At 41.7% G+C, this 64,353-nt stretch overlaps 1 protein-coding gene across 1 annotated transcript; it reads right to left on the bottom strand.

Annotated features, from left to right (window-relative positions):
• Positions 1 to 36,428: 36,428 nt before the first annotated feature.
• Positions 36,429 to 59,240, bottom strand: ANXA5 (annexin A5). The gene is made up of 13 exons (XM_037394619.1): positions 59,129 to 59,240; positions 58,998 to 59,053; positions 51,808 to 51,892; positions 50,653 to 50,747; positions 49,736 to 49,849; positions 47,350 to 47,440; positions 46,319 to 46,398; positions 45,811 to 45,867; positions 42,819 to 42,912; positions 40,971 to 41,066; positions 40,375 to 40,433; positions 38,099 to 38,221; positions 36,429 to 36,988 (listed from the first exon to the last, which is right to left on the bottom strand). The coding sequence occupies exons 2-13, from the start codon at positions 59,004 to 59,006 to the stop codon at positions 36,926 to 36,928; spliced, it is 966 nt and encodes a 321-aa protein (XP_037250516.1). The 5' UTR covers positions 59,007 to 59,053; positions 59,129 to 59,240; the 3' UTR covers positions 36,429 to 36,925.
• Between the last annotated feature and the right edge of the window lie 5,113 nt (positions 59,241 to 64,353).

A 64,353-nucleotide genomic window follows, 5' to 3' on the forward strand; every position in this document is an offset into this window, starting at 1 on the left:
CCTAAAAAATTTTACCCACCAACTGCCGCCTCATGCTAGCCTTCCTGATGTCCTAAAGACACTTTTTGTGTCAGACCAAACGACAGCAGACCAGACTGAGCTGGTTGCCCCTACAGAAGGTATGCAATCCATCAGTAAGCTCTGCCGCCTGGCTACTGTCACCAAAGCCTTAAACCCATTAATCACCTAATCCTTCCTTTACACACACGCAACCCCAGCTGTACCAGAACAAATCTCCATCCTACCTCGGCACGCTTTCCAAGATCCAACAACAAACTTGGTGTTCAACTTCTCCCTTACCCAACACAAACCTAACCCTATACTCAGCCTCAACACACTAAACACAGTACTTTAAAACCACAAACTAATTGTCCTAATTCGCAGCTGGATTGGGAACTCTAACCCTGACCCTAACCTCGCTCACAGGTTAAGGCCCACCACAGCACAGGAACAGGCTCTAAAAAAGCTCGATTCACTGGCACTATTCCCATCATTGCTGCTGCCTTGGTAAAACGTAACTGTATAGCCCCTGTTTTCACAGCCTCTGACAACACCCCCAAATTTATCTCCAGGTTTAACCATAACCGGGCAGCCCACATGTACTGTAGCTGTTTTGTTTTCCAGAACCAGGCCTCCTCAGACAGAGTCCTGCAAGCCTTTAAAGACGTTGCTGTAATCCTGATTCTTTAGCTTCTGCAGCACCAAACCGTACCCTTGTGCTTTGTAGCCGTAACAGCTGCCAACAGCTGCATGTTTGGTCAGGAACTAGCCAGTAACCCCTCTCCTCTATAAGCAGCAGCCTCCATCCTTGCCCTATGATGCTACCAAATTCCCAGCCTCCATCCCTTACACCAGACAAACCCTACCTGGAGCTTTTGCCAGCCCTGGGACTTGGGGATCTGAATGTCTGGTGGAGCTGAACCCCCAGACAGCTCTACTGCTCCTCTACTGTGAAACACTAGCTCCACATTGGCTAAGCAAACAGTGTATGTCTTCTAAAAAGCGGCATCCTGCCACTTGAGTAAATTGTCTGTTTGGTATCCTTAAAGCTCAGAGTTAATTACGGAAAATGTAAATCGAGACTCAAACAGCCACCCATGGGGTGTACAAAGAGACACAGAGCTATTAACATCAGACTCTTGAACACCTGAATTGTGAAAGTATGCTGGGGGGGAGAAAGAGACACCTGTGGACTGAAAACCAGTAATCAGCAAATGAAAAACAGTCATCCCAAGCCTCATGTGCAACCAGTGGCATTCCCAAGCAGCTGGTCTATGTGGCACAGTTACTCAGAGCAGGCAGAAGTACCGAGGCCGTGAGCCTGGTGCCCTGGCTGGAACAGAATTTCACTCTCAAACCCTCTCAGTAGTTAACTGCTCACTCCCACAGGGGGTCTGTTCAACCCAGTGTTCCCACAAGTTCCCATACCATATGCATCACATTAACTATCACGCTGTTGCAGGTAATCATTTCTCCCCTGAAGACACGTAATCAGCAAAATATTTTCCTGCTGAATACAGTGCTTAATTTTCCTAGAAGAACTTAATGCCAGTGAAAAGAACACACAGCTAGTGTGAAATTATAAGAGCTAAGGGAAAGAAACTTCAAATTTCTAACAACACAACTAACAGATCATGCGTAAAGTACAGAAAAGACTCATCTAATAGAAGATTACTAGCAAAACTAGCACAGAAATTGGTTTCTTGGTAATGTTGACCTCAACCATTAAATATTTAGCTAAATACCTAACGAGTAACTTTTAGAAGTAATATTGGAGCTCTGGTTATACTGGGCTTTCCAACCTACTGCTACTAAATTCTGCTGCAATGCTTGCATATCACAGAGGGGAAAGGTTAAAGTTGCTATAAAGGAAAAGCATGGCATACATTAAAGCATTTAGGCTGTGAGCGTAGGCTGGATTTTTATATTCCTTGCACATCATGTTTTTACACTTACACCAAAACTGTACTGCCCACTACATATGTATTAGGTATCATTCTACTGCCACTTCTTGCAAATATAACCGAGTGCACAGTGCAACATGATGGAGAATTAGTAGGTCAGACTCCCCAGCCCTTCTACGTAGCTATAGCTTTTCCAAATAAAATATTCTACTCAGAATAAAGTAATGGGGAGGAAAAAAAGACTCTATAAAGAAAAGAACCACGATCTGAAGTAGCAAAAAATAAAGACTTTTGCATACAGAGAACAAAACAAAAGGACAAGGGAACTTCTCACTCCCCTCCTGGCTCCCCCAGAGGGCTGTGGGCGTGTGCCTAGAGACGCAGCGCCTGGCTGCCCTTTGGGTGCACTGCCAGCAGCCACGGTCATGCTCAGCGCACCTAAGAGGAGAGGCACCAAAGCTGAGCCTACACATGAAGCCCAGAGACTCCAGATGAACAGCAAAGTCATGCCCAGCCCTGGCTGCTGATGACATGAGGGAGGAAGAGAGAAGCATTTTCTCTGTTCCCACCAGGCACCAAGGATGTTCTTTTATCTTTGGGTTTGCACTCAGTAAGACCTAACCTTCCAGACAGTTTCATCAGAGAAAATGGTGGCATCCTACTTAGCCCCTGCTTTCAGTAAAAGCACCTCTCAGATATGAGAATAGGATGGCTCTGTTTTTAGGATGAATGAGGAAGAAATGCGTCGTTCTTTGACTTTCTAGAGTCATTCAGAAAGGTCACAAGCAAGGGAGAGGCATAACAACTCTAGAAGAACATGTTCCAACAACCACCCTGCTACCTGCAACAAGAAAAATACATGTGGTTAATATCATTTAAGACAAGTAATAACTCGAACACAAACTGCATTTCTTTCAGACTCCGATTTTGCACTGGTATGATCTCCAGCTTTACCAGAATTATAAAACAAAACAGTGATGGTTATTAAAAAGGAAACACAAGTATCATTTGAATGGCAAGTCCATAACTACCTGAGCTGTTTAAAGATCTGGATCTTCTGCTGTATGTGAAACTCCAACAATGAATTATGTTTGTTCTGAATGACTATGTCAGCCACAGCAGCAAAAAAATGCCCAAACAAAAAAAAACCCACACCAAACAACCACCCCGAAACAAACAAAAAAGAAAAAACCCCACAAACTATCTGCAGAACTACTGAACTACTAGTTCAATTCAGAACTGGAAATGCATTTCATTTTACTAGTGAGGAAACATTTTTAATAGAAGTGGAAACAAAGTCATTGAAAATGATTCAAACTTAAACAGAATAGAAGCAATAAAATAGAGAAAGGCCATTTCAACATAATTTAGATGGGACCAGGTTATATTAAATTTCTTCTAAGACTGACAAATTCCAGAAAACATTTTCCTTTTTATTTTTTTTACAACAGTAAGAGTTAGCATAGAGTCTGTTCCACTGATTTATTTTTCCATGACATTTCACTAAATGTGCAGGGAAAAATCAACCAAAGCAGACACAGAAGTATGCCAATTAAACTCAGATGAAGACTACAAGCATCAAAGTCTGCATTAATTGCCACTGATTAATATCACAGAGTTGAAGGTATTGTTTCTGCATTCACTTCCAACAAACTTTTACTTCAGGATTACATAGCTAACTTTGTAGCACCAGCGTCGTGAGAGGAATGGCACGCATTTTGTCCTGATCCTCCACTGCTTTATACCCTGTGTAATTATTTACAAGTGCACAGCCACATACCGTCAAGAGCTGAAATATTTTACAGCCACACTGCGCAAGTGTAAAGCACTACACGAAGTACGAAGAGATGACTAATTGGGCACTGAGTCAGCCAGATCCATGAAACCTGTATTTTTTGATGAGTTCAGCTATGAGAGGCAGAGCATTTGGATGCAGCTGCTCCCCAGCGCTCAGCAGAGCACTCTCAGGGTAGCACCGGTGCTTGCCCTCGCCCAGCCCTGCTTCTGCCACCTGGCAGGCATGCCTGTTGTCCCCCTAAGAGATACGGCAGATCCAAGTCTAATAATTCAAAAAAAGAAAAGGCAATTCATAAACTGTAGGCTCCGGAGCAGATCCTGGACATGATGTTGGACAATTAGATTCCCACTCATGGGAGTTTATCAGCCCCCAGAACAAGCCCCATGTGAGCAACAGAAGCTTTAAGTGAACATGTATTCAATATTTTTTATTTAACTGAACTCATTGCTATTGAAGGAACATTGAAAGAATGAGCCAATTTATTATGGCACTGAGCAGAGCAAAAAGCCTGGGATTAATCCCAGCAACCCACAAGTTTATTTGAAAGAACAGAACAAAACCTAAACATATGTTCTGAAACCAGGGTAAATCTAACCCCATGCCTGCTTTCATGAGTGCTCATTAACTTCCTTTCTTCAGTCTAAGGAAGTGTATATAAACTTGCCTTCTTCCCCTACCTCTTATTTGAAAGCTCTGAAAAAGGAGTTGTCTCTTACTTGGAGGGAAAGCAGATTTGTTTCGGTTTCACCATAAAACTAGGCTGCTCTGAAATCCCTTGTATTTTCCCCACAAAACCCAAATATTCTCTGCCACTTACACTGTTGTCCTAACCCACTAGGCAGCATCAAACACACCCCGTGAGGTCTTTAAGGGATTCTAACTACTGGAAGCAAACATCCAGTTTGGTTTTTTCACAGAAATTCTGCATTCTTCAGCTAAATACCTCTATCACCCACACCCCTAAAACCGGTGATTACACTTTCCCTACTTGAAATCCTCTCCCTTTTCTCAGTGAGCACCATCTCCTGCTTCCCCTAAAAGCACCCTAAGGCAGAATTGTTAACGGCCCACAATGATATCTCCTGCCAGAAGCAGCTTCGCAGCATTGGGGTTTTTTACATAGCCAAATGTGAAGCAGCAGGCTCTATTCGCTTTACACGGGATGTAAGCAGTTACAAACTGCAGGCTCAACTAATGAAATCCTGTAAAGCAGACCGAGTCCTTTCAGAAATGTTCCTCAGGAAGCCCCTCTCCTTCCCACACTGCATCTGGCACATCCATAGAGGAGGGCTAACCCTGAGGAGATCAGCGGGTGTTGGCAGCTATTTGGCATTTCAGATTCAGGCTTTCTCTATACAGGAGATGCCACTGCAGTCTGAACTGAATGCAGCAGGTGCCCCATTTCCCTTCCCCATTGCAGACCTGGCTTTAACAGGTGCTAGTGACCTTTAACGCTGGCTCGGTTGCCAATCTGACTATAGTGCTAGCACTGACTGAGGGGAACACTGTGCATCCCACCTTCAGAAAACTCTCCGTAACCTCTCTGAGCAGGGCAGGAATGTGCTGGGACTCGCCCAAACTCACCCTCAGCAGGACATTCTTTCTCACAGCAAGGCTGCGTGGTAGGGATTTAAGTTCACCTTCAGTCTGAAAGGCAACGTGCAGAAAGCACCTCTTTAATTTACAAACTTTGCTTAATTTACAAATAGGCCGCACTGTGTACCTCCCTCTGTGGCTGGATAAACTCTTTCACATAAACAACCTTGGTTAATCCCATCGACAGCCTATTACAGTAATACTAAAGAACAGCTTTCTACAGCTTCCAGAAGAATGTTTTAATTATCTTTAGCTTGTACCTTTTAATTCCTTTTAGGCAATTACTGATAGCAGCTCACCTCAGATTAGGTCCAGGCTGCCAAATCACCACAAGACGAGCAATGTGACAGCAATTCCAGGCCAGTTGCAGGCTGCTAGCTCTCACTATCTGCCTTCCTCCTCCGCACGTCATTTCTTAGTATTTACAGCTAGAGGTGACTCAGTTGCTCTGTGAAGTGCACATTAAATGTGAATGAAAGCCAAAGCCAAGACAGCTATCTTAAGTCAATTTGGTAAAAAGCAACAGCTCATCCTCATCCAGTTACATAAAATTCTTTTATCATAATATTTGGGTGTTATCACTTGAAGTGTGAAAGAGGAAATATAAACAGACTATTAGAGATCCTCATCTAGTTGTGATCCTATATAAGCCTATTGTACAGGTTTATCTATACAGATCATCTGTTATATATGTCCTTCTACACAGCTAGCAAAGCTTTTTGAAAAAGCTTACGCATGCCACTAATTCTTTTCTGTCTAAAATACATTTGCCTGTATGTTTTTAAACAGCTGTAAGGCAAAAAAAGACACACAAAAAAAAAAAAGAGATGCCCAAGCCCAGGCAAATGGCATGCAGCAGGATTCCCTCCTGCCCTCTCTGCTACCTGGGGGGTACCTCCTGGCTGGGCCCGCTCCCTTCCACACCCTCTGTCCCAGCACTGCCCAGTGCAGGCCCCACACCACCCTGCTGCACCGTCTCCACTCCCTTCAGCAGAACAAGATGCTCAACACACAGTCATGCTCAAGTCAGACCTAACCCTTGCTTCTGTGGCTAACAGATCACAAAACATGCTTAATTATTACAAACTAATGAACTCTTTTCTTTGCTACGTCCAAACATATCAAAGGTGATAATCAGATAGAAAACAGAAGAAACAAGGGAGAGGGATGGGGGTGGGGGAGAGCAAGGATAACAAAGGTATGCCTAGAGTAGCCCTCAGAAAAAAACCACCAGTTTCCTTTAAGTTTGCAAGCTAATATCCTTCCAGTACCCAAAGGGACCTACAGGAAAGCTGGGGAGGGACTTTGTACAAGGGCGTGTAGCTATAGGACAAGTGGGAATGGTTTTAAGCTGAAAGAGGGCAGATTTAGGTTAGCTATAAGGAAGAAACTCTTTACCGTGAGGGTGGTGAGGCGCTGGCCCAGGCTGCCCAGAGCAGCTGTGGTGCCCCATCCCTGGCAGTGCTCAAGGCCAGGCTGGACGGGGCTGGGAGCAGCCTGGGCTGGTGGGAGGTGTCCCTGCCATGGCACGGGGGCTGGAACTAGAGGATCTTCAAGATCCCTTTCAACCCAAACCCTCTATCATTCTATGAATATGTCCACAGAGTTAAATTGGACATGGGGTTTGCACTTATTTGCAATTCATCTGACAAATAATTAAAATCCAAGCACTCCTCCTTAAGGATAGAATATTCCAGAGTAAGTGGTGTTAAAGAAAAAATTCACAGACATGTGGGTACCACTAGGCTTGCTTCAGTCACAACTCAGAGTTGGGCCACCAGCTCGGTGAGTGGCAGAGACCAAAGGGCTGCAGCACAGCTCACATACACTTATCCATTCATTAGTCAATGTCCAAAGCTTTTAGGAGCTCCCTTTGGTCTTGTCAGTTCTGCGAATCCATCACCTGACTCTGTCCCAGGTGATTCATCTGTTTGGTCCAGTCTCTGCCTTGGTTCCCAGTTCCTCCTCAGATCATGGTCGTCTTTCTGCCGGCTTTAACTCACACAATCCTCCGAGCACACTTAGTCTTTGAACAATCAATTCCTATTCATATATGCTTCTGAGAGCACCTGTGGACACAAACTGATCATCTATTGTTTCTCTATTCTCCCACTGATTAACTGAACTAAGTTTTAAACCAGCCTTGGATCAGGGCTATACAAGGGACAAGGCCTGGTTCTGCCATTTAGCAGCTTCAGCACTTGAAATTTCTTAATTCAAAATACTTTTTCTTTAACAAGTGGGATTCTAAAAACAATTTTCTGCAAAACAGAACAACATATTCAACAAAACACTGTAAGAGATGCAAAAGGAGCTATGTCTACAGATTCCTGGATCTTCCCAAGAGACTCCTGGGCAGAGGTCAGTAAACAAAGGCAGAAGTATATCGCATCCCAGTGACTGTTCACATCGTATTACTATGGCAAGGGGGAAACATCCTGAGGTACAGAACTGAAAAAGAAGTGCTGTTTACATTCTTGCACCAGGTACAGGCTTTATGGATAGAGTTACAATAAAAGAAAACATTACTTCTGTGAAATAGTATTTGAGAGGGAAATGTTGGACAACTAAGCAGAAAGAAAGGTCTAGAACAGATGAACTGTAAGAGGAATTTTGATATAATACATATCGTTGAAAGCACTAAGTGTGGGAGAAAGTAAAAGTCAATAGAAGAGGCACACAAACCCACTTTTTTTTTTTTTTTAACAGAAAACATCTTCAAAAGACTAATGTTCTCAGTATACACATTAGCTACACTCCATAATGCTGAGTTCAGAATATCTAAACTTAAATTTTGGTTCATTCTTAACATACCATTAATGTTTCCCATAAGGGTGGCCAAAGCTGCAACCAGAAACAGAAGATATCCTGCATGCTCTCTGCAGTGAGATCACCAGCCTGGTATTACTGTTAAAGGGTCATAACTGTTATATCACTAAATAACCCTATCAGTATGCTAGCAATAAAATACCTGCTTGGAAGGACTGTTGCTTCATTCTAGAGTGACACTGTTCACAAGGTTCAAGTCTGCTTTCCAAAACTGCACGTAACTGAGCAGATTATAAATTTAATTTGTAGAATAGCCACTTACCACTACTAGAAGAGCTTGAAAGTGGCAATCTTTCCCAGCAGATATGTTTACTGTGTGTTAAAAACAGTCTTTCAGCATCAATGCTTTTAAGTAACAGTATAATGAGTACAACCCTGAATTTCAAATTAAATGAGATGAGTATCCGAGGTTACAAATTTTAATGACGGTCCTTGTTAGAGCTGTGTAAATAAACTTCACCTACTGAGATGCCCAGCAGTCTTGGCTACCGTGGCCTTGGGCTGCTGATACCTACACGCCATCCAGGGCTGCTCCTCAGGTGCTACGGCGAGCTGTGCTGAGCCTCAGTGGCTGTCACTGCTTGTAGCCTTCCTGCTACAAATTTTTCTAAAAAGGAAGTGATGGAGCAATGAAGGAATAACATTGAACTAATAAAGGGCTCCTCATTTAAGCTTATCGGAAAGCTCATTCACTGGCCCTAAGCAGGGAAAAGTCCTCATAATGGAGCTACAGCATCCCTCTCCTAACAAAGGCCGGGTTTCTTTATCGTGCCTTTACCAGCTTTTCATCCAGCCTGATTCTATGAGACACAGCAATTGAGGCTTCAGCACTTCCCAGGAAGCCATCTACATAGACAGTAGTTCTCCTAATGAGGAAATTCCGTCCCAAATATTCAACCTAAATGTTGTACCTGGCCTACTTTCACCCCATTATTTTGGTTGTAACTAAATAAATCAGTCCTTCATCTCTATTCTGCTTAATCTTTGTAACACATCGGTTCTTTCATTACCTTCCAATTTGTGTTAGACTCCATCTCATTTGCCAAAAATCTTTGTCTTAATGACATCTACAATGCAGTCTTCTAAATTACAAAGATGATGTTAGTAGAAAAAGGGTTTGCTCCCTGCTCACTAACAAGGTTCCCAGACTAGCCAGAATGGCTCCAGTTGCTGTTACACACACTGCAGCTGCCATCTACGAGCCTGTCCTTCAGTTTCTTTTTGCATTACTTTATTTTCCAAGTGTCTGCCCCAAACATATCTCCTCACTCGGATTATTTTTTTCTTTACACATGCTACTTCGCACTTTTCCTAGTTAATTATAGTAGCCTGTTTCCTGACAACATAGCTAGATATCTGCCCCTGAGCTGTTACTCTTGTCTGCGTGACCTTCTTACACGTTTATCAGCTTTGAAAACTGGCAGTCTCCCCCAGAGCCAGAAGCATATGCACATCCCTTATCAGTAAGCAGTAAATCAGCTACTCAAAAGTTTCATATTCTCAATACCACAGGTAGATTATATTTTTATTTCAACAAGTCTTCAACCAAAAGGAGACGATGATTATTTTTAAGTCTTTTTATTAAAAAAAATAAAAAAGAAAAAAGAAAAAAAAAATCCTGGAGTACTTCTTGCTAAGACAATGTCTTTAATTTCAAAATTCTTCTAACACATTAAATGAGACAGCAAAGCAGGATAAGATGATCCCATAAGGAAATGCTGAATATTGTACATCACATTGCAACTTAAGCACATGCCAATAGGTACTAGAAGATTCCTTACCTGCCCTCAAACAGTTCCTCAACACCAGGAGCACACTCACAACACACATCCACTCCAAAACAGCAATGACCAGCAGGCCACTTACTACCTGTCAGACTGCAGGGCTGGTCTTCGTCAAGAAGTTAGTTACTTCAGCCTGACCCACACAGCTTGAACTTGGTTCCCAATCCCACCAGGACCATTTTTATGACCCCACTGGTGTAATGTGTGCTTATGGCCTGATGTGCCCTTTCTGCTTGTTGGTTGCAAAAGCTTATGGTCTGGACAGGTCTCACCCCACTCAGGGACAGGACATCGTGCCTTCAAGTATCAGTGCTCTGAGCCTGCGTCACAGCAGCAAGCTGCTCACTAGTCCCCAAAGTATTTCATTATTTCTTTTCACTAAAGAAAATCCCCCCATCTGAATTCAGAAAGCCTCTGAGGCGCTGAGGAGCCTGTACTTATCCAGATATTTTCATTAAAGAGCAGAACAGCTGAGGTGAGTAAGCTCAATTCTCCCTCCAGCCACCCATGACAGCTGGGAGACTGAAGTACTTGCTAAACCTGATGAAATGCCTTTGGATGTACAAAACCCCAAGAAAAAATACCAGCCTCCCTGCAGCACGGTAGCAGAAGGAAAAATTAACTTGTTTATACTTATACCTTTCTTCCATGTGTTACGCAGTTTATTTGTTCTTGGGACACGTGGACTGTTATGCATGGATGCATCAGTCATTTACTGCAATCACTGAATTCAGAGATGATGAAAATAATCCTGGAGAAGAGCTGGTGAAGCCAGCTGGTCCATTCCCCAGTTTCAGGGCAGGACCAGCTAAAATTTCTCATTTCTGATATAGTTAACCTATCCTTTAGAAAAATCCAGTCACGCAGAGCCCATGACCTTCCTGTCAATCACAGTCTGTTCTCCAACACACTGCTACCAGTAGGACTTTGACAGCCTAATTTAAAGGAGAATTAGCTTTCTGCTGAAAATGGAGTGAGATTTGCAGCCTATGGCGTGCAATCCAAGGAAACATATGATGCTTTGTAGAAGAAGAGTAACATGCTGTGGTAGGAAGCGTCTGTTCAGTTTGTTTCTTTGAAGTCATGGAACTATGTTCCTTTTAAAAACCGTCACTGGGCAGCAAGAAGAACTGCTCTTTGCCCTGCCCTGGCTGATGCTGCAGAGCCTCCAGAAGGAACTGTAATTACGCATCGGTTTTGGCAGCATCTGGGCAAGCACTAGAGGGAAAAGGTTGTAAAGACCAGAGTGGTATGGGCTGGGAAAGAGACTGAAATCCAGCCAGCAGCACAAGTGGAGCCTGGGAAACAGGAAAGCACGCACAGAATCAGGTGTCTGAAGGCACAGAGAGAAAAATATTTATAGGAAGCCAAAAGGGATTCTGTGGGGTTTGTCAGCAGAGGGCTCAGAACAAATGCAGAGGAGCCCACTGTGTTAGGACATAGGGAACATACCATTACAACTTCTGCTGTATTCCATCTGCCATTGAACTTTTTTTTATTATTATTTAAAATGTTAATGTTTCTCATTTATATGCAAATAAATGCCAAATTTTAAATCTAAACCCCTCTTTTCCGTTTTCTCTCATTAAGGAAAAGATCTAGGTAAGTCTATCTCAAAGGCTCAGGATCCCATCACACATGCAGAAATACAGACCTAGAGCATATCCCAGTGTGCCGTCACTGTATGCAGCACAGTTCACAGAAGCAATTATCACGGTAGAGCAGAACACAGTAAGCGAGAAAAGCCATTTTTTCTGCAGCAGCCCATAATTAACAAAGCTGCACTTCCTCTTGAGAAGCTGAGATCTCTCAGCTCCCACCGCAGAGCCTTTCCACACAGATTCTAAGTGTGCTGCCCTTCGCTTTCCAAAGGCTGGTGAAAAACATGCTGCGTTTTCCTATTGTTCTCAAAATAGACTGCAACACAGGGTTCAAGAGCCAGAATGAAAGTCAAAAAAATACTGCAGATGGTTACATGGGATAACATCTTGCCTTCCAGTGTTGATGTTTATCATATGCAGAGCTTTTCTGAAGCTTACATAGCAGATTCTGAAAACTGCTGTGTATTGCTCAGCAGAGGACCAAAGGTCAGCTAACCCCCGCCACCATCTACCCTACATCTGATCTCCACACTGGCTACTAAAGGAGGGGCAGACCTGCAGATTAAAGGATTTTTAGATCATGACAAAGTAACTGTAACAAACACCACTTTGCTATACCAGGTTAATTCCAGAGCAGACAGCTGTTCTGAATGGCAAGGCAACAAGTTACCAAGACCACACTCACGCAAAGCTCATTTAAACCTTCATGGGCAGAGTGATGCAGATGATAAAGCCACAAGGGGACCTTCATCCACACTCGGGTTGCTACTGTACATGGAAATCTGTAACGTGATGTCTTCATTAGTATTAGTGCTTTGCAAGCTGAATTAAAATCAAAGATAGACTAATGTACCTGTCTTTTGCTTTGTAGGCATGCCTTAATATAATGTTGCTGCATATAGCTTTAGTGTCACATCTTCATTTCAAGTGGGAAAGAAATCTCACCTTTTACAAAGAAACATCGGCATTTAGACATGGTCAGACCCCCAAATTTATTCTGGGAGTCTGCACATCTTGCTAGATGTGAAGCTTTGATTTTTTAATATTTCCAAAGAGTGCAATACAGCTCCAGTATAGAGAGACTTTCTTCATTTCATCAAGCGTTAGACAAAGGTATGTGCATTTGGGACCACCAGTCCTTTGTCTTCAGTCTCACTAAACACCATGTGCAACCTACTCTGCAACAAAGCTCTGTTCTGAAGCACCTGTATGACACAGGTTTCTAGGTGCACCGAAGAAAGAAGTCCTACACTGATAGAACACTAGAGAAATGTGAAACCACACTCCCAAAATGTGTAACGCAGTAGGGAATGATTACTTCTATGTCCTTTAAAAAAAAAAAAAACCACAAACCAACATTAATTTAGAACACTTTAGAGTACTTCCTTATGATGCTGATTGAAGTGCATGTAATTACCCCTTCAATTTCCAGTTCCAATACCCAGGCTATTAAAAGCTATCTTTGTAAATTCGTATTTGAGTTTTCTCATTTTTATTCCATTTGTCTTTAACTTCAGCAAATTCTTAGTAAACAACTTGACAGCAACTAAATCCTTCCTTGTAGGCCAGTAATTCATACACTATGTAGAGAGCAGTCACGCTTCTTAAATCTTGCGCAAACTTCTGAACAGTTAGGAACTGGGTGTGTTTCTTTTCACCTGAGCCAGTACGAAATGGAAACACTGCTTTTCACCAAAGCACTTTTGCTACATTATGCATCACAGCAGATAATTACAGCCACAGAGTAAGGCAAAAAACAGTTGCTTGCTATTGCCAGATGCCTGCAGCTTAAATCACACCCAGGGCATGAGCGATTTGCACGACCATTAGCATTTCGGATGTTTATCTGACAGATGTTTTGGGGAAAATAGTTTGAAGAATCTTGGAAAGATGTTTAAGCAATAAAGTTGATGCCTGCTTTTCCCACCTCATAATTGTTCCTTGAAGGCATAAGAATTTATATACACAAGCCTCTAATTCCATGCTTCACTGCCAATGCCTTTAAAGAATAATGAACACTCAAAATATTCCAAGGTTCAGACTTTCCACTAGGTCGATATCTCAAGAGCACAAGTTTCACCCTATTTTGTGAAGTTTTATCCTCCGAGTGTTTTCAATCAAGCAATCTCCTAAGTAACCCTGTGACTTTGTTCTCATTTGACCATGAATCTCCACCGTGCCGGTCTCATTGGGAAAAAGATCTCGGCCAGATATGACCCCCAAAATGTAGACAGTGATGACGGCTCTTCTTCACAGAACTATTTTACCGCTACTGGTCTGCACTACTTTCTCCAAGGTAGACAGTATTTGAGAACTGCTATACTAAACCTCTGTAGTACACTACAATTTCTAGTACAAGTAATTTCTTAATTTCGACTGCTTCGATTCAAACCTTGACTTGTTCTTCTAATACCTCCAAATACCTCATTTCCCTACAACAGCCACTTTACCCCTCTCCCTCAATCCCTGCAAGATTCAACAGGGACCATGCAGGCTAACACTGCCATAGCATTACAGCCCACATCCCCAGGGGCAGGGAGGGGCTAAAAAGGCCATTTTGCCAGGCCTTTACAGGTATTTACATGTGGGGAAGCTCCATCTCCCAAAGCCCAGCTCACTGAACACGGCAAGCTGGCGACAGTTCCCACTAATGGATGTCTGTCTGTTTCCTACTCTCCTTTAGAGACATAGTTTTACACCAAGTATTACTGGAGGTAACTGAAACACACAAGTCATTCACTGAATTACAGAATGAGTTCAGGAGCGCTCCGGTGCAAACTGCAGGAGCTAATTCTAAACAGTTGAGCTCTTCTCCTTTCCTTCCATAGTGCTGGAAAACCAGCTGTCTTCGAACATTTGATCACAACTTTCTAAAGTCTCAGGGAATATCCTCACTTAAACAGAAAGCAAACTCAGCACTCACACACAAATAATCCAGCCACTAAATAATTTATTGCAGTCTTATTTTAAGCCGTGTGAAAAACAGACCTGCCACAGATCTGAGTCTCTTCATATTAAAAAGACACAGGATACCGCAAGCATCTGAAATAGCAAGACGCTGAAACCACAGTACTTTCACATCAGCTGGGATGACATTTTCAGTAAGCTAGCAAGTGCAACAGTGCTCTCCAGAAAATTGCTTTATTTCAATAAACAAGTTCCTGACCACCTTTCCTTAAAATGGTGCACCAGAATACAAATGCCAGGAAAAACAAACACACACACATACAAGGTTTTGCTGATTAAGAACCAGAGAAACACATACTATCAGAAGTGCAGGATGTAACTCAGTGTTCTCTTTGTGCAAAACAAACACCTTCTACACAAAGTCTGCACAAGGGAGAGGAGCACAAGGGAAAGTCTGAACTTTTCACTGCAGACATAAGGGAACAGGTAACTTGTCAGCCTGCTCATTGCTCAAGCCACTGCTGGGAGTTGGCGTGACACCCGTTCAGATCAACAGCGTTCAATCCTGCCGATGCCCCAAGACTTCTTCTGCCCTCATCCTTTTATGCCTGTTCTATGCCAGCCAACAAATTCCAAAATAAATAGCCTCCAATGTCCACCTAAAATGAACAACCATAACAGCTGCCTTCACACACAGCCCAAAGGAACAGACATCTTTATCTGGAATTTAGTTTTGAATTATTCATAACAACTCAGGCGGGAATTGCCAACAGCACGCCAACAAAGAGAGAATGGTGCATGGCATAATATGGAGTTGGGGGGGCACCTACAGGAAAACAAACAAACCAGCTAGTAGCTCTTTTACACCTACCCTAAGAACTTGCTTGATACAGTCAGGTTTAAAAGGACAGCTCAAGAAATAACCCTGGAATTTAAAAAAAAAAAAAAAAAGTCCTGCTGGTCATCAGGTATTTTGCAATTTATTGGTAGGGTACAGTGTCTATCATTTAGAACCATATGTTGGTCACTTCCCTTTATAGATTCACCATCCAGATTAGCACCCTGTATTGTGATCATTAAGAATTTGCTTCATTTGTTTTTAGTTTCATTATAGGAAGATGCTCCAATTTCTGAAAACTTATTTAATGAAACCAAGAGGAGAAAATAAAATGAAATGCTCACCATTATTTGCAATCTGCTTTGGATACGTACCAAGCAGAAAGTCATTGTGCTCTGATCATTGATAACACTGAAGCTTGGCTTCTAACTAGTCAGCCAATAGGAGGCGACAGAAAGAACTTACTGACATTTCTGCATATGATATCTTTGCTCACACAAAGAAAAACAAAGACCCCACCAGACCTTTTTGAAGAAATCAGACACTTTGATGTGGGGGTAAAAAAGCATCTTTTCCCCTTCTCACAATAGGCACATTTTCAGAATATACATTAAATTCTCACCACCATACTTCCCACCACTTTCTCCCACTGTGCCATTATTACAATATTACTCATACCTTTATGTGACATCCATAAAATTGTGACAGCTAAGAAAGCCAGCATTAATTTATTTCAGTAAACAGTATGAACTACTTTTTCTACCTCTAAGAAGTTGGAAACTCGTATATAAAATCCTGAATTCAGTCCCCACACAATCCACAGGGACTGACTGATTCCTTTTCCTTTAGTGTTAAGTTTTCCCTGTTTCAAAGTCCAGAATTACCTAGTCTGATTCTTTTAAACTTTTGCCAGAAGTCATTCCATTTCAGAAAGTTAGGAGTCAAAAATGCCTTAAAGACAACTCACAGGTATCATTTAAAGTGACTTACGTAAAGACTACTGCATCATAACCCAACCCAAAAGGCCCAAGATGAGAGCAAGAGAGACAGTGTGTGAAAGGCAGCACAGGATAATACCTTATAGACCTCACACCAGCTTTACAGCCTCATTTCCTGCTTATACTGTATGGATTTCTTTTTCCTTAATCAAATCTGTCTGCTTATGCATTTTTTTTAAGCAAAACAGTTTTATTGTTTTGCTTTTCACTAGAAACAAGCCATTTTTCATAGCATTTGCTCACAGCCAATGAAATGTGTTTACAACCTTATTTGTAATAGCGTAATAAAGAATCCAAAGTTGGAGTTTAGTCTCCCACCCTTCAACTGTTTCTGCATGCTTTTATAATATTTAGTGGTTTTATCTCCCCCTCTGTCTTCCTTTCTCCACTCTGCTCGTGCTTTGCAGAATCCTGTTCCCACTCTTTCATCTCTTTCATCCTTTAACCAGATGACAGATGTAATCATTACACTGGAGTAAAAGAGATTTAAAAGCAGAGATGAATACAAACGAGCGCAAGCTGCAGCAAGGAAAATTCTGACTAGCTATAAGAAAAAAATATTTACAGCAATAGCAGTTAAGCACTAGAACAGACTGTTCAGCAAAGCTGTAGGATACTCTTGGAGATACTCAAAACTCAGCCAAACAAGTTCCTGAACAGCCCCACCTAACTTTAAAGCTAGTCCTGGGTTGGACTATATGACCTTCAAAAGCTCCCTTTCAATGGAAATTTAACGTGAGATCAAAGGCCAAGTAAATACTGTTAGCTCACGTGCCTATAAATCTTTGCAGATATACACCCAAAAGTAGTTTTGTTGCTAGCCCTGTGGAAATGAGGCATAAACCATGCAACACAATGTCATTTGTTTCTCTGTTGTTCCTTGTCACCTTCTCCCAAACCCACAATCACTTCTGAAACAAGCGTGCCCACGTCAGATAGCTCTGACAGAGAGATCAAAGCTAATCATACTCCTAAATGTTTCGAAATATCCATAAACATTCAAACACAGTGAGCAGCCACAGTTGGAAGCAACCAGCCACACGATACCCCTTGCCCAGCTAGAAGACAGCAGAAGCACCATGAGAACATGAAGGAGAACACAAGATCTTGTGGACAGTGGTACAGCCATCAGGAACGTGAAGAGCGAGAGTTTGTTCTAGGGACAACAGTACAAGTTCACAAGAAACTCGACTTCAGTCTACCGTTTATGGAACACCTTGCTATTTGCGTCTATTTCGTTTCACCAAATGAGTAGCAGGTGATTCAGAGGACAGCACAAGAAGCCTGCAATAGAGAGATGAAAACGAATCTTCCCTTCATATATGAGGCATTGAAATTCAGCTGATCAGCACATGGCACATGGTGTCTGAGCTGTTCTTCCTACAGGGGGAATTGGGCAGGTGAGAAAGGAAGAGTATGTCAGATCTTTAAGCATTAAGCCATATCGCTACAGATAGGATGGATGCCAAAGGGGAAGCCCAGAAACTCTGCAGAGTTTTCTTGAGATCCAGCTGAAGAGAGCAAATGAAAAAAGCAATGACTCCACAACAGCTGCATGAAGACTTCCAGCAGTCAATATATGGGCAAAACAAGCAATTCTGTTTGAAATGGGAAGGTAACAGGCCATCTCCTCCCCACTGTGCAGGTGGGAGCTGCAGCCACCACAAACACCAGGGACAAACAGCTGCATGCCAGACCTTGCTGTGCCCTGAAATGTCATGGTGTATGTGGGGTGGTGTAACTGGGGCTCTGACACTAAACATTTTACAACATTCCTGTCTCCTTGACCAAGGGCTTCATCCTGAATGAAAAACAGGCATAAAAGGGCTGGCAGAGCAGGTTGGCTGCAACACTGAGGCACGATGTAAGACAAAAAAAGTAACAGTATACCTGAGAGGCGTCAAAGGAGGCCAAGAAAATAAATTGGGCAGGAGAACGTGGATTTAGTCCATGCATATGTGCTGCTTTGTCTCCTCACATGTCAACTTCCCTTATGTCTTCCTGTATGTTGGTAAATGCCTAATACCTTATAAAAATGGAGGCAAGGGGAGGGAACCTCAGAAAGAGTCTTGCTCAGTAGAATAAGAAAAAACCCATTAGCACTGCAACATACATACCATCTTTCAGAAGGACAGGTCACTCGTTATTATCAGGGGGGTTACCTCAGCACAAACTGTACCCCAGGTCAGGATGCAGCTTTTGCTGATTTTTTGTGTGGTCCATATTGCAGACAGGAATGGTATTTTAAACAAGGCATCTAAAAGAAAATCTTCAAGGTTCCTGCTCCTTCATGAAAAACTAATTCATTGACTAGGGGTCCACAATCCAAATCACTGAAAAAGTAATTGAAAAGCACACCAGAAGCAGATCACGTTAGAGAAGCAAGGAACGCAGGCAAGGACACTTACTGTGTCTTTCCTTTTAAAGCTCCAGACATCTAAAGTGCTTCGGACGTTATGTCCAACAAACAATACCTTACAGAATATACTGGCAAAACACAAAAGCTCCGGAAAACTATTAGCTGCAGTTTACCTGCAGGAAGCCGTTTTCTGCTGTGGTATACAGCTTTCCACAGTAAACAAGTCTCATACAAATCAAGTAGTGAGATCCATTTCACTGCTGTCAATACGGGAGATGCTTTTGGGTTCAGACTTCACAAACACAAACAGATCTGCACAAAGAGGAAACTGAATAAAGGCTTCCCCTCTCCTGCACAAGATTTGAACTACTTCAAGGTTATATAAATGTGAAATCTTTAAAATGGGGATTCGTCTATTTTCCAACAAAACAGTGACTTGAGTCCCCGCTTGGAAGAGAGGTTCCAAGTTATGCATTTCAGTCTTTTCTCTGAAAGGCATCAGGCTCCAGTCCAAATCCAGGGGCCAAAGACCCTTAATACTGCCAGATTCCAGATACATCCCTCTCTTTGGGATTCCCTACCACCAGTCAGCCAACCCCCGTTCAGCACGCTGTCAGGTGAGGAACACACGCTGCCCATCCCCACATGCAGATGCACAGGAGTCTTGCAGATTTGAATATTGTCCTCATCACTTGTGTTTCTTTGCAAGCCTTGCCCAAACTCATCAGATTCCTTGAGTGAATCAACAGATTTCACTGCTTCAGCCAGGAACCCATCCTTTGTGCACAGCAAAGGCACACCTACAGACCTCCCTGACAAATAAGACCTCAGATGTACCCATTTCAGATTTACCTGTTGATCTGTCATTACGGTGGCTGCTCAACACAGCATAAAGCCATTGAGGTACCCTGCGGGGAGCAGAGCTCTTGAGTGCCAGTTAGCTCCAAGATTCAAACCAGCCTGCCTTCAGTGGTAAGACATGACTCAAACAATATTACATGCATTTTCTCATAGCTTTTCTGTTTAATTATTCCATTTTCAGCCTTTTTGATTCCTAAGTTGCAGCCTTGTGAATCAGCTGGCACTCAATAACTCTGCTAAAGATCATAAAGTCATTTTGCATTTACACCATTACTGCAGGCAAGTTTTTACTGTGCAAAATCATTGCTTCAAGCCTTCTCTTACAGAGATCATGAGCTCACTCTTCAATAAATGATAACAATTAATTAACTCTGCATAAGCTTACCATAAAATCAGGCCAAGAAATCTAAGAATTGTCTGTTCAGATACATTCAGACTAACAAACTAATATGCTCTGGTCCACTGAGCAACTAATTCACCAGTTAAATTCTGGTTCAGACTAATTTGAGACAGCAACAAGAATCTCTCAGCCTTTTATTTCCATGAGACTTCCATTTGCCTCATCTAAATTCTGGAAAGAGAAAAACAAACCTCCCTGACCCCCTCCCAAAATCCCTTTTTTTTTCCAAGTTATATTAATTAAGAGTGACTAAAAAATTGCAAGAAATAAAGGTGTTTTCCCGAAGCTTAGTACACAGAAGAAATTAAATAGCTCAAGGGTACCATGTTCTGTCTTTTTTCTTTTTTACATTATGAAGGAAAAGTTCAGTTCTTGATTTCCAAAGGCTTTTTTAATATATACTGTATTAATTCACATAAATTTAATCATTAAATCTAATTTAATCTTGCTTATTACACATCGTACCAGCATGATAGCATTTCACTTTCTGAATGTTTGTTTCAGCTGTAGAACAACAGAGAAAGAACAATACCTCCTAACATTTTTCAAACACTTCTAATTCAAAACAAGACCGCATTTTGTTAATCTCCACTGAAATCTCCCTCGCATTTTTCTCTGTACTTATTTATTGAGCTGAGTTTCACACAGCAGACTAAATATCTGTCACCCATTAAATTATTTATTTTTCAAAGTTCCAGAAGGTTGTAAGTTAAAGAATATAAGTCCCTTGTGATACCTCCATACAGCCTCACGTATTTCACTGGAACTCACAGAGATTACTAGAGTGGAAGACACATCACAATACCAAAACAAAAGGCAATTTGATTCATTATTCAACCACATTTTTTCAGACCATTATGTAAATACGTGCACCAATTTTTTTTTCTACCCTCTGCCCAGAAAACTTTTAACCCCTCCTCTCCAAAAAACCCAGCTGTCTTGTTCAATGCTGACATTGGAAATACATTTTGAAAGTGAGAATGCCATACAGTAATGTAGGATTGTCATGGTGAGTCCCTTTCCTTCCTGGCTGGCTTTCTCAGCTCTGCTTTTGGAAGGCAGAGCTCTTCCTCGTCACTTCCCTCCTGCTGCCCACTCAATAGCCTGCTGAGGGTGCTGCCTTTCTGCCTTAGCTCCCTCTGCTACACAAAACAAGTGAGAGATTGCAGCAGGTACCTTCTCCTATTGGCCATGTTTACCAGCACCAGATCCTGGTGCTGCCTGCTCCTCTCCCTACAGCCATTTTGGGACACGCTACAACATATTCTGGGCTCGTACCTCAGTTTTGTGGCTTCAGGATATGGCTGCCAGGCTGATTATCCTGGAGGCACTTGGTGACAGAGTGGTCACACTCACCCCAATAACAGAGGTGCCTGATACTCCTTGATATGCGACTGCTAACCTAATACAAGAGTTCACATGTTCCACATCTCTCTTCTTTCACTGTTTTCATGACTTCCCATCTCTTCTCTTGTTTCCTGCCCTCTTTCTTCTCTGCAGGTCCTGTAAGTAGTCAAATATTAAAACAAGAATGTTGTGTGGCAGCCTAAAATCTGTTTAAAATATAAATTGTGATGGCATCTTAGAAGTCAAAGAAAAAAAATAATTAATTCAACCACCAGCCAGGAAAGGCCTTATTGATATCTGCATTTACCTTTTCAAAAAAAGGCACCTTTGAATTTATGTGGTTATTTAAATGTGAATTAGCCTGAGGGACCTCAATCATAATGAAGCGGTGAGGAACTGCAGCTGCTGCAGGTGAACTCTGTGATCTCAGTTACTGTGGGGAAGATGCTTTTCTAGATATAGCCACAGACCCTCACGGATTTTAAAAGTCATCATCGTATTTGAGATCATTTTGTCTGGCTGTTCAGTGCTCTGATGCCCTTAACTACATGAGGCAGAACATACTGTCCCTGAACTTGCAGTAAGTAAAGTAAAATACAGGGCACAATTCTGGGCAAAGAGGAAGGTCCCAAGTATCTTCTACAGCCCAGAAGACTGCTGGAGAGAAGAGATGGCTCCAGGGTGGGAAGGACAAGGCTGGTAGGTTCACTGCAGTGCAAAGCCTGCAACCCAGAAGGAGGGAGCCAAGAGGCAGCCCCACAGCAGGCCTGGCTAGAGGTCGTGGTGGGGCTGGCCACCCCAAGGCACCCCCACTCATGGCTGCCAGGGCTGCCACAGAGCCCCAGGGCAGGAGACATCCCAGCCCTGCTCCTCCAGCCCAGAGGAAGGGGAAGAAAAGCAGCTAATTAATTTTGTCACAAAAATTGATGCCCAAATGGTACCAGTATCTAATGAAAGAGTAATTCTAAGACAGCTCACAACGATATTACTGAAATGGCCTGTTCAAGCACATTAGCAGTCACGTGTTTATCCCACATGAGCTCAAGTTCTCAGTAATCTTCATTCTTTAAAACCTGGTATCATCTTGTTAGATGTGATCTATCGCAGTCCACACCTGAAAAATCATAGAATCATTTAGGTTGGAAAACATCTTTAAGACCATCAAGCCTGATCATTAACTCAGCACTGCCAAGCCCACCACTAAAACATGTCCCTAAGCACCACATCAACGCGTCTTTTTAAATACCTCCAGAGGTGGCAAATTTACCTGTATAATACATAATATCTGTATAACACATATGGTACTTGTTAAGGCCTGTTTTCTAGCTATCAATGTGCTACTGAAATCTCCTATAGGATATTCTGGCAAGTTCTGAAGCCTAAATAACTTAAGGTGCATGACATCTTGTTGGAGCACCTCCATCTGAATTCACAGCTTCAGAGCTCACCATCAGTATCAGAAACAAGGAGAACTTTTACCCTCTATGCGGGCAACGATGCCAGCTCCAATGGTGTGGGTCCCTGCCAGAGACAGATAAAGATAGCTCTTCTCTGCCTCTGCTATTTTTCCATGTTTAGCACAGAGTGACTTTTATCCACCAGCAGTTTGCTAAGGGAACTCTGTCCTTATGCTAGTATGCCATTTTCAAGACCCCCATCTGCTGGGAAAACATGGCAAAAGATAAGCATTTACAGAAACTGCTGTCGGGGGATTTACTCAATACTTCACAAAGATCTCTCTCCAGTTGTACACAGCAGAGATCCATAGAGTAGAATATCTGTTTAGCTTTACCATGTTCTATTCGGTATATTACGTGGATGGAACTAAATTATAGATCATAACAAAGCCAGATGAACCAGTGCCAGAAGTGAGTCAACAGCTGCATAAGACTTCACGCAGAACAAGTATCAGTTCAGTATATTTTCCAGCTCAGTAATTTTTTCTCATCTATGGATAATAGTATTGCCATTAAAATGATGGATAAGATGACAAAACTTTACCTCTTCCATACTTCCAATCAGAGTTCCCATGTGACATATGGCCATTAACAACCCACATGAAATACTGCCACCCCATCAGTCATCAGTTTACATCTCTGTAGTGTTCTGAGCATTTTGTTGGTTTAATAACCACGATGTTGGAAAGAGGGAAACTGTCACCGACTTGCCATGTTGAACTTGGACGAGATGCTCAGGCTTTTGCTTCCATTATCGCAACCACAAAAATGACAGAATTCAGTTTTCATTTGCAAAACACTCTCTCGCAGGTTCCACAGATGGATAAAGAAACACCTAAACATCTTTGTGGCAAATTCCGTTTTGGTTTCAGTGGGAGAGCTGACTGAGCTATGTCAGGAGCAGTACCCAAACCCATGATATTAAGCATTTCAGCAGCTTCATTTTAGATTTGCAGTAGTTATTTTCTGCATCTGCCTAAGAATGACTGACATTTTCTGAACTTGACTGTCTGTAACTTAAAGGTTCAGCGACATCAGGATCTGAAGTTGGCAGTGCATTTCTAAAGCAATTGCAACTACTGCTATTAAATTAAAAGTTCTGTTAATTATACACAGTGTTACCAATAAAATGTCCTTTGTCTTCGCTCCTCCTTTAAAGTGTACCTGTTTGAATAACTGTGTTTCTTCTTAGGAAACACAATCAATCCCAAACCTGAACTAGCAAAAGAGAACACACAAATTTGGAGGAAAGGATCAAGATGCAGGTAGCTGCTCCTTCAGAAGGAAATACAGAAGATTAAAGAATCTCACATTTACATCAGTTTACTGCAGGATAATGGCAGGGACTGCCAGTGGATTGTCTACCAATAAACACAGGAGTGAATCAGCAGAGGATCAGGCTGCAATTCAAACACGCAGTTATTACTCTTCCACAACTACCAGGATCCCAGTCACTCCTTTATTTCACTAATTCTTAAAATCAATACCTACTTGGATTTAGAAATCCAAAGTCACCCTGAGATTTAGGTACGATCATGTCTCATTTACGTCCACTATTTTTCTTCTTGCACTGAAAAATCATAATTTTCACACAAACATCCCCCAGACTTTTAGCAGCAATCCCCCTATCCAGTCATTTTGGTTTCTGAAGCAGCAAGATCACAGGATAGCCACAGAATCCTGGCCAGAGCAACAAAAAATAATGAATTGCACCTATGCTGCTTAGGCTACCTACAGGCTCTTACTGCAAAAGGCTACACTAGGATTTATTTTATAGGTTCTAAACCTCAACAATAAACTAGTGCTTTTCTGAATGACTGACAATTCAGAATGGATGTTATTTCTCCCTGTTCCCTTCCATGAGTTTCTGTAACACATACCCTGTTAGTGCAACACTCGCTAGAAAAAAAATGAGCAAAAAAGTAAACTCACTCAGTCTGATACCAAAAGCAGTTCTGCAAGGTTTTCATTATCTGAGGATCAAACAAGAATGAAAGGCAATCAAAACCTGCTCTTGAACTGCCATAAAGTCTTGATTTGTTTCCATCACCCAATTCTCAACAAACTTGCCCACATTACAGCTTTTAGTGGTTGTGACTTGAAACAATGTAACCCTAACACAGCACTCTCCCTGCAGCCACTCTGCCACACTGCTTTCTCCGGGACTGGTAAGCTGTTAGTGGAATCACAACGACCTCTCCTGTCCCAGTCCTCTCTGCAAGCCAGTGACAAAAGATCACATCCCTCCTTCAAGCAAAGGGACATCAAGGAAGGAATGAAATGTCACCAAGTCAGTGCTTCCCAGGTTATCTTCAGGGCAGCATAATCCCTTGAATACTCTAATTGCCCTGATCTAAGGCCAAAGTCAAATCATACCTCTGGAATTTAGAGGGGTAATCCTTTGCTATATATTGCTCTGCTCATTCAACATCTCCCTAACAGCAGCCCAAGCACTGACAGCATTGCAAGTGACATTCCTTTTATATACAAAACCTCACAATCTTCCAGGACATTCTGGGTGAAAGAGGCGTGCAGTTAAGCATGCTCAAAAGCCCTTTTATGAACAAAGGCTAATTTTGAATCTGCAGACAAAGTTTACTTAGACTTTGCTATTATCAGAGGAGCAAAGAGCAAAAGAACTTCCGCACAGCAAATTAGCAAGCCACTCATTTTTCAAGCTTGCCTCTTCCATCTCTCCTGTGTAAAGCCAGCTACACTTGTACTCTGGGAACACAGAGCTTACAGTTTTCATGGAAAAGAACATCCAACTCTTTTCAAATGGAATAAATGCAACATTTACAGCCCAGCCTCTCTCTGTAAAGGCTGTCCATCAATTACAGTTGCACTCAACCATGGAGTCCTCAGAGCCTCTATAGAGAGCTCTGACCAAAGTTCAAACGTTTCAACCCCTTATCTTTAATGCATGTTGCAGCCTACTTACTCTTTCCAATACAGGACTCTTAACAAGGTGTCTTAAAGCTTAAACCACATCCAAGTTTTTCAACATCCTTCTTGTGTGCTTAAATCTACAAGGACTACAAGCTAGACAATGTTAAGTATGGGTTTCATGAAAGTTTCGGAAGCATCACAATCAACAAACACAAGATTCTCAGAAATGTAAGGTAACTGATACACAAGCCTGTACACTCCCCTTCTGCACATGGCAGTGCCAGTAGCTGCTGGCCAGACACACGCAGGCAGGCAGTCCCTTCCTGCCTCTTCCTCACCAGGGCCACAGTGCCGCCAGGCAGCTAGCAGCCACCATGTCTGTGGGGCACTGGAGGAGATCCTGCCCTTTGAAAAGATTGGTTTCACACCAAACAGGAACAGAAATGTCCTTCAAAACATCTACCAAGAGATACCAGGCCAGTCCCAGTCTGCAGAATCTTGTTGGGGAATCAGACATCTGTTGACATTGACTACGTCATGCAGCAAAACCCATTGCTCCAGGGAGCAGGCTTTGCACAGCAAAAGCAAAATTTTAGGGAACAGAACACTGCAGCTGGAGGACAACCACTGTCAGGAGCTCATGTTAGTCCAGCAGAGACAGGCTGGGCTCTGTAACACAGTTATGTCTCTGTCCTTGCTAAGCACTTACCATTTCAGACTGAAAATGTACACCTATGTTCAAAACAGTGGTTATAATGTGAACAAAAGAGAAAGCACACTTTGATAGGGTCAAGTATAAACTTGACTGTATTAAACCAATCTGCTGCAACGATTACTTTAGGTGTTATCAGTACTATGACAAATACTCCAAAGTCAAGCCAGACCAACCAATGTCGACAAGACAACACTTCTGCCTACACAAATACTACTACTCCAACACAGCAAGTCTCAGATCTATCAGTTTAATGTTCTCATTTTAAAAATAACAAGTTCCTTGCCTCGGGAGGCTTTGAAACCTCTCTGCCGCTAACTGTTTGACCTTTCCTTTGCTGTTACTGGGGGAGCTGAATTGACAGACTCAAAGGAGGGAGTTTAAAAACCAAACTGTTCAGTTGTCAGGCCTTCAAAAGTAAACACGTCTTTGAGCAAGCAGCTTGTGGAAGAAGGGGGGGAATGCAGCTGAGAGGAACAATTACAGTTTTAAAACAGTTTTTTTAGAACAGTTTTAGCATGTGCGTGGCCAAAAAAAAGTGGCTGTTCCCATTGGCAGTTGCAAGTAGATTTCAGTCTGTTCATTTACGCCCTAGCGTGGTTGTTATAGGCCAGCTCGTCAGATGCTGGGCAAGTTCAGTGTCCTGCCCTGAGAGCTGTGGGCATTCTGAAACGCATAAACAAGAGAGACAGATCTGCTTCTGTTGACGTCAGATCTTCACTGTCCATTAGTATTTGGCATTGGTCCAAAGTGCCAGCCCTGGACGGGAGTGCAGTGGGCCGGGATACCTCTCCTCATCCGTTGTTCCCGAGACTAGCAATTAGCAGACATCTGCTTAAAACAAAACCTGTCAGAACTGAGATGCTTCCCGCTGTATCCAGAAGGGAAATAACAGAGAAAGCAGTCACATTACTTACCTCTTTCAGCTCAGTACCGTTTTGAAAAAAACAGTAGTGAGACTACAATTAGAGCATTTTGTGAACAGTAAGAATACTACAAAGCTGCGTTCTATTCCTGCAAGCGGGCTTGGGGAAAATTGGATTGGAAGAGTTAAGAGCCAGCATCCAAACACTGCAGGTGCTGGTGTGAGCCCGACACAGCATGTACCTGCCACCACCACCTCTGCACTGCACTGCAGAAGATGGGCCACTGAATTTTTGCTGCCCCCTTCACACCGCAGAAGAGGTAGGCCCCTCAAGCAATCTGTGTTATCTTACAGACACCAGAATACAGCCTGACAAACCACTGCAAACACTTATTAGAAAAGTCTTGTTCATCTACACACGTATGCCCCCACGCAAATGAATACAATGGGAGGGGGGGAGAAACAGATGCATATTCAAAGCTTTCCTGCATTTTGATTCCCCCCACCCCCCTATCCCGGAATAGGTTTAGGTGAGTTTTCAATTAAAATAGGTTGAGAAACACCACCCTGTCTTCTCCCCTCCCCAAGGCAAGACCAGCCAGATCAACAACACTCCTGACAGTTGTCTCCACTGAATCACTTCAGCTCACCTAGGCATTCATCAAGGTCACTTCCAAGAGGCCATTAATTAACAACCTCTTGACAAATGCAGCACTTTCTTGTGTGAAGGAAGTCTTGTGGTAGCATTTTGCTTATTTAACCTGTGACTTAGCAGGCAGCCATGGGGAAGACAAACTAACTGCTCAACAAGGAGTTAATGGGGGGTGGGGTGGGGTGGGGGGTGCTGCCACCTGGGTCAGAGGAGGGGCCATTTAACCCAGTAACTGGTTTCCAGCAGAGACCATCATGAAAGAGCATCAGAAACAGAACAAGTACAGGGCTCCCTGCTAGCTCCTGGAAAAAGCAGCTGGGAACAGTGCAAGCTGGACACTGTTTGGTTTAAAACCTACCAAAGGACCTGTCTGCATCAATTTCTCTTTTTATAAGTGTTGTTTATAGTCATGGCCTCCACAGTACCATGTAACAGCAAGTTCCATAATTTAATCATGTCGTGAGATATTTTTTTCTTTCATTTTGTTTCTAAACTCACTTCCTGGCAATGTTGCTGGGGGCCCCTGCTCTTCTAGTATGAGAACAGCAAGTAATGACTCTTCCTTTTCTGGTCATTTATCAGCTTGTAGTCCTCTTTCATCTCTCCCTCTCACCAGTCATTTTTCTTCTCAGCAGCAGCCCTTGCATCCTTTCAGTCACTAGGCAGCACATACAGCTTATAGGGCACAGTAACATCAAGGTTAACAACCTGCATGTGCACTGAAGCAACTGAGACAAGTTAACTTTTGTACAAATGCAGTGATATCTTGAGCCAGGCATGCTGGGAGGGCTGCTTGGATCCTACTCTGCAACAGAAGAACCTAGTAAGACAGAACAGACAAAGAGACTCCAAATACAGATTAAGAATCACCAGCTTTGAGTGAAGGTGACACAGTGGGTTCTGAGCCAAGGTAAAACATTATGTAAACAGGTTAAATAATTAAGCAATCATTTTGACTGGTTTTTGTTTCCTCTAGCCAGAGGATGTCTGTGATGGATGTCAGTGTATTTTTACTCACTGTAAATGGCATTACAAGGTGGCTGTTGTATTATATCCTCAAGGTTAACAGATGTTTGGAGAACCACTGCATATGTTCTTCATGAAGCAGCAAGTTAAATTACCAGAAGATAACAGGATCCATTAAATGTTTCAAAATCTTAAAGCAAGAGGGAAAAGTGGGGAGAATAAAACCCAGCCTCATTCTTCTCTTCACAAGTCACGTCAACTATGTCTAGATCATTGCTACGGAAAATTTTGGCTGTGTCTAGTAAGGAACAACCTGAGAGCGACTGTTTCAAGTCTGCACGTGGGTCTGCATATGCTGCAAGCAGTGCTGTTGAGATGGTGAATACAAGTGTAAGCTGTAATTAAACACTGGTTTATGAGTTTATTCGTTTGCAGCCGTGGACGGCAACACTGTGAAGTCAGTTCTACTTCTAAGCTGCCATTGCTGAAACACGCTAAACATTACTGCACCTTTTTTGTTGTTGTTGTTTAAAGTATTCATATTCACTTTGTGGTGTCAGCATGCTCAGGATCTATAAATGCTTAGTTTCCTGCATCCATCCTTGTCATAAGAGGGCCATTTTTTGAAAGTAAATATACAATGCCAGAAGAGTGAGCACAGATGAAAAAGTTAAGACACAGTTAATAAAGCTTTAGAGGCATCCACATACTAACTTCACTGATTTAATATTTCTGCATACAAAGCCAAAGCAGCGTGAAAGAACACAAGACGGGATGAATACTTGGCAACTAATAAGCAACAAGACTTCTAATGACATTTTCACTAGATTTCAGAGATACTATTGTGCTTTTTAGGCCTCATTATATGCAGCCTATAGCCTGTTACTACTGAAGGAGGCTTTGAGAACAGGAAGGGTAAGAGGAAAGTACATTTACTACAAGGTGTGTGGAAATAACCACCTACAGAGGTTGCCTTTTTTTTTCTGCCTTTGGGTTATCTCACTGTCATGACACACTTCATAGGTGTGTGTAAAAGAATGACCAAGACTTGAACCTCTTGTTCTACAATACTCCTACCTACTGAAATTAAGGCTAGAGGTAGCCAAAAAGTTAAAACTGTGCTATGGATGAAATTCTATTAGCACATGCTCTAGGTCTAGGAGGATTTAGGAGTCCATTTTCCACAGATAAATGCTAAAGACTATCGTCGTAGACCTGGGCAGAAACTTCGGCATACCCAGAATATCACAGCATTTAACCCTTGAATCTAGAACATGTGCTAAGGAACTGCTGAAAAAAACCGAGGATGTTTACTTTGCTATTCCTTCTGGCAAGGGATAGCTGTTTTTCCTCTTTGCATCAAAAACATTCCAGAAGTGATGCCGGGACATGGATCAGCAGCTCTAATCTAGCTGGTTAGCAGCTGGATCTGACAGAAGAAAATCAGGCATACAATCACTCAGACAACAGAAGCCAAGAGAAAAAACAGCCAAAGCTTTCTTGTGGTAGCAGACTAGATTAATCCATGTCCTTCCTCTTTACTGCTCCAAGAGTTTGCCATCACATTGTACAATTGCCACCTCTGTTACCACAACAGGTTGAAAAAAAAAAAAATAAAAATCAAAACCTCATCTTTCCACTCATTTCCACTCCCTGAGTGTGATGAGTTTTTCCTGCTAATTACACAGTTACCTTCTAAAACAGCAGATCCTCCATGGCCTTTCAGTTTCTCTAGACCAGGGGTCCTCAAACTTTTTAAACAGGCGGCCGGCAAGCGGACGAAGTGGCAGGCAGTCATCTGCTGCTGCTTGGTTTCCCCCCCAACCCCCGGGGGGGGGGTTGTCTGTAAATACCGGGGCCAGATTGAGGACACTGGGGGGCTGTATCCGGCCCACAGGCCATAGTTTGAGGACCCCTGCTCTAGACAGTGCATGGCAGTTACACAGTGCTTAGAAGGTATGGAAGAATCCCAAAAGCTTTCTAAAACATGGTAGTTATTCAGGGACTGGAAGTTAGAAATACTTGTATATAAAATAAGACTGCGCAGCAAACTCTGTTCCACTGAACTCACAAGTTGTAAATACATGAGTTTAACAAAAATTTGTTTTCTAAATTCCTGTAACTGTGACTGGGAAAGGAATAGTTGGTATTGTGTATGTTCAGATCGTAGAAGCTAAACATTCAACATTAAGAAATATGTCATGTGCATACAGCCAGCTTCTATTTCTAATAAAGTATATTCTTCATTATTCCCCACACACCAGTGCTCTCTGATTTTACTCTGAAAACAGGATTATTTTAAAGGATTCTGAAAATATAACAACAATAAATTGAATTGTCTGACCCATGCTTTAGGTTGAGGAAACCAGAGAAAGCAAACTCGGGCGCCGAGGCAGGGGGGGGCACCAAAAAAACACCACCCCCAAAAAAACCTTAAGGAAGATATTTGAGAGACAATGAGGCGACCTTGAGCGCCACCACCGCCTGCATGAGCGTACTTGGGACAACAGCACCATCCACTGCCCGCCTGGCGAATGGCGCACGCACCGCCCGGAGCAAATGACACCCCTGTCCCTGTGGGAAGTGGCAGTTGGCCTCACTCCCTACACCGACAGACAGAGGAATCTGTCCTTTAACTGCAGACGCTGAAAGCCTAGAAACAAGCCTTTCCCAGTAGCTGTTTTTGCTGATTGCAGCAGGAAATACTTAAGTCACAACTTGAAAAATCTTTTGTAGTTTATTTGCTTTTTGAAGGAGGCAAGTGCATTGCAAGGCAGGGAGGGGATTTTTGCTGGCTAGACCCAAAGCAAGCCACGGGTGCCCTCCCTCAGTCGCCAGGTACAGCTGAGAGGGGCAGACCCATGAACACAGCCAGACACGAACATTGCAGTCACTGCCACCCGGAATTCAGCTTGCGCCTGACTGTATTCCAGTGGTTGCATTTTGTCAAATAATTACTGAACTGGAAGCAGTGCGGTGAGAACAAGTCCACCTGCCCAGCAGTCTTCACACAGCACCACCAGGGATGGCCCTGAGCGCGGAAAGCACGCGCGGCCACTCCAGCAGGCACCAGCTCAGTCCTACCACCTCCCAAGGCACTGCTCGCACACGTGGGCCGTGGGCTACTGCTGACAGGTTGGGCCCGCAAGGCTCACGCACCCCTGATGATGACGAGATGACTAGCCCTAAGACCCCTCCATGAGGTTTCAACATTTCTGTAGATGCTTTGTTGAACAGGGACAAAAGTAACCGTGTGATTAAAAACTTTACTCAGTCAAAGAGATTAAGCCTTTCATTCACAAGTCAGAAATGCAACATCAGTAGTAATGAACTACTGACACTTGACAGGTCAGTTATCCACAAAGCGCTTTTCAGTCACATTCCACATACCTGTTTCCCAGCTCTGGATTCTTTTCGACAATAAAATAATTTTTACCATAGTCTTTTTCAATTTTTTTCTTTTTTTCCATCAATTAAAACTTGCAAGACAGAAAGGATTAATTTCCAAGGAGAAAGTTACTATTTCTGATGAAAGCAATCCAGGGCAGCTGCATGTTCTGCACCAGCCACCTCACCTCTCCTGGAATGCCAAGCGGATGAAGATAAGATGATAAAATGGGAAAAAAGAAACTAATTGAGCTCTGAAAAGGTCCAATTTGAGGCACTTCACTATACTTCTGACAAGACAAAAATCATCCTCAAAGTCAGCATCTCTATTAACAGCTTCAGCAGAGAAACCAGCATCTGAACTAGTTAAAGACTGATCTAATCTTGTTTCTCCATATTCAGTCACTTTCCAACAAGCTTGAAAGGAAGATGCAAGAAAAAATTCTGTACTCTGTCACTGGTCCAGCAGCCCCACCTCTCCCCAGCGATCCATCCTCTTTGGAGGCTCAGGGGAAGAAAACAGCAGCTTTGAATGCTCCAGTCGCACATTTCTAAAGGGTGCCAAAAATACCTACACAGAACACAACAGCTGTCATACACACTCGAGTGGAACAGCTCATTTGCCAATACACTGGCCTTGCTTTACTGATCTATGACTTCTAGACATATTGTACACTAAATCAAAAAGGAGAGAAGTTATTACTGCTTATGTTTTTCACGCGTACTATTGCCTTATTCATAAATTACTGCTTTCAAGACAGATTTTGAGTAAATAAATGCCTACAGCAATTCCAGCTGTCCTACAGAGTTGAAATGGGATAAAGAAACAATATGAACAGCACCGTATTGGGTGATCCAGTGATACATGTCGACAGAATTCTGTTTAATTCTTCAAATTCATTCTAGGCTTCAGCACAAGTCTTGTTTTCTATTTTAGTTTTAGATTTAAAGGCCTCGACCAGAGTATTTTCTCTAAATGGCTGGATTATCTAACAAGCAAATAAGCAGCCAAATTCAGTTGAATGAGTACTTATCATGAATCCAAATAAAACAAAATTATATTTTATACGCATCAACAAAAATTGAGGAAAAAATAAAAGTAAATACACCAGTAAATTCCACTTTTTTTTTTCCCCAATACACCATAATAGTGCTAAGAGAAACACTTTTTGATGAAAAGAAATAAGAGTATCCTATTTCTAGTAGTAAAATAGTATCTCCTAAAACACTTGGGGGGGGTGGGGGAAGACAAAGTAGGGAGAGTACACTCTTCAGGCAAAACCAACAATATTTGATTTCTTGAAGTCTGCTTTAAAATAGATTCTTCATAGGTATGAGGGTTAAGTTTACTGGTCATGTTACAATTTGCTCTTGACTTATCAAAGAGAGACTGATAGGACTTCTCAGTGTTTCAGATTTGTGCCAGAAACTAACTGGACAAATTTTCATGAATTAAAAATTAGAAGGTGGAGAAAAAATTAAACATCCACCAACGATAAGCCTTAAGCATCAGGTTTGTGACAATGGTCAGGCTTTGCTGGAACAGCTGCACATGCGAACCTGTCATCACAGACTCCTCTGCCTTCGGTGAAGGAAACACAGCAGCAGCCTTCTTTACACAGCACACACTGAAGCACATATTTCAAGCATCAACAGAAAATACACAACAAAATCTACAAAAGGACCAGTAACAAATCACAAACCGAAAGAAGCTGAAAAATTAAATAGTGTCTGATTTCCAGAGCAGTAAACAGCAGCAAATGTGGCACCTTAGCAGACTGTAGAGGGATCTACCGGGCTGAAGCTACAGAGCAGTTGTTCGCTGTGAATGTTGGAACTAAGGGACAAACAACATAATAATACCAGGAGCGAGGATGGCAAATGTGATACATTGCAGAAGAACCAGCACAGCTTTTGGGGAAAGAAAGTCTTGCCCCCTACATTTGCTTGTATTTTTTGAGAAGACAATAACCATACAAACAAGGCAGATAACTATCTCTAGGTAGATCAGATCCCATGCAGCCATTTTCATAGCTACTCACCAGCAATTATTTTGTGCATGATTTTACCTCAGCAAATATTAACTCACTAAAAAAACAACTGAAAAAACAACCAAAAAAAAACACCCTCCAAAACCCAAAAAACTTCTGTCATCACAAGATATTTCACGGTCACACTAAGCTTGTAGTGTGTGCAGCTGGCCGTGTTATTCAAGGATGACTAACTGCAAATTAACACTCCCTGCTAACACATTTTGTAGAGACTTAACAAAAACTAAACCCGACAAATGCTGAAAATTAATCCCAGGAAAGAGGAGAAAAAACCAAAATCTGAACACATAGTTTTTTCTTCTGCCAAACACCTAAAGGTGTAAATAAAAACATTACTGCTTGAATATTACTACCGCTGTACCACGTTATTTGGAAAACATTTGATCATATGCCAAAATACTATACTGTAGCACTCTGACAAGCTGGTAAACATCAGTGCTGACAGACAAGGTTTGTAACTGGTACAGCAGCAAACCATGTGAACAGCTCAGGTATCTAGACTGACTGCATTTAAGTCTTTACGCATGCAGTCTCAAATCAAAATTAAACCAAATGTACATAAAATGTAAGTAGCTTCTCTACATCTGGATTCCGCCCCAGTCTCCCTCACAGCCAAATAAAAGCGGAGGAGAAAATGTTATGATTAAGGTACAATTATGAGATTCATGCAATCTGATTTCAAGCATCACCTTCGATTCACATTCAATCCAAATTTCTCTGTTGGGGTCTGTACCTACGCAATTTGAAGAACCTCTTTGCTAATGCTGGAGGCTCTTGTAAGCCCAGGTGCAGTTTATGACAACAGACACCAACAAATAGCAACCCAGCTTGAGTCCCTTTCCATAGGACCTCTTCTCATCCTGCACAGGTTCTTAGCCCTTCCTGCCACCACCAGCAGCCCTCCCGGGTGTCCCAGTGAGTCACTGAGGGCATGAGGCTGGTGGATTGTGCCAGCCCAGGGCCCTGGATCAGGTCACCCAAAGGGTCAGAAGAGCTTCAGTGCCAGCATGTAGAAGGGCTGGGAACATGCAGCCTGCAGAAGAGGGCAGGGCAGGATTACAGCAGCACCATTTAAATCAGTTTAAATTATGGTGGAGACACAAGCCACACCCACAGCTGTCCCACATACAAGTGACATGGAGAATTCAATAACCTGTCCAGGAGGAGCAGAAGAAAGCATTTAACTGTCTCATTAAAAATAAATAAATAAATCCGTTGTGCTTTTTTGAAGTCTGTAAGTCTTAAATTTGGACAAAAAGAAGCAGGGAAGAGAAAGTGTGAAAGTGAGAGTGCATGAGCAGGAAAAAAGTGAGTGCATGTGTGTGAGAGAATGAAAGACAAAGAAGATTTTAGAGTGGATGAGGCCCTAGTTAACATATTTACTTATAAAAAGAGCTTTCATATTTTACATTGAAAACCAAGTACTTATTAGCAAGAGATCATGACAGTAATAATTCAGAATTACAATATAAAAACATTAAAATGTCACATTTATTCAATATGAAAGCTTTTTTTTAGCTTTTTTTTTTAAAAGCTCTTAATAATCTGTGAAGAATCAATTTCAACAGGACTGTTAGAATGTGCAGTTTCTACAGCTGATGTCTGTGACTAACCGATAAGCTAAGCTTAGAACCATGCTGCTTAGACCTTATAATGCATGAAACAGAATTCTCCTCTATTCTCCTTCACACACGTCAATTTAATTTTCAAAGCCAGTCACAAATGATGAACTAAAGCAGTGAATTTAAAGGAGCCTATATAACAGACTGGTCCTTCTCTCACACTGTGCTTTTCTCCCTGCTAACCTGATGAGAGAGGTGCTGCAACCATCTTCTTTTCACTCAAGATCCCTGAAGTACAGATCACTGTGTTCCCATCTCTTCTTCATCTGCTTCCATTCCAGATATCTTCAACTGTTCCTACAAGTGCAGCACATCTGCTCTACTTCGGCACTGTGCAAACAGCTCTCCTTCCTTCCCTCAGCTTTGGAGGAGAAGAAAAAGACAAAATGAGAATGCAATGCCCGAAAGTACCAACACTTTGGTATTGCAGCTATACCAAACAGCAGCAGCACCACAGCGCCCACACTAGACTAGACATACAGCTGCAAAACATCATCTATATTTAGAAGCCTACACAACAGTAGGAAAACCACGCCAACTGTTTCAAGCAGTGTAACCATATGAAAGGGAAAAGAGATCTTTGCCCATTAAACACCACACACAACTGTGCTGAAGAGAAAAAATTTATTGGTCCTTCAGATTTCCAATGATTGCTTGTATTAGATTCAGCAAATTCATTCAAATATTACATACAAAGGGTATCTTTCTGTCATTTGCAATGTTAGAGCTAGCTTAACATTCAGTGGAAATGTAAGGAATAAAAGCAACAAGATAATCTTCAAATTATTAGTAAAGTACATGATTTTTTTTTTCCTATTTCAGCAAAACACTTGCAAAGAACTGGGTTCTGTGCTCATACCCATCTTCCATGAAGATGACTCTTGCATATCACAGAAGGCACTTGAAATTCCTGGAGGTTGGGGCATCAGAAGGAGGAGGGATCAGCTATCACTTGGATAACAATATGCTCATTTTTAGTAAGTGCAATACTGGTATAAATTTGAAGAGCCAGAAAGCATTAGGATATAAAAACTTAGCTAGCCATGCTAACTAAAGGGCTGCAAAGCTGGAGTACAAGGAATCTTTCGTGTCACTGTCACCATTACTCATCATTTCCACCACAGAGGAGCAGGAGTGCTTTCCTGTAGTCCCCAGACGTATCTTTCTGTTAATATAACAAACCAGTCACCATGAGTCACAGCCACAGAAATGTGAAGAAAAGCAACAGACAAGGACAACTCCAACAGATTATGCATTTGTCCCACCCACAGGAAATCTACTTGGATGACTCTCCACTCAGGAATGACGCAAGGAAACGCTCTGTCTCTTATGTTAGAGCTAAATTTACACAGACTTTCAGAAACACAAAAAAAAAAAAAAAGCTCTGAAAGCTTTACTAGAACTGAGCTACTCATTACATATTAGAATGCATTCTCCTGCAAGTCAGAAAGTCCAAAGGAGAAGCCCAAAGCAGCATCAACAACCTTTAAATGTGCAAAGTGCACCCAACATCACTTAGAAAGGTCCCAGCCCTGCTCCCTGTAAAAAATTGGAAGCTCTTGCTATGAATTCCACAGGACAGCTGTATGGGCCCGACTGACAGTGTCAAAAGCAACTCCACCCAGCCTAATTAAGAGAGCATAATGTCAAGAACGGTAACAGAAAATCATAAAAACCAGTGCTTGAAAATAAAACAAAATACCCAAAAAAAATTCATAGAAAAAAAAGCATTTTGGCTTCAACCTTGCAGCAACAGCTGGCTCTGGATTTCTTGCTGCTTCTTTCCCTTCCTGCTTCTTTCCATCCACTCAAAGGAGATTATGATTCAGACTAATTCCACAGTGAAATGCTTTACACTCTGAAATGGTGCAAAAGGTTCCACTCCGCAATCCAAGATTTAAACTTCAGTCTCACAATAATACAAACTCCCAACCCCAATATCATTTCTCCGGAGCCAGCACCCTCCCTGAAGCACTGAAAACCAGAAGGAACCCAGACAAGAAAAAGGAAACGAAGCTAAAAATGGTGTATGAGTAATTGCAATTTCAGAAAACCACATCTGCTCTCCACATAAACACTGGAAAGAAACATTTAGCTTTTCACAGGAAGTGCCCCCCACTTAAGTGACACACTGTGTACTTCACAAAACTGCAGACCAACCACCACTGCTCTCAGAGTGCACTGTGTTGTCCAGTTCTACTCACACCCACCCCTCCTATAAAAATAATGACATCTAAATCTCCTGTTTTCCCTGACAATAGAAAAGTAATTTTACCTGAATCATTTGATACAATGATTTTGCAAAATTCTTTCTGAATTCTTGTCTAATATCCCACAGATCAATTTCACTTCTTGAAACCATGACTCTGATCAGGGTATCGTCATCAGTGCCAGCCCCCTAAAAGAGAAAATTTTAAATAATATTAAAATGTGAGCTTGTTCTGGACAGATGCTGTAACAGAACAGCAAACCACCAGGGTGCAACATAAAAGCTCCAACTGCAACAACTGGTGTCTCCAAACACTCCTGCATTACATTTCTACTCCAAAGCAGAGGATAGCTGGGACAGTATCACAAGACACTCACGCTGCAATGTGGAGAGCAGAGGACCAACCGTGCAAGGTGCTCTAATTCTTGGACTTCTATAAAGTGCCGTATGGTTAAGCCTCTTATTTCATGTTTCATTTCACAGGCTTCAACTGTGAATGCCCATATAAATTTAAAATAATCCAGTTCCAAGATTACACAGTAGTATATATAGCTGGCCGCCACAGAGTCACATGCAAATCACCCTTTCAACAGAGTCTGAGGCTGCAGAATCACAGTCCGTTCTGGAATCAGGTATATAAATCCTAACAATGACTAATACAAAGCATGTAACATTGTACAGCAAGACACAGGCAGAACAACTCATTTCACAAATCATCCAGCTGTTCATTACGAAGGCAAACTCCATAAACCTTTTCCAACCACACAAACATGCTCCACTCTTTCATTCAGCTTTATTGCTTTAAATATTTTAAGTTCCTGTGCTGGCAGGTCATGCCAGACTAACACCCTGACCCCTCCAGCTCAGACAAGTCAGACTCCACACAAGCTGAAGCAATACAAATTTTCATAGGCTGACCTGCTAATGCACCTCAAGGAAGGACTTGGCAGAGCCCCCACGATCATCTTCAGCCTAACGTCCAGGGTCACTCAATCCTTCGACTGGGCGAAATATTCTTGGATTACATCTAACAATGCCCTAAAGCTGCTCAAAAGTTATGCCGTGAGTCCAGTGGTTTCTGAGTAGGATTTGACATTAGAATCCAGTAAAAGCAAGGCTCTGCCCCACCTAATTACAAAAGCAAACTCTGCTAATTGTAGAAATCTGCCATGCCAAACTGATAAATTAAGAAGTACAAACTCTTCTGCCAAAGTAATAGGTGCTGAAGACCTTTCTTATCTGATGTGCTTAATTATTTTTCTTTATATTGAAAAAAAAAAAACCAACTGGGGGATCTCACCAGCAGACGTTAATCAGGCCCCTCATAATAGAAGTGTACAAGAATCTAAAACCTACAGGAAAAGATTTTCTACTGCACTTTTAAAAAAATAAAAATAAGTAGATAAATAAAAAGAAAGTAATCCTCTTTGTACAGCTCAGCATACTGGTATAATATTTTGTATTTACGACCTGAACCCTATTTTACATTGGTATCTACTATAAAAGCAGTAAAGCAGCTTTTAAAAATTAAGCTATCTTAATCTCTTTTCACTAATTCTCATGGTGACACCGCATCAACACAGCCATCTCGTGACAAACATACTTCAGTGCTCTTCAGCAAGGGGAAGGGAAGAATTCTTCAGGGAAGCTGATAACTTGCTCAAAAACAATGGACTACCTACCTCAGGCTTAATTAATATTAGCCCCTGTGAGTTAAAAGTACAGTTTTCCCCGCTTGCCTCTTCCCATCCAAGAGAAGGCAAAACCAACAGAAACAGCTGTGCTGCTGATGGGTTTCCCCTGCAGAATCTTTGGTAGCTGTTTAAACCTCTGCCCGGTTTCTGAGTTTCTTTTCCTTCACAAAATGGGATGGATGGTCATCAAACATGTTTCAAAGCTAACCACATGTTCAGTGTGTAAATACTCATCTCCAAAACAAAGAGCACTAAATTTGCACAATCTACAGTTCAGGTTCTGGGCATCATTACTTCCTCAGTACATCCACCCCCTAAAGACACCGTAGCCTTTATCTAGTTTGAAGTGCCCAGTGGAACTAGCCAGACATTTTCCAATGTAACAAGCTCAAGTCCAAAAACAGTTGATGAGACTGATGTTTCCTGTAGAAGATTTACAGTCTGACAAACTTAGGATGAACTCAAAGAAAAGGTTATGAATCATTTGTATCCTCTCACAGACCTGCATTCCCCAAACCTTTCACAGATGCTTAGTGATACAGTATACTATTGGCAGGTACAGTGGAAGATGAAATGAAGAACAAGCGAAAGGGAGAGGAATTGGAACTGGAGGAGATGGAAAGTGACGTATGGAAAACATGTGCATACCTTCATGGAATAATACAGAGTCTCAGCAAAATAGGCAGGCACGCTTCGGATGCATTTCACTGAAAAAAAGGCAAAGGATTAAAGAACTGATTGTTATTCAATACAGGACAATCTTTCACTGTCAAGACAAGATGTGTATTACTGGATCATTCTCTCCAGTGTGGACAATCAAGCATACAGCTGTAAGCTAGTCTGTTCCTCTGCTAAAACTCTTTGGGTTCTAGAAGTAAGAATGCACCATCTATTTCCAATAGGAAAGACACTTTGCTAGTCAAATTCTAATCCCAGTTACACATCTCCGACGACACTGTCCTAAATGAGACACTGGGAATACAAAGGCAGAGTTTTGTCTCACTTTCTGACAGAGGTGCACATGACTGAACAGAATACAGTTCACCACTACCTCCTGGCCCACTTCCCCCCTGCCCTCCCATTCCATTAAAGGAAGAATAAAGGCTTTTCTCTAAATAACAAAAAGAGATCCCAGGTGATTAACTTTAAAAAGTTTTCATGCCACTTCCTGTAACAACTGCAATTTAAGGAGGCCTGGGAGTAAATGAAGGCAGCCATTTCTATATCTATTAAGACTTAATTACCAACTGCCAAAAGCAGCTTCTCCAAATCACCAGAGGTTTCACGATCAATGGTCTCTTCAATTTGAAAGCCGGAAATAGTCATGTATTTGTCAAACACTGCAAAACAGAAAGTGGGTTTAGTCACCTGTATAGCCAGCACTTCTCCCAGTATCCTCCTCAGTACAGGTTAATGCCACCTGTCACTCATTATCCACAATTAAAATGCTATCATCCACTCATTCTTCCCTCTGGCCTGTTCTAAATACCTATTTCCTACCAGACTGCTACTATACAACACATTTCTGCACCTGGGGAGGAAAAACCCTGTGCTCCAGCACATGCTGGGGGTCAACCAGCTGGAAAGGAGCTGTGCAGAAAAGGAGCTGGGAGTCCTGGTGGGCCCAGGTTGCGCATGGGGCAGCAGTGCACCCTTGCGAAGAAGGGCAATGGTACCCTGGGCTACGTGAGGATGAGTGTTGCCAGCAGGTGGAGGGAGGTGATCCTTATCTATCTACTCAGCACTGGTGAGGCCACACCTGGAGTGCGGGGTCCACTTCTGAGCTCCCCAGTACAAGAGTAATGCGGAGCAACTGAAGTGAGTCCAGTGAAGGGCCACTAAGATGACTAAGGGACTGAAGGACCTCTCCTATAAGGAAAGGCTGAGAGAGCTCAAGGGGCTCAAGAAGGCGTCTCATCAATACATACAAATATGTGAAGGGAGGGTGTAGAAAAGATGGACCCAGGCTCTTTTCAGTGGTGCCTAGTGTCAGGGCAAGTGGCAATGGCCACAGGGGGCTCTGTCTGAACAGGAAAAACACTTTTTTCCTGTATGGGTGACACAGTACTGGCACAGGTTGCCCAGGGAAGTTGTAGTCCTTGGAGATGCACAAAAGCCATCTGGACATGGTCGTGGGCAGCCTGCTCTAGGTAGCCCTGCTCAAACAGGGTTGGACAAGATGACCTCCAGAGGCCCCTTCCAACCTCAACCACTCTGTGACACATCCAATGAAAGTGTGCAGGGATAAGAGGAAAAGGGAAAGAAGAGAAGTTGTAGGAAGTAACAAGCATTTTTCCCATGGTGAAGCTATCATTTATCCTGAATTTAAGGTCTTGTCTACACTGGGTTACTATGTCAAACTCACTTCACACAAACTGGCCTACTGGCAATCTGTTCAGGTCTGTCTTCATGAACATCCATAAGACCCCAGTTTTCTATGAAATCTTACACTTCTGCCATGCTAAGTAAATGTTCAATGTATCAAACCAAACTTTAGGATTACTGTAACGTAAATAAAGGCAAAAAACTAAACAGTAAAATCCTTTGAAAATCCAAATGAATCCAAATATTCAAAAGGAAAACAAAAAGATCAGAGTACCAAAGCAAAACTTACTGATCATTACTCCCAACGGCCTAAACAGCTTGGTAAAATACACTTATGAACAGTTAAGATGCAGGGGAAAAATTAATGCCTCTTTATTAACAGCTAGTAAAGTATGCACCTATAAAAGGGTAGATCTTTTCAGGGCTGGATCTCCATCAGATTATGATGACTCGTGACAGACACTCAGCATCACTTCTATTGCCATAACCTCTTATCAAAAGGGAGAAAAAATAACAAAAATAAGCATCTAGAAAGAAACACGGCAGCTGTCCCACAGATCTATTGCAGGAGATCACCACTGCTAGGGGGGAACTGAATTACAGGAAACAAAATTAAATGTATTATTAGACAGAGGGAAGATTAATGATTTCTGGGCTTGACAAGTGCAGTACCAGAAACAACTTTTATACCATTTCTACCACCAGCTGGATAATATTGAGACTTCAGGCAAAAGTTTTCAAGCACACAGGAGCCATACACTACCTACCCTTCCTTAAATGGGAAACACTTCGGGTTCCCAAGATGGTGATGAACTTTTCTTCATCTGTTCCCCATTTCAGCTCCCCAGCTCTAAACAAAACCTGTTTTAAATTCAAGAGGTCAAAACAGCAGCATTTGTTATGTGTCCACACACCCTGTTGAAAAGCTCTATTTGTCTCACTCTAAGGAGCATGAAACTTACTAACAAGCTATAGCTGGACAGAAAAAAACAAAATAAAATTGGCAAGTACTGAACTGATCTTACATAGAAATAAAAGGTTAAATTCTGAAAACGACTGCGAAAGCATTTACAAGAGTAATACTGTTTAAGGCCCTCAAATTGACTAGGTGCATAGTTCCTTCCAAAAGCCTGAAGTTTTCTGAAAATATGGTAATACAAGGGATCAAATCTAGTCCAAACACTGCTTCTTCTACTTTCTTTCCCCCTGCCCTTCCCCTTTTTCAAATCAGACCAGCAAAACTTTATTAAATGGCGACTCATACCAATGGGAGAACCATGCTAACTTCACTCAGGAGGAAGTTTTCCAGAAAGGAAGGGAAGTTCTGTTTAGAAGCTCTGATTCGTGGGCTGCTAAATTCTTAGTTATATGAAAACCAGATCTTAATCATTTAAAGTACATTCATTGCTCTTCAGGCAAGTCTTTCTTCAATGGAGACAATGACTGGCCCATTAGTAGCGTTTAGGAAAGTAAAGCAGTTCTAGAAGTTGGAATAAGCAACAGGAGGGGGCGAAAGAGAAAGAAAAAAATAATTCAGGAAATAGAATTAGTTTTTTCCTGACACTCGGAAAGTTTTCTACAAATCACATGCTGAACACCAGGAGAAAGGTTTGTACATATCGTAGTATATAGTACTTTTTCTCCCTCCTCAGTGAGCAGAGGATAAGCAAACCGGTTACCGCTTATATTCAGGCAATCAAGTATTCATTTAAAAAATCCCCACAAACAAATCTGCTGCATAGCAAGACTGTTAGCCATCTATCTGTCCATACTGCAAAACCTGAATGGGATGTTATAAATTTCTGTTTATGTTAGTCCCATAACCCTATTCAAAACACATTTGTGACTGCTGCATGCTCTTCTTAATATTAATGGTACAGAGTACAAAGGGTGGAGTAAAGAAAAAAGAGCTATTAAGGCATTGCATGGATCTTTAGTTCAAATAATACATGCTGTTCTTCAAATGAATACCAGCACTCTCCACTCAGTAGCGAATGTGAAGTCTCAGCACATCACTTAGTAACACCAGAAATGCATTTCTTTAGAGATGTTGCAAACGGTATTTTATGTGAGCTCTAAATTTTTACCTGCCTTGCTGCTGTGCAATACCCAAAAATGGACGTCAATTGCATAATGTTAAAAAGTGATATTCAAAAAATCTCTTCAAAAGGTCTCTTTCAGGCATTCTCAGAAAAGTCTTGCAAGTTCCCTGAATACTCATACTGTCTTGTAGTATGGAATGCCCATTCTCCAAGTGCTTTGAATTAGTGTTTAGTAATCAACAGACAAAAAAAATTAAAAATCACCACTGAGCAAAAAGGTTGCCTTCTAATGTATCAAATGCTTCCCAGAATATCACATTAGTCGAGAATGTTTTTGGCTTCCAAATCTGTCTCACATTTGCACAGTCACATACCTCAATTCTGACCATCTGTACCTGGCAACAGTAATTAAAAAATTCTCTGAATCTGTTCCAGCTATGTTAGCTGTTGAACGTAAAGGTATCAATAAAGAGAAATGTGACAGAAAACCCCAATGTACATAAACCACAGAAACCACTCAGAAAACCAGGACTTTTTCAGCATTTAGGTATGGTGCCTCCTAAATTTAGATGCTCATTTAAACTCAATTAAAGAGGCCAAAAGAAATCTACCTACCAAGGCCTGTGGTTCATGGGTGTCCTTAATTACATAAGCCCAACTAAAAGCAAGACTGCCACAATTTTATGGAACAATCTAGTTCATGATTGAAACATTCCCCTCATTTTCAAGCTCCAATTTCCACAGGGTTCATTTTAATAGCAGGAGAACAATGCTTTCTGAATTTACAGAACAAAGGATAGGCCTGTGCCAGGAAAATTCATTTTGCCAGTCTGCTATAAGGAGAATGTTTTATTGATCTGGCATTCTGCTTTTCCTCCTTGTCACCTTGAACAATCCATGTATTTTCTTTCATCTCAATTGACAATTTATCAGAGGAAACTGCCTAGCCCAGAGTTATCTGAAATAACCAAGAAGAAACATGCATTAAACATGTTATGTAATCAATTCGCTAAAATATTGACCATCTCTACAACTAAGACAGACAATAGTATCCAGCAAGAGACTGCATCAAGGATACCAATTAACTGCTGGTATTCCCCTTCCTGTCTAGAGCAAAAGTTTAGTTATCAGTGACAACGTCACCACCAATACTTACAAAGGGCAATATGTGAGGTCCCAGAAATTATTTAGAGGCAATTCTTACACTGTCATCTGGTTACAGGAAACCAGAACATTTCATATATTTTCTCTTTTTAGTATTTCACCCTCTATGGAAGCATCCCTCACTGAATACCATTAACATTTCACTATGATACATATATGACCCATGATATGTAAGGACTGAATTCAGAGAGAAGTTCAAGTCAGATATTAAGGAACAAACCATTAACACCACTGAGTTTTCCAGAAGCGGGTGTCTCAGCACACCACAAAGCCTCAGCAATCATCACTCTCTCCTTCAGTGATCTAATCGCTGTTCCATTCAGGCACCTTGCTAAGTAATAAACAAAGAAAGACATGCTTTACACTGAAACCTGAAAGTGCCCAAAATCTTGATCCTAACGTTTCATGTTTTGACACTTCTTTTTTCCAGAATGTATAAAAGAAGAAACACAGAGAACCTTAAAAATTTCTCTCACACATTTGAATTCTAGCTGTATACTCTCTTTGCAAGATAACTTGTGGAAACACCCCAAAACTCAAATCATTCACCCACCTGTGCATCCTGCTCAACAAGACCCTCATCAACTCTGCCATCAGGATCTCTGTTTGCCTAAAGAGAATTTTTAAAAGTTGTTAAACTGAAGAATCAAAAGTTGAATCAAAAAACAACTTACCTGTTATATTGAGCCTATAGAGTTACTGCAAGAAGTCAAGCCCTAATGTATCTTCTCCAAAATAACCTTATTTTTCCCTTCTGCTTGCACATGTCTTTATTAAATACATGTTCTTTCCTATTGCCTTCAAAACCCCACACAGCAGGCATTTGCTATACCCCTGAGCATCACAGTTGTTCTTCAATTCAGTGCTGTGGAAATGACCCATTAGCAGCTCAAGACTGATCCTGCAAGTCAGGGGAAGTGATTCCATTTCAGCATCAATCCTGTCTATCACCAGGTCTATCTAGAATCCTAGCTCAGAAAGCAGAAAGTGACAAGTGTACATCAGACAGGAAAACAGATGTGAAAAATCATACACACATGCCTGCACACAGAGACACTGACCTGCAACAGGACCACCAGCAGTCTCTGAAAATAGCCTGATGTTTCTCCTGTGATCTTATCCTCCAAGTTGGCCTCATATTCTGCAAAAGAGCAATACCCATTCACCACCTTACAGACTTCCTCACTATTTTGAGGAGAAAGCAATGAAAAGCCAAAAGTTAATTTGACTCACGGCTTGTAGAATCATTTATCAGACACAGCTTTAACAACTAGGACATACTGTGCTTTCACTTACAACCTAACATTATTTTAAGAGAGGTGAAAAGGTAGCATCTCACACCTAGTATCAGGAGCAGATCACTCAAAATTTTTTTAAAATACAAAGTGATATGCATAGATTCAGCTCTTCAAAGAACTAAAGAGCATACAGATCAGGAGTTATGCTAAAATATAACAGTCTCACAACTGTACAACAATTGCAAGCCCAGAAAACTCTAGGACTAATAAATTTTGCCCTTGGAGACTCAAGTTTTGTCTCAAACTTTATTGAGACTTGAGAATTTCTGGTATGGCAGGAATCTGCTCAGAGGTAAAGGAAATGTGTTGAATTAAACACTGCCTTAAAAAAAACCACCCCACAATCGCAGAGCAAAAGCACATACTCCCTATGGACAGCCAAAAAGCTGCACCTGCTTTAGCACAAATGCATCTGAACAGAATGCTAAACAAAAGGCAAAAAATTACTTCTCATTTTCTGTGATACCAGTTTTCTAGTTTTCCATTACTAAAAAACCCCTTTCAGTTAAAGGGATGAAAATGACCGGTGAAGGGAAGAAATGCATTTGAAAGAATTCTAACTATAAAACACAAAACACCTTAACCTGCAGTCATAGCCCCGAAACAAAAAATATCTTAGTTGATAATCCAAACTGTAGTTTTTCTTTCACTATGAAGTTTTGCAACACAGCAGAACAAAATCGCACTTATGGACACACCCATCAGTTCACATAGACCTTATCTGAACAATGAGCTATAATCATGTAAGAGAACTGGATGTAGACCCTAGAATTTTATTTTATACTGAACTTTACCTTGCAGATAAACCTGTTTAATACTCTGCACTTCCGCAGGTGTTCTGGAGGCAAGAATTTCAGTCAACACTTTCTCATTGGTTCCTGCTCCCTGCAGGGGTGCAAGTATAAATCAGTTGATGGACTAACAAAAAGAAAACAAAAGAGTTCCCTTTGACAATCAAAAACAAGCATCAGCTTATCACTTGGACCAAATAAAGAGAAATTTTCTTCTTCTTTCTGGTATGTTGAGGGGTGGGTGGGTAAGGTGCGCATTTGAAAGCATGTCTTCCAACTCTAAGTTAATTGCTTTCAAAACTAACACAACATTTAATGAAGGCTCACTGCTGCTGGATCAGATGAGCCTTTCCATGTTCAAGCACACCCAGATATGCCTCAGTTCTTCACTCTTACAGTCATCGACATCAGGGTAAGTGAATGACTAGAGTAACAGTTTCCATTTTAGCTCTAGTTCATATACTGTCTTTCATCAACTAGTGCACAAATAAACACAGAGCCACCCACCAATGATCTTTACCCTTCTATGAACTGTGCTGTGTTAAACCCACCCTTTCTTCCACTGCAAACAAACACATTTTACAACAGAATTGCTAACCCGGATAATTTAAGATGCTACACTCCAATTACAGCAGGCACAACAGGCACTCTTTGCTTTTACAAGGATAAAATTTACAAAAGCCAAGTCAGTATCTTGTTGCCACAAGTCTGAGTCTACTTTGCCTGTAAAAATAAGCCATTGCTCTTTACACTTCCCAAGAAGTCATTTCACAAAAGGAACACTGTAATACTGCACATTTTTTGCTTCAGCATGTTACTTACAACCCTTCCTGCAAGGAAAATCCCAATACCACCTGCATACAAAGATATCCAGTTGCATACAAGGATATTCAAAATACGAGTCTGCCAGGTTACATGTAATTGTTTTTAAAATACAGGTTGTTTCAAGAACATGTTTACTGCATAAGTGAGGCAGGCTTAGTTATATTAGTTCTAATCTAGAGCAGCAGCAGTGAAAATTTATAGGACAATCTTCAGCACAGACTTAATGCTCTTAGCTGAGTTGTTATCTTGAACAGAAGACTCTGTTATCGCATCTTCTTAACTGGTGATACACACCTTAACTGAACTGCAGCCAGTATTGACAACTTTTCCTGTGCAGACACATTCTCTGAAATCCTGTGAGCTTGTGTTTAACATCATTCTTTGTAAGTGACAAGAACAAAACCACTCTTGTTTCACTATCTCTATTTTCCCTCCTACACCCATCTGTTCTGTCATTTCCCTGTCAGTCTTTGACTCCTGAGTCAACAAGAGGAGTTTGGGAATACATTTTTTTCCTTTTAGTCAACAAGGCCTTTATCAATTTCTTTGTCAAGTGCCATGTCCCCTTCCTCCACTGCATATAAAGAGATTACAGAAAATTTCCAGGATTAAAGTTTCTGTTGTCAGAGATACTATTTGCTGGGTCATGGGTTCACAAGCACTAGCTTGCACAGTTACCTACATATTAACCAGTTGGTCATCAAGGACCTTGGCAGTTTACGTGTAAGTGTCGCCCAGCCAAGCACTACCTGACACTAGTCAAGTTCAATGTCCTCTACTTTAATCAACAGGTTCTGTCAATAATCCAGGGACATGTAAGTCCAGAATTTCCACACACTGATGATATCAGACAAGTGTGACAGAGGGGCAGGGGAAAAAAAAGGACTAATGGAAGAAAACACACTAAAATATCTACACATACAGACTGTAAATTTTTTACCTGGCCTTCCCAGAAAGGCACTGGATGCATTCAGCTAAAGAGAAATGTTATAAAGGTAACACTGCAGGGCTATCAACTCTTCCTTCTGCATTATTGCAGAATTTCCCTTGTGATACTGTATTATACAACAACTTTAATGAAATGCTTTGAACTAATTTGCAGCCTAGGCATAGAGCTATATAGCTATTAAACCTAGGCTGCTCACAGCACAAAAATCTAGTGTCTGCTGGACTGCAGCAGCAAAACGAATGTAAAAACAACATGTACATTTACCCGTATTTAAATCAGAAGGAGTAAGTCATATGCTATATAGATTTTAATCTGCATCTACAGTAACACTGTTCTCTTAAGATTACATAGTTTCTAATAAAAATAATTTCAAATAAAACATTATACAGACTACATTTCTAAACTACCTGTAACGAGTTATCAGGATGAATAAGAAACCAGGCAAAACCATGGTATTAGCAATAATAGCTGGTGTTCACATAACATTCCTAATTTTTTTTAAAAAGGCTACTTCTATTAGCATTCCTCTTACCAGCCAGGAGATCATTCCTAAAAAACAAGAAAGCAACAAACATTTCATATAATGTATTTATTTCCTTCCCTCACTCCTCTTACCTTGATGGCATGCTTCAGTGCATGAGCATCAAAAATATATGTTGGTCTCATCAAAGATACCATCAATGTTTCAAATTTGCCGGTAAGTTCTGATTTCAGGTCATCTACAAGATCCTAATGCAGAATAAACAGTGCTGTAATCAACAAAGACTACCCATTTTAAACGGATGCATGTGCATCTGCAAGTTAGAAGACTCTGAAGACAGCAAGGGGTGCAAGGGCTCTTTTTAATAGGTACCTGAACTGAAACAAATGTAGCCAAATCAGGCACAAGGATACATGGGCATTTGGAGAACCAGAAACATACTGATTTTTTTTTTCAATACAGAAATTCTTCAAACCCTAGTTGTTCACTGAACTTGTTATTTGAAACAAAGGTTACCCAGCCAGAACATTAAAGGATCCAACAATGCTGGAGGAAAGAAACAAGCTGCCTCTGCTTTGAACTCACTCATGGCTTTATCTACCAATATATCTGGTTTTGTTCTCTCATGCTGTATTAGGCTGCTTTATTTCTGTCACGTTTTCTAGCTTTAGAAAATTCTTTTCCTGCTATCACCTTACTTTGCAGACCTTGCATCAAAATAGTTGATAACTCCTCCCATACTGAGAATGAGATCAGTATTAGAAATATATTAACAGGAAACTATAGGAGCTTTTGCACAAAACCCCACCTCAGACATACTGGACCAAAAGAGGGGAAAAGGAAGTAACTTCCTTGTGCTGACCTAAAGGGAATATTCTAACTTAGTCAGCAATTAAGGATGTGGCAGGATGGGGGAGAAGGGGAGACAGAAGGAAAATGAGATTTTCTTCAAAGGACCCGTTTACAGGGAACATGATGCATATGCCTCGCAGTTTTAAGTAATCATTACAAGCCACACTCAGCTCATTTCCAAAGGTATTTTTCTTCTCACCCTGCCAAATAAGGTTTTAAAAGCAGATGCAATTTCTTGACGCTGAGCATTGTTTCTGCTGGTAAGGATCTTCAGAACAGTTTCTTCATCAGTCCCTGAAGTTAAAAAGAACAAAGAGTTACAAACACACTAAAAAACCAAATAGCAGTGGCACAAACCCAAAAGGCAGCAAAAGATGCTTTGAAAATAACAGTCTACTGACAAACAGCAGAAGCATTTAAATAACAAATGTCACCATACCCCAAGCTGAGCCACCAGGTTTGGTGTTCTGCTGTTGCAAAAATATGACTGGAGGACATACATGTTTGTTCTCCATCAGTGCTCTGTTCCAGGCACTGCTCCCAGCTTCCCAAGCATCAGCTGGAACATTTAGTCGGAGTCTGTATTCTACATAGGAGTCTTGCCTTTGGGATCACTAAGGCATTTGCTCTAGACTAAACAATCCACTGACTCGCAGCAAAACTCAATCCAGTAATGCAAAACACCCCAGAGCACAGAAGTGCTGAGCTACTACCCATTTTATATACAACAGTCTGCAAGGTAGCCCTCACAGCACAGCGTCTTACTAGCCCTAGTGAATTTGCCAATAGGCCGAGGTGTATCACATTCATGCTTCCCCCTGCAGGCAGCTTCAAACAAGTAGCACATTAGGATTTGTTCTCACAGGGAAGTTTTGGGGCAGAAAGCTACAGTGTGAGTTTACAGACCACTTGTTAAGTCTACATTCATGCTGTGTGCTTGTATTCTTTGTTCACACTGTCACATGCTTCTGCACTTCCAGACTGAGGGGACTGTTGCACATCTTCCAAGCACAGAGCTTCTACTACACCATCATAATTCTCCATAGCTGTTGCCTGTAAATCCAGTCTAGCTTGCTGTACAATAAAACTCTGTGCAGAGAACCCTGTGGAGTATCAATTTTTAATGGGGAATGGGCAAACCACGTTCTTTTTTTCCTTATGCTAACTTAAACATCTTTGAGAGAAGCGCAGTCAAAACTAGGGCATGCCCAGACCCGAGCAGTCCTGGGGTTGTCATTCCATGGCATGTAGACACATGCCCGACCCTCATGTGCTAATATAAAAAAAAAGCTCTGAAAGGATATTTTCAAAGGAGTGAGAGCCCTTCCCTTTTCATAAAATATATTACTCTTACCCATTCCTTTCATGGCCTTACGAAGAGCTTCTGCATCAGCTCTGGCATCAAAAGGAGAGAAGGCTGTCACGGTGCCTCTCGTGTACTAGAGGGGGGAAAAAGGGGTGGGGGGAAAGGGAAGGAGCCATGAAATAGAAGATAGCATCTTCCGTTCTCCATACATGAGCTCAGACTAATTTTGAATCCACAATCCAAAAGATGATCACATTTTTTTTGCCATTGCCTGACTAAATAGCAGTCTGTGGGTATTTAAACACAGCTCATTCAAAAGGTACTACTATGGTTTTACTCAGCGGTACACCAGCTAAGTTCAGGTATATTCACATAATGGTGGTTTGCAGGATTGGTATTTCCAACACTGGAGCCTGAACGCTAGAAAAGGACTAAGAAATTACCACTTGTAAAAGTAATTTGGAAAACTAATTACACAAATCACGTATGCTAGAAAAGCTGCACAAAGATCCAAGACTTTTGGAAATGACAACTTCCTCTCCTCAAGAAAAAACCGCTGGAGCTCTCAACCTGTATTCACATTGATTTTCTCCATCACGTTATAAAGGAGACCTACTGAACTCTGCAATGGCTTTCAATTTTTCATCGTGTTTCTTTTGACATAAGCAACTTTTTACTCGAGTGATTAAGCTACTTTCTCACAGTAGTTCACAGCTAAAAATAAAAACAGTTCAAACATAAGGATAAATATCAGCCCATCCAAACACAAAAATAATTCCACTAGGTTTCCACGGAACATGGCTCTTCAGGGACTTTCTCTTTGGGCCTAACACAAAAGGATATTCATCACCCTTATGGAAAAATCTTGCCTTTATTTAAATATGACTGTTCAAGAACCTGTAACTGGATAGCACAGGAGTTAAGTTATAAACTATAAAAGTTGAGCAATGGCCAAAAGGGGAAACAGCTGGGTTTTGTGAATAGGGAGGTTTTTCTAACAGCTGAAGAAGGGAAGTTTCTCAAAAGCATTGCGGTACAAAAGCAGTAATTGGTACAGGCAGGGCATTTTTCCACTCTCCAGAAAGAGCATGAGAGGACACCTACTGAGACTGGCACCAGATTACTTCACAGGCAGCACAGCCATCTGGCCTCTGTGATACAGCCTCTCCCTCAAGTTAGCAATTTCAGCCACACAGTGCTTTGGTTTCAAGTCAACGTACTCATCCAAAAAGAGAGAAAAGAGCAGGTGAGCACTAACCAGAAACTGCCGCGAAGCACTGCTGCCTCTCAGGCCACCTGCATGTTACTGCCATCAGAGACTCTCTACCCCTCCCCATGACAGAAACAGTAATGATTAGGCTTACCTCCACGGTATTTCAGCAAACCAGAACACAAAGTATCACGGTGTTTAATAGCAACAACAAACTTCTTTCTGGTAGATGCTTTCCAGTATCCAGCGTACTTCAGACACATGGCAATTCCCCTGAAGCATTCTGCTTTTCTCATTACAAGAAAGTTTCCAGGCAGTATTTCAAATTTAGGCACACCAACATGTACTTATTGCCATTTCCCCAGCTAATTCTAAAGGCTATCATGAAAAAATCTCAAGGATTTGGGACTCAGTTTTAAAAACTGGATTTAACTTGGTTAAACAGTTCAGTTAAAGACTGAAAAGCCTTTGTACTCCTCCTCCCTTATTACCATGCCCATCAGCATGGGGTAATTTAAAAGTGTGTTTCCTGCTGTTTTGTATCATATCATCTTAACATAACTAATATTATAGAACTACCACAATTCTCCTTTGTAAATTACCAATGGTCAACAGGTCTCAAGAGGAAATAGTGATTGATCTTTAAGTTAAAAGTTTTCCTTTGCTTATCTTATTATAAGCAAGTGGAATTCCCCTGCACAATTCCTAAGTCTTGTGACAACGGGCCAACATTCCTCTGTGGCTGTTTTAGACAACATGTGTGAAGACTAAATGCTAGATTAAATCTATCTCTGCATCATCCTTCTCATTTTTGTTAAGTAAGAAGAATCCTTCCATAACTCTCTTTTCCAAAGCACAGTGTGGAAAGCCTTCATACATACTAAGGTCCACATACAGTTCCTGAAAATCCTCCAGTGCAGCTGTAGTCTGAGTTTTCTTGATGTGAGCACCATTTGCATTCCAGGCATTCCCTTCTGATTGCACAGTATTTACTGGATTTTGGCTACTGACCTGCCACAATCACCCTCAATCAGTACCTGAGCTGCACCTAGCTGCAAACCAGAAGTATTGCTGTGGTTCTGCCATCCAGCATAACAAAAATCCACGTTACCTGCAGCTATAACTGCAGAATCTCCAGCTACATCTGCTGCCCTTGATACTATACACTGGTGCAAATAGAGCACAACCACAGCAGGAACAAGCTTTGTATAAGACAAGCTCGGATACAGCTTTGTGGGCCCAAGTCCGACCTACAGTCTAACTGCCTGAAGAAGCCACGTATGGGTAGATGTGACATTGACAATAGTTGGTCCATTACTGGGAAAGCGTCAAGGCATTCCTAACTTTCACATCAGAAACCTACTCACCTAGCTTTTGAGAGCGCTGCAGCAGGGCCCAGCAGTCAGGCTCTGGCAGGAAATACTCAGACTCGCCATGTTTAACAACCACAAATCCATCTAAGACACCTCACTGTCCAGAAGGACCCTTATTAACTATTCCAGTCTCAATTTCTCATTTACAAAATCAATGGACAATGGCAGAAAGCTCTGCAGTGGCAACAAACTAGACCCCAGAGGGAAGAGCTGTCTCCTCCCTCCTTCCCAAACATGGCACTTTTTGGCCAAAGAGGGGGCAAGCATCTATTCTAAACTACCATCACTGCTTCAACCACTGAGGTCAACTTCCTGTCATGGAGAATCTGCAACAGGAGCTACAAACCAGACATTTCTAACAAAATAAAACATCCACACAGTCTCTGACAAAAGCCAGACACTCATTTACCAGACAACTCAGCTACAGTTTCAACATTAAGTAGTTTAAACTTTATCAAAATGAACTGGTCCTTGCAGGTGGATCACAGCATCACAACTAAAGCCACCCTGACCTAATATGAGAAATGGTGAACTGAAAAACAACTATTTAAAGCTTATTTACAAACTTTGTAACTTTTTATAGAGGTAAATAAATTATCTTACTTTTAGTATCTCTAAGAATGTTCCTTGCCATTTATGCAAACAGATACACAATACCACCACAGCCTCACAGGTTTTTGTTTTGATTAGTAAACGTCCCACCCAGTAGAACCCAAAGCACATCAATGGCAAGAACTTGAATAGGCTTTGATACAAATCCTTTTGTAATCTGGAGTGATCCCTTTCTAAATCGCAACACCCAACACTGGGCAGTAAAATACAAAGAGAAGCACAACATGCAAGACCTCAACAGAAAGAATACCTCAAGACTGTAATATCCAAAACCTACCCACCTTCTTTCCTTTCTCCATTCCCCAATACACTGCCTGTTGTTAAGCAATCGTGTACTGCAAGCACAATTTGTGATCATACACTAGAAATAAACACCAGCTCCCATTTTCTCCAGACACCTACCAATGAGACTAACGAAGCCCCCAGATACACAATATTAGCGTGAAGAGGAAAGGCAGCGGGAAAAAAAAAAAAAAAAAAGAAAGAAAATAAAAAAAAAAAGAAAATAAGAAGAAAAAAAAAGACTTCAAAGCAAGAGATGATCTTGCTTTAGAATTTATACCCCTCCAAATGAGGAAATACACATTGTCTGTTTTTGTTTATTCTGCTCTAGTAAATGTTTTCAGGAGAATATGATAGTCTCATCAGGTAAGACGTTTCTAACCAGCACCTCAGAGCTACATAAACTTCTCCCAAGAGACAACTTGGCTTCACAATTTGAAGTCATGTGGCCACATATCCTGGCAACAGCATTATCTCTAAGATCAACAATAGCCACTTAACGAGGTTCCTTTTAGGTTCCCCCCCCCTTCCCGAAAAGAACACAAAAGATTTCCCACCCACAAGATCCCATGTTTAGCCATTGTTAATACAAAGCATTATCAGCAAACTAAAGACCATACTTGAACCTTGAACCGATTCAGACTTCCCAGCTTCCCTGGTCCATACACACTCACTGCAAGTTCTCACCCATCAGACTTCCCACAGGTGATGAGCTACTCCCTTTCAGTAGCATCTCATCAATTTGCCACTGGAAAGCCCAGTGTCCAGTGTAGAGAAGGTAGTATGTGATTTTATTTTTTATTTATATTTAAAGCAACTGTCTGTTCACAAGATGGCACAGGAAAACTGTGGAGTGGTAAGAATGGAAATGGAGAATGTTTTCCAACACACAGGGTTGAGGAACAGAGAAGGTATGCTATTTTCAGAAGACAGAAGAGAGCCCAGAAGGTCACATGCTGGAATAAATCAAAGACAGCCTTAAGATTTCCTACAGAAGAACAGCCATCTTGCAGATAAAGCACAACACAGTGTTCACTGGTAAACTGAAAGCCTTTACAAATGGCTATTGAAGACTACACAGAGGTCCCAGTTTAAACTGTGCTTTAAAACTAACATCATGCAAGGTAGATGTAAACATTTCATTACATTCGTACCAATATTTCAAGGGCAGTAGGATGCAAATTACATTGTGGATGGATGAACATAGACGCAGAGCTGACACAAATGCACAACTATAATGATGCCTCTCTAAGTCTGGTAATGCTTCAGATGTCCACTTCAATGAAACTGGTAAACCCTGGTCAGCAGATTATATTCACATCTGGCCCACTAAATCTGAACTCCTGACAAAAAACTGAATTACACAACATCTGTGTTGAACTCTGAGTCAGTACACCACAGAAATACCAAAGATTGGGGGGGGGGGGAGAGAGAGAGAAGGGCAAACAGCAGCAATGTAGGAACTAATGCAGGGACATTTGCAAAAACACTCAAAGAACCTGTCCTCACAACTAAGCACAAGAAAGCCCAAGAGCTGCTTAGGACCCGATTCTGAAAAGTGTTCATACTTTGGAATGCGACACAGAACCCTCTGAAGCGCTACTGTAGCTGGTGATAACAATTTCTGTGCTCCAAGTCACACATGCACATTGGCAGAACAGGAACTCCCGATATGGCACACAAGCAGCCACACCTTCACCAGCAGCAAGCAACCCTTTCCAGGCAGTTTACAAATGGATACACAAAATATTCCTAACCTCACATTCAGGGAAAAATTTGGGAGTAGCAGACCAAACCAGATCAGTCCACAGCATGCAAGCAGCAAATATTCTCGTTGGTTTCTTTCCAGATTTCCAAATTAGCAAACACGGGGTAGCATTTCCAAGGCAGCCTAGGTGTTCACTGAGCAGGAAAAGATCATGCCATGTGCATCTACGCAGTAACAAAGACACATACAGATGTCTGAGAAAAGGCAGCTTGTTAGGACAGCAGCGCTTCTCCAAAGAAAGCAGATAAACACGGGCATGGAGAGACCAGCCTGCACCGTGCATTTTAACATGCAGTAGTTTTCCCACAAAATGAATGAACCTTTTTGTCCTGGACATGGAACACACAAAAATCCTCAGGTCTTGGGGGGGGGGGGGGGAATAAAAAAAATCTTCCCATAACTGAACAAGAACAAATACTTCAATGACCAAGACTCCAACGATAGCTTACCTTCTTCAAAGGATTTATTCTTCAGTTATGCACCTACACTTAGACTTCAGTAGACTGTGCTATGCAGCCTTTGTGAACTTGGAACCTTTGGCTGTACATATAACTAGCTGTTGTCAATTGACACTCAACATTTCGTGACTGACAGACATTTTCATTTCTTATCATTACTTCATGGTACTTTTTGATTTTCATAAAGTGAACTACAGCCTACAAAGCTTTAACACTCCCAATCTTTCATGGCTGCATAATCGCACAGGCAAAGAGTACTACCAAAGTGGAAAGCAGCCCTCTGAACGTGGAGGACAAGGCCTACCTAGTACAAGACCTCCTCGTTCCAGTGACTGCCACCTACCACCATCCACGGTTACAGTTAGTAACCCTGCCCAACCTCAGGCAATAGAAAATTCTACTACATTACGACAAGAGTAACTCATTTGCACTAGCGAAGAATGAAATACTCCCTCTACAAAGATCAAGAATTAAAGTTTGTGTCTCTGAGGAAAACAGAATTGCAAATTTCCATGCTTTTATTAAGAAGTTACCCACAAGCCTATAAGCAATGCTATATATACTGTAATAAAAGGCTGTCCAAGTAGATCTGTCTTGTTAGATGCCCTGCACTAGCATGGGTAGGGACCCCTGTTTTCCCAAGATGCGTCCTGCAAACCAGGCCTGATACTTAAAGAAAGAAAAATCCCCTTTGCCCCTCAAAAAAACCCAAAACAACAAAAAAAACAAAAAAAACCCCACACACCACAAAAAAAACCACCAAAACTTCAAGGATTTAGTGGAATAATTATTTTTTTTTTATGCAGTACACTTTCTTCCTTTTAAAACTAAATCCAGACAGAATATGAGTAAATATTTACAGGAGTGTTAAAACACCACTAACCATTCCACTCATCAAGTTAAAATGAGACTACTACAACATTAGTGTGCAATTACCCCGACTTTTGTGAAGGTACTCATACAACTTGATGGCTTTCACTTCCTACAGCAGTACAAAACCCATAAATATGCCATTAAACTCTCATTTTACTTTTCAGAGCACAGGCATTTGAGGCAACTATAGAAACAATCACCAGAGTCCACCCCGTTTTCCAAGCCTTCATCCAGGCTCAAACCACAGCGACTCAAGGGCTGCAAAGCAAAAAAAAAAAAAAAAAAAAAAAAAAAAAAAAAAAAAAAAAGACCAAAGTAATGCACAATAGCTGCAGGGTTTCCAGAAAAATTCAAGTTAGACACAGATCAGCCCACGGGGCAGAGCCACAGCAGTGGGGTTTTTTTTACTCCTTCCACCTCCAGTGGAAGGAGCCTCCACCCAGGCACAATATAAACACAAGAGACCGAAAACTTGGCCAAATTAGTGGAAACTAGTAGCAGAAAGAGAGAAAAAAAAAAAAAAAAAGTTGTGCCTGACATGCGCCTCACATGATGAGCTACCCTGTCCCCTCCGCCCCTGCCCAGCGGGCTGCTTTAAGGGAGACCGAAAACAAATCTGGGGACAGACGGGACGAGGGTGTCCCGGGCCGGGCCGCGCTCACCTTCGCCATCCCTGGGGTCCGCCGGGCCGGGGCCGAGTCCGAGTCTGAATCCGAACCTGCAATGAGAGATACGCCAGTGAGCGCCCGCCCGGCCCCCCCCCCTCACTCCCCGCCGCGGGCCAGCGCCTTACCGCCTGCCGCTCCGCCGCGCCCGGGGCTGCCCGCAGCACTGAGCAGGGCGGGAGCTGCGCCGCTCGCCTCACCAGGGGCCGTGCCGGGCCAGCCCCACCCCGCTCTGGGCTGGGGAGGGCGGGCCCCGGACCCGCTGTGCTGCGCGGCCCCCGCGGCCTGGGGCGCTGCCCGGCTGGCCCGGGCGAGCAGGGGTAGCCGTCCTGCGGCCGCTGCGCCCCCGGCGCCGCTGTGCCGCGCAAGGGTGCAGTTAGTGCTCTGCTCCTTAGCAATAACCCCTTCAAAAGGAAACTTGCATTTGCAAAGAGAAGGCCTCCACCAGGTGCTCCAGCCCCCTCCTGAGGAAGTCTGTATAAAAATCCGTTCCTGTTAACCTGAAGAGGGTCCCCCTGTTACTGAAGGACAAGTCTGCCCTGACCTCTAAAGCAGGCCTAGGTTAGCTTCCGAGTAAGCTGGCTCTGCAAAACAAGCTCCATGCTGGCATGGAACGTATGGGGTGTAGCTCTAGGCCTTCCATGCGGTAAACGTTTGGGGTGATGACACCCTGCATCCCAACACCTCACAGCAGGGCATCCCACTGCCCCAGGTACAGAGAGGCTGTGTGCTGTCTGGGAGAGCAGCGAGGACACAGTCTGCACGGCCTTGTCATCTACAGCTGAGGACGTGCTCCCTCACCCATACAAATGCAGCCCAGCTGTGTGTTAGATGAAGCAGGAAAAGAGACCGCAACACAAATGGAATTCAGTGTCTTTGCCAAAATAAGATATGAACATAATCTCGCCACGTGAGCATTTTAACATGTAATGGTCATTTCTGTCTTCAAGTCTGTTGTGTTTACCTCAGGAAAAAACCAAAGAAATGCAGATCGTGATGTAAATTTAAATATTAGTCCATCATTTCTTGTTGTCCCAGGAGTGCACATAAAGTTCAGCAAAAACATGAGATCCACCCAGCTGGCTTCCTTTGCAGGACCGAGGATCAAATGGCTTGCTAAAAAGGCCTGATTTACTTATTAAAGTCTAATTTGAACCTAATCCATTGCAGTGGCATGCCACATATGCTGAAAAATGCACAAAGGGAATAGCGAGCTGCTCATAATACGCAGGTGGAAATGCACATATGGATTACACCTAGAATAACAATATTTAAGAAAACATTTTGGGTTATGAAATGTTTTTTAAAATAGTGGTTGATGTTCAAATGTGTTGCTTTTGGTTTAAGCAGAACCTCACTTACACACATATGCCTCTTTCTGCAAAAGTAAGTCTTTTTCTCCTTACACATTATATCCAGAGCAGATACAGGCCATGCTGCAATCATGTTTCAAGCTTTACTATCTACAAAGTGCACACATGCACACACAAAGAAATGCAGTGGGATTTAAATCTGCCCTCTGTAACACACTCCAAAATTCCGTCCATCAGACTGAGGCACATAAACACAGCAGTAACTGCGTGTCAAGCATCAAATGACATGGGTGTAAGCACAGCTAAATGGAATTCAAACCTTAGCAACTCAAATCTGTGATAAGGAAAAGTTATTGGGTAACGTGAAAGTTAAAAAAAGGCTCTATCAGTATCATGTGAACAATTAATAGGTGTCTAGAAACCAATAAAGCTGTAGACGTCTTCACTTTGAAATATGTTAATAGAATCTACTGCAGCAAAATCATACACAAAGATTGGTATAAAAATGTAACTATTAAATTTCACAAATAAACTCTTGAATAATTTGGAAAAAGGTGTATATTTGTCTAACAAGGTATTTAAGTTCACTTGTAACCACCTGGAATGCAACTGCACTGCCTCAGAAAGGCAGCAGTCCTCCAGCCTCCCCTCCTCTCCACTGCAGACCCGCGCAGCTGCCAGCCCTGCAATGTGTGCTTTGAATCCTTGCCTTCCTATAGTGTTGAGTCTAGTTTAAACCAGGCAATGTGACATACAATTTCCGCTAGCATCATGAAAATGGTGCTAGCATGTCACCTGTATAACAGCACGTTAAGAGGCAGGGGGGGAAAGGCTTGTTTACTCCACACCTCTTCTCAAACATGCTCACTTACGAGGATGGATTTTTCTGTATTATAGCATTTTTGTCTCCTATGTCTTATTTAGTGTCCCTGCTAATTTATAGCAACTCTCACATTTAAGGAAATTATCAAGCAGGTGACTAATTCCATTTTTACCTTTAGACTTTGTGTTGGAGGTTGTGGATTTGGAATCAAATTTACACATGCCTTTTGTTCTGCAGTAAGTGCCTCTGTGTACACTTTGCTTTTCATTTCCAACAGAGGAACTCTATCTTTTTCATTTCAAGGCACTTGAAATGGATTTTCACTCTTCTGCCTCTGACTAGCTTACACACAATAGTTAATTATTCTGATTTATGTGCACAGTGTTACCCTCAGCCACATAAGAGGTGATGTTCAGTCAATCCAAGGTAACCTCTGGATTTCTAATCAATGAAGGACAAAGAAAAGAACCTTGGGTGTGAGAACACAGAATATCTTCCTTCTCTGCTGGGGGTCTGAAATACATGATCCAAGATGAACTGCAATGGTAGGAAAAGGCTAAACGGAGACAAGAATGATCTTCTTGCCAACAGATGAAGTAAGGAGTAAAATCTAATCAATCTAAACTGTCATGATTATGTGGCTAAGCAAGAAAATATTTGCATAACTTCATGAAATAAAGAGGCCAGGAGGTGTGGGGGGAAACGTTAGAGTAAAACCACGTGAAAGATTTGCCAGTCCATTTGGCAAAAGCAGATGCTTTAAAAAAAAAATATCTCCTGATCATAGAATTCAGCCTTGGCAACAATTTGAATGCAAAGGGAAGAGGCAGAAATAGCTATATCAGCAAATCTAGAATGAAGACATGAGCATAAACTGGAGGGCAATGCAAATTGTACAGACTGCCTTCAGTGGAAACAGTTCAAGTTAGGCTAAAACTGTTACAGATGGCAACTCATAAGCACCAGATGCAGGACCTTCATGGTCACCACAGGCAAGTAATTAACCTGACAGCAGCTTTAGTGTTCAATAGTGCTCACCCACAAGCCAAAAATAGGCCTTCTGGATTTAGTATAATTCTTTTTCTCTCTCTCTTTTTTTTTTCTTTTTTTTTTTTTTTTGTAAATGAAGCCAAATTTTCATACAAGGAAAAAAGCCACATTAGGCAAAAGCCATCTTTTCCCCTTCCAAGGCCCTCCCAGCTCTTTGCCTCTTCAAACACTAGCAGAATCATACCAGGATGTAAGTCTGCTTCTCAGTGCTGCTGCTGGCACAGTGCACTTCCAAACCTTCCTTAACAAGGAGCTGCAAGCACCTGGAACAATAAAAAGCAATATAAGACAATGAGAAACAGATTGGCAGTGCCTTGATGATGTATTTAGCACTGGCACACACTGCAACTTTGCAAGCAGGGCTCTGCCAGTTCCCAACTCGCTCAAAGGCACAGGTCTTGTCCATACAGAGTGAAATTCTGGGGTTGGTCTCCATGTCACACTTTCAAAGGGAAACAAAATGCTGAAATATCACACTGAGGGTGAATGTGCCTTGATTAAGCAACCAGAAGGTATTCAGCAGCCAGAAAGCCAAAGTCACCTCAGAAGTACAGGTTACATTAGCCACCTTGCATTTTCTCAGAAGGCAAAGCTATTAGGGACACACTCCAGGGTCAGGTTTTTTGTTCTGGAGATACATTGGCTGGTGTTGCTATGTCACAGCTTGCCGCTTCTCTGACCTAAGCTCTTGAAAATGGATTTTTAAAATGACACATTAATCCAAAACTGAGTCATGACAAAAAGATGAGATGATTAATCTGCATCAGGGCTTGCTCACTATGCGTTTCTGTTCCTCCCTAGGAGGTGAGGACTGGGAGACACATGGCTAGCCTGAACTAGCTTTCTATGGGACTTCACAACATCTTCCTGCAGAGGAGGTGACAAGAGAGAAGAAAGGAAGATTATCATGAGGACCCATCTTCATTTCTCAAAACACTTCTCTACATTTGGGAGAGGACAGGTTTTGTTGCTTCCCAAAGAAGTGCTCCAAAAGCCATCTTTTGTTCTTTAAAGTTACTGCTCAGTACACTCTTTTCCTTAAAAAAATAGTAAATCCAAAACCTCAGCATAACGTGCACCTCTTGGCCTAGGTTTGAGAGCCTGTAGGCAGGACTGCATATTACATAGGACAAAACCAGTATGCACCCGCTACCTGAATAAATGTGATCCCAGTAAACCTTCTCACTTCTGTGTGAAATTCAGATATGCAAGTAGGTCTAGGCATATTTATTTAAAATAAGTAAGCAAGCAAATTTTTTCTTGAGCACTGACCACAGCATAAAGTCCAAAACTGCCATCACAGCATAGTCACACAACGGAGTAATTACAGTTGTAGAAGGGAACAAAAAGGCTGTGTACAGGAATCATCAGATAGGTGAAATAGCTAACTTGACATGGAATTTCTAATAAGGGGCTAGAAAACGTTTTCAAACTCTGGTTGTGGCACTCAAATGTATCCGCATGTTTTTCCAGAAACAATGTAAAAGTCTTAGAGGATGACAAGTTAGCACAAAAGCAGTGCATTTCAAAAGCATGCCCTCTTGCAGTTGCTGTCAAGAGCAGGCTGCTAGATCACAGAAAGACCAATAACTTTTTTTTTATTTTATATAAACAGAAAGATGGATGGTTTGCTGTATCAAGATGGTCCTCCAGTGGGTATCCTCATCTCCTGCCCAAAAAGCACCATACATCATTTTGCTACCAATATTTCTGAGCTATTATATGACACTACATAGTTACCTTTAAATGCATCACAGAAAAAGGAAAAAAAGCAGGGCCTGCGTTAAAGGAAAGTTTGCTTCTGCTATGTATCCAAAGGCTGCTGAAAAGTGTAAAGTTCTTCAATTTCTCTAACAGAACTGAAGCACAGTAATCACATGAGAGCCTTTTTCACATGACACAGAAAGGCCAAGGACATGTATCGTCCAAGTTAAAATATTTGCTTTTTTAAAAAAAATCCAATTGCAAAATAGTTTAAAAGCTATTGTAGAGCCACTAAAGTGCAATAGGTTTACCAAGGGAGATTTTCAGGCTTGGGAAATTTCATGGAGCAGACAGTTTCCTTATGAAATTATAACTGAAGCTCAATCTTAAATGCTTTTCCACACTTTAATATCTCTTTCGAAGTGAAACAGTCAAAACTGCGTGATGAACCACAACTCAGAAG

The sequence above is a fragment of the Falco rusticolus genome, chromosome 1, assembly GCF_015220075.1.
Source record: "Falco rusticolus isolate bFalRus1 chromosome 1, bFalRus1.pri, whole genome shotgun sequence".
Lineage (NCBI taxonomy): Eukaryota > Metazoa > Chordata > Aves > Falconiformes > Falconidae > Falco > Falco rusticolus.

Bases quoted from the DNA above. Each gene is read 5' to 3' on its own strand.
- ANXA5 (XM_037394619.1), bottom strand. The intron at 40,434-40,970 runs GTAATTAAGTCT...CCTTTTTTTCAG, and splicing joins GAAGCTGCTTTTGGCAGTTG to TGAAATGCATCCGAAGCGTG. The intron at 36,989-38,098 runs GTAAAATTACTT...TTATATTAACAG, and splicing joins CATTGTATCAAATGATTCAG to AAAGATACGTCTGGGGACTA.